This window comes from Mastomys coucha, unplaced genomic scaffold (genome assembly GCF_008632895.1).
Source record: "Mastomys coucha isolate ucsf_1 unplaced genomic scaffold, UCSF_Mcou_1 pScaffold2, whole genome shotgun sequence".
Lineage (NCBI taxonomy): Eukaryota > Metazoa > Chordata > Mammalia > Rodentia > Muridae > Mastomys > Mastomys coucha.
The window spans coordinates 117492-187616 of record NW_022196902.1 but is presented as its reverse complement, the minus strand read 5'-3'; the positions used below and the strand labels follow the sequence as shown (position 1 = coordinate 187616).

At 43.7% G+C, this 70125-nt stretch overlaps 2 protein-coding genes across 7 annotated transcripts in view; one reads left to right on the top strand and one right to left on the bottom strand.

Moving 5' to 3' along the window:
- Positions 1–25102, top strand: part of Pcmt1 (protein-L-isoaspartate (D-aspartate) O-methyltransferase) — a 33031-nt gene extending 7929 nt beyond the window's left edge. For 3 of the 4 annotated variants that reach the window (XM_031380344.1, XM_031380341.1, XM_031380345.1), the window contains exons 2-8: positions 7333–7437; positions 9038–9069; positions 12179–12283; positions 15659–15779; positions 16389–16474; positions 18890–19059; positions 23495–25102. In XM_031380344.1, the coding sequence (XP_031236204.1) occupies positions 7371–7437; positions 9038–9069; positions 12179–12283; positions 15659–15779; positions 16389–16474; positions 18890–19059; positions 23495–23507 (594 nt within the window). In that variant the 5' untranslated portion in view covers positions 7333–7370 and the 3' untranslated portion in view covers positions 23508–25102. Of the gene's footprint in view, positions 1–7332; positions 7438–9037; positions 9070–12178; positions 12284–15658; positions 15780–16388; positions 16475–18889; positions 19107–23494 lie in introns of all 4 variants that reach the window. The other variant, XM_031380342.1, reaches the window with a different exon arrangement.
- Positions 25103–30228: 5126 nt separating this feature from the next.
- On the bottom strand, positions 30229–57216 carry Lrp11 (LDL receptor related protein 11). 3 transcript variants are annotated; one of them, XM_031380332.1, is made up of 7 exons: positions 56401–57216; positions 50871–51031; positions 48495–48636; positions 44741–44866; positions 42780–42989; positions 37703–37795; positions 30229–31147 (listed from the first exon to the last, which is right to left on the bottom strand). In XM_031380332.1, exons 1-7 carry the CDS (start codon positions 56975–56977, stop codon positions 30993–30995), a joined length of 1464 nt encoding a protein of 487 aa, XP_031236192.1. In that variant the 5' UTR covers positions 56978–57216; the 3' UTR covers positions 30229–30992. The 3 variants fall into 3 exon arrangements, with proteins under 3 accessions (XP_031236192.1, XP_031236193.1, XP_031236195.1); XM_031380333.1 differs by lacking the exon at positions 44741–44866; XM_031380335.1 differs by lacking the exon at positions 44741–44866 and having other exon boundaries at positions 42780–42935; positions 56401–57084.
- Between the last annotated feature and the right edge of the window lie 12909 nt (positions 57217–70125).

The following is a 70125-nucleotide window of genomic DNA, read 5'->3' as shown; positions in this document are numbered from 1 at the left end:
AAAAAAAAAAAAAAAAACCAAAAAACCCCAAAACAGCAACAACAACAACAAAATATATATATAAGTACACTGTAGCTGTCTTCAGACACACCAGAAGAGAGTGTTAAGATCTCATTTCAGATGGTTGTGAGCCATCATCTGGTTGCTGGGATTTGAACTCAGGACCTTTGGAAGAGCAGTCAGTGCTCTTAACCACTGAGCCATCTCTCCAGTCCCCTATTCTTAAATTCTTGCACATTCAAACATTTCTCCCTGTAACCTTGATAGCTGAAAGACTGACTTGGAATAGAATCTTCAGATTCTCACACTTCACTGAGTTAGAATTTACTCACTAATTTAGAAAATACAGCTCTAAAAATGTGACAGACACAATTTACAACCATCACTGAATCCTGAAAAGGATCAGGGGTAAACTATTAACAGTTCTCTGACCAAATCTGGGCTGATTCCAGGGTTTTTTTTTTTTCCACTTAGAACATTTTAATAGTGCACATTTTAAAAAAGTATTTGTCTTACAAATTGTTCTGCAATCCAAATATACAACAGCTTGGAAAACAACATTTAGAAAGCAAAAGCCAATGTAAAAAGACAACTACAACAGTACAGGTTTGATATGGCTTCGATTTTACAGCTTTCTTACTGCATCATCTGTGTCAGAGATATGTTCCTTCAGCTGGCTCCATTGTTCCATGTTTAAAGAAATACCTTTTCTCCCTGGTTTCATTTCACCTTCTGAGTCCATCCAATATTCTCTAATATCAATTAGAATTTTTCCTTTAAAGTCCTGAACACTGTCATATCTCATCTTTCCAATCTGGAACATGTTATCATCTCTGCTGCTGCTACTCTGCTTGGAGGATGCCGGAGCTCTAGAAGTCTCACCAGGCTTTTGCTTCTTCACAGGTTTCTCTGGAACAACTTGCTTTTTTCTCTTTAACTTTTTTCTAACTTCGCTGTCAGAATCACTGCCTGGAGCAAGCGAGCAAGCTAGAGGCTGTTGGTCGGCTGGAGCGGAGCAATGCCTAAATCAAAGGAACTTGTTTCTTCAGGCTCTTCAGGCAGTGATTCTGATTCCAGGTTTTATAAACTCTGTGACCTAGGCACATATGTTCACTGGATGGCTGTTCTTGCCCCACTACAGCGCCCCATGTGGCCAGCAGAGCTTAAAATGCACTTGTCTTTTCCACTCCCTCCACTCTGAAGTGGAGTTTCCCTGCAAGCTGCTGCTCGGTCCCCTGCTGGGATGCTTTGCCTAGAGCTTGGTTTACTGGCAGCCGTAAGGCTGAGTGTCTGCCTTCTGCTTGGGCTGGAGCTCTTGAGGTCAGGGTGCCGAGTGCAGCCACAGTTATTCCTTATTGCTTTGGGTGGTCTTCAGGTGACCTTCTAAAAACTTTCATCTTTACTGTGCTTTGAATGTTCCTCTAGAAACCCAGTGTTCCTGCCTGAGGTTCTAATTATTTTCTTTTGTCTTTAAAATGGATCACTTTCCCAGAATATGTTTTAGAGTTGATTATTCCTAGATTGCTTACTTTCTAGGGTGCTTCAGGTCAGCTTTGTATTCATCCACTGAAGAGCTTTGGGCTCTTCTTTTTGGAGGTCAGCTTAGTTTTTCCATTTGTCTTGTGCATTTGTGGTGGGGGCTTCAGGCCACCCCAGGAGCTCTGTGATTGCAGTTTTGTAACAGGTAATGATGGCAGGCAGTGCTTGAGGTGAGAACTAGGAGTGGAGGAGACGGGGTTAGCTGCTGCTTCCATGGATGCTTCCCTTCCTCAGTCTTATCACCTCTGCTCCCAGGAGTCACTCCCTCTCCCTGTTGAGCAGTGAGTCAGCTTGCTGCCTGCCCATTAAAGTGCTTTTTCCTTAGCCAGCTTTACTATAGTAAATTCCACACAGTGTAATTTACCCATTTATTTAACTCATATCATTCAAGGGTTTTGCTATGTTTGCAGAGATGTACAACCACTGCTGTGGTCACATGAACATGTTCATCTTCTAGAAAGGTGTCTTGTCTCACCTTCGTAGTCCCCTGTCATCTTCAACTTTAAGCAATTAGTAATCAACTTTTCAGTATTTTATTTAAAAGTCATATAGTATATAGTAATTTATAAGTAGCCTCTTTAACTCAGCATAAATTTTCAGTTTCATCCATTTTTATGAATAGATACTTCATCCTGTTTGGTGGCTGGGTGATATATCATTGAATAGACACAGCACGTTTTATATCCATCCATCCGCTGATGCTATTTGGACTCTTTGTACTTTTTGACTGACTATTCTAAATAGTGCTGTGATCATTTGTGTCTATGTTTTTGTTTGTTTTGTTTTAAGAGACAGGGTCTTGTCAGGCCGTGGTGGCGCACACCTTTAATCCCAGCACTTGGGAGGCACAGGCAGGCGGATTTCTGAGTTCGAGGCTAGCCTGGTCTCCAGAGTGAGTTCCAGGACAGCCAGGGCTACAAAAGAAACCCTGTCTTGGAAAAAGCAAAACAAAACAAAACAAAAAAAAAAGTGTGTTCCAGCACTGCCTGGCTGATGTTGGCTTCTTATGTTACTTTTTATTATAGCCATCTTAGTGAGTAACAAATGGTATTTCGTGATAGTTAAAATTTGTGTTTTTCTGATGACTAATGATGGTTGGCATATTTTTATGTAATGTGGATCATGGATTATGTATTAGGGAGAATGTCTAGTTAGATCTTTGCACAATTTTAAAAATTGGGTCAGGCTGTTGAGTTGGCTCAGCAGTTAAGAGCATTGACTGCTCTTCCGAAGGTCCTGAGTTCAAATCCCAACAACCACATGGTGGCTCACAACCATCCATAATGAGATCTGATGCCCTCCCTCTTCTGGTGCGTCTGAAGACAGTTACAGTGTACTTACATATAACAATAAATAAATCTTTAAAAAAAAATTAGGTCATCTTATTTACAACTTTCTTTTAGGTTTATATTAAAAAAGAAAAATAACCATGAGCATTTCCAGCTGGCCTCCTTGTTCCCAGAATAATGACTCTGAAACTTAATTATGAATAAATGCTTAGGCCATAAGCTTTGACTCATTCCCGCTTGCTAGTAACTCAATTAATCCTATTTAAACTAGTCTAAGCCTGATGTAAGGCTAGTTACCTTTCTCCATTTTCATGTGTCCATCTTGCTTAGAGTCCAGGGCAAAATCCCCCACCTCTCACTGTCCCCCAGAGTTCCAGTCTGTGTACTGGAACTCCCACCTATAACTTCTTGTCTTTTCCTAATAGGCTGCCAGTGTTCTTTTGTTTTTTGAGACAGGGTTTCTCCGTATATCCTTGGCTGTCCTGGAACTCGCAATGTAGACCAGGCTGGCCTCAAACTCAGAAATCCGCCTGCCTCTGCCTCCCAAGTGCTTGGATCAAAGGTGTGCGCCACCACCGCCCGCCAAGGCTGTCAGTGTTTTATTGAGAAGTGATACTTCCACACAGTGCACAAGAGATTCTCTCTATGTGTTATCAAATATGTTGCGTGGAAGAGGGGCTATGTGCATATGAATATAGGTGGCTGAGGGGCAATGTGCATATGAATATAGGTGGCTGAGGAGGTCAGAGGCTTTGGATCCCACTGCAGCTAGGGTTACAGATGGTTGTAAGGCCCCTGATGCAGGTGCTGGGAACCAAACTTGGGCCCGCTGCAACAGTAGCATTTACTCTTAACCATGGAGCCATATTTCCAGTCCCTGAGTCATCTGTTCTAAAACTTCCTGGGTTTTATTTTTTTTAGAGTTACAGACTGAGCCCAGAGCCCTGAGACATGCTAGACAAGTCCTCTACTACTGAGTCCCAGCCTAGTGACTGTTTTTAGTGCTAACTCCTAAGAGTTCTTTGAGGGTCTCATGTTACCTTGCTGGCTCAAGTTCACAGCACTGCAGAGGATGACCTTGCACTTGTCGTCCTACCTCCACCTCCCAAGTGCTAAGATATGAGACTGCCACCACACCTGGCTAAGACTCTGCAGATAAGGATTTATAAAGACATTCTCCGACCAAATCATTGGTCTTTTCCATCAGTTATGAAGCCTTCCGATTAGGGAAGGTCTTTTGAAGCACAATTTATTTTATTGTTGTTATAGTTTTGATGCTTTTGTTTTGATATTTAAGAATCTATTGTCAAATCTAAAGTTTTGAATATTTACTCAGTATTTTCTTTTATAGTCTTTCGATTTATTTTACGAGTTTTGAGTAGTTTACCAGCATGTATGTGCACCATGTGCAGGCCTGCTGCTTACAGAGGTTAGATGAGGGCATCAGATCCCCATGGACCCCAACCATGTGAGTGCTGAGAATAGAACTGCTTTTCTACAAGAGCTCCCAGTGCTCTTAATCCCTGAGCCATCTCTAGCCTTCGTCATCTTTTCTTCTATGAAGGTTACCATATGGCTTTTATATGTAGGCATGAGATTTTGTCTTTTGTTTTGTTTTGTAGGTTTTTGAAACAGAGTCTTTCTTTGTAGTCCTGGCTTCAACTTGCTCTATAGGCCAGGCTGGTTTCAAACTCACAGATTCACTTGGCTCTATTTTTAGTTTTAAAAAAACTGCCTTTTATTAATTTTTATATATGTCACAAGGAAAGGTCAAAGCTAAGCCCTTTGCTGTGGCTCTCTAGTTGTCTCAGCGTCATTTATTAAGACTCTTCTTTTCTTGTTGAATGGTCTTGGCACCCTTTGCCCAGTGACTTTGGAGCCAGTACTGCTCTTCCAAACCCTAGGCATGTGTTGATATTATAGTATCTTCTGGGGAGAGGAGGACAGGGAGCAGTCTCTGCCCTCAGTGGGGTGCAGAGAGATGAGCTGAGGGAGGCAGGAAGGCATTTTGCTTCAACACAGTAGCTGGTGGAGGTTCAAACTTCTGGAGTCGGACTCTAAGTTGTTTATTGTAGGCATATTTAATCACAGCACAATTTGGTGAAAAATATTCTGATGGCAATTAATTCAATCCTGGGTGCACAACAAACACACATAAAATCTCCTTGATGAACGAAGTAAGTGAAATATGAGTCAGACATGACTGCATCAAAACTCTATTCAGTCTTTAAAGATAGGATCTATTGACTGACTGAGAAAAACAAGCTTATAACAAGGGTCCTGGGGAGCTTCAGGGACCAGGGAAGTCTCTGACCACACAGATAGCACAAAGGTCAGGTTAGAAGGCTTGTTGCTTCAGCCATCTGGTTGGATAACAGCTAGAGCACTCTGTCCCTTGAAGGATAACTCTTGTGTGCTTAACATTCCAGGTTCCTCTAGTGCTTACCTGTGAGCAGCAGACCTCTGCCTCCTACAGTACTTAGCAGTGTACTTACTTTGGGGGGAATGGTTTCATCAGTGTTTAATCTATGTCTTTTGCTTCCTCTTTCTTTGGTATTTTCCTTCTGGTAGAATGATGCTGTAGGTCATGTTTGTTTTGTGTCTGCCCCTTTTGGTCTCAGGTTTAGGGGTTTATTTTGTTGTCTTTTTTTGAGCAGCTGTATGGCCACCATTAACTTCTGAAAATTGAAAGTTCCACAGCTGATGTTTAAATGACATAAGTTTGCATAAATGTTTAAACTCTTCATGTTCGTTTTATTGAAGTCTCATTTTTTATTATATATTTATATATTTATTTATTTATTAAATGGAAGGTTATTATTATTATTTATTATATGTAAGTACACTGTAGCTGTCTTCAGACACACCATAAGAGGGCATCAAATCTCATTACAGATGGTTGTGAGCCACCATGTGGTTGCTGGGATTTGAACTTGGCACCTCTGGAAGAGCTGTCAGTGCTCTTAACCACTGAGCCATCTCTCCAGTCCTGAAGTCTCATTTTAAAATAGCTATTTATAATGTAGTCAAATAAAGCAAAGTATACTTTGGTTTAAACATTTTACTTATTCTGAACTTGCTGGCATTTCTGTAACCTTGGTGCTTAGGGTGTTGAGTGAAAATGGTAGGTTTAAGTCCTCCCTGGCCTTATATACTGAGACCCTGTCTCTAAAGAGCAAAACAAAAACAGCAAGAAAAAACTATTTCTCTCCAGAAGTGCTGAAGTCAAGTCCATTCAGTCTTACTGCTTGTAGATCTGTAACTAGGCCATTTTGTTTGTCCTTTTGTGGGAAAAAGTTTGTCATGTCCTATAGCCAGTGAACACAATTAAGAGAGAACTAAGAGCATCATTGAGTGACTATAAACATGGTTTTATGAGAGTTATTGAAATTGTTTTGTTTTAAATAGATAAAAGTCTGTGAACTAGCTATATAGACCTTGAACTCAGTGGAATCTGCCTGTCTTTGCTCCCAAGCACTGGGATTAAAAAAAGCATGTTCCACCATACCCACTGAGGCTTTTTTTTTTTTTTTAAGATTTATTTATTTTATGTATATGAGTACAGTGTAGCTGTCTTCAGACATACCAGAAGAGGATGTCCATTACAGATGGCTGCGAGCCACCAGAGCCATCATGTGGTTGCTGGGAATCGAACTCAGGACCTCTGGAAGAGCATTTGGTGTCCTTAACCAATGAGCTATCTCTCCAGCCCCCGCCCCCACTCAGGTTTTAACATACAGTATTAAACAGTTAGTTGCTGGGGAAAGTAAATGTAAATGGTATTGACCTTGTTTTCCTTCTTGAAAGATTTCAGTTCTTTTGGACTCTATCACTGTGTCAGCTGGGCTTTTTTCACTTGCCTCTGCATCTGTGGGTTAGTCCTGTTGGTTTTCCTTTTTTGCAGGGTTTACTGTATAGCATTTTCTAGCTTGGGACACACTATGTAGACCAGGCTGGCCTTGAATCCGTGTGGCTCTGCCTGTTTCCCTAGGCTGGGATTTACAGGCTTGAGCCACCTACTTACCCAGCTCCTCCTTCTGAAGGCTCTGCTTTATGCTGCATCTGTCTCGCACTGGCTTTTATTTGTCTTCTCTGTGTGTTCTTCCCTGTCTCTTCCAGTTACCATCTGTGTGGATGGAGACATAGATTTCTAACTCAGGACTCTTGAACCTCTGGATACTCCTGCTTGTGTGACCCATAGCTCTCCATTCATCTTGATTCCTTTCTGGGGTTTCTCAGCTCATGGCATGATTGTTATCTGTTACCCAACTTGTACCCCAGTTCAGTCTTCAGTCAGCTCAGTATACATTATATATTACATGTAACTGAAACCCTTTTCATTGTCTCCATCCTGACCACTGTCAGTAGAGGCAAGTGTCGTTTCCTGGATCATGGCAGGCAATAGACTCGTCTGCTTCTTTCTGACCTCTGCTGTGCAGCCAGAGTAATTTTGAAATGCATCCGATGTCACCGCTGCTTAAAATAGCTGTCTCATTCATTTCAGAGAATGGAATCATCAAGACAGATAAAGTATTTGAAGTGATGCTGGCTACAGACCGCTCCCATTATGCAAAATCTAACCCTTACATGGATTCTCCACAATCAATAGGTAAGCTTTATATTTCTTTTTTTTTTTTTTAAGATTTATTTATTTATTATATGTAAGTACCCTGTAGCTGTCTTCGGACACTCCAGAAGAGGGCGTCAAATCTCATTACAGATGGTTGTGAGCCACCATGTGGTTGCTGGGATTTGAACTCAGGACCTTCAGAAGAGCAGCCAGTGCTCTTAACCACTGAGCCATCTCTCCAGCCCTATATTTCTAAAAAGAGCAGTATACATATATAGATTATAACCCTATTAATGGAAATTTTGTTGTCTAGTTTTATATCCCAACCCACCCTTTGTAGCAAAATCCTGTCTTTAAAAATATATTATGTGAATTAGGAAGTTTGGGAATATTTTAAAGAAAACCAAAGTTTAATGAAAACTTAAGAGTTGTAGCTGAGTGCTGTTTATTGAGGATCCTTAATTTTGAAACTGCATGTTAGCATTGATTTTTAAAATCAGTATTTAAAGGGAATGAGTAACTAAGTCATTGATGGTTCTACTTCACCTGCCCCATGGATGCTTTGCCTTTCTTTTGTCTTTAGAAAGTTCCACATTTAATTCCTTGTCCTGAAGCAGGTTTTGCTGAGCTGCTGAGCCTTGGCAGCGGGCGCCTTTGAGGCTTAGAAGTGCCTCAGGATTCTGTCGGCCAGCTGCCATGTCTTCTTCTGAAGCACTGTGACAGTCAGCAAGAAGATCCTGGGGAACTTCTGAACCCCGAAGGCACCTGCTACCACTGCTCAGTGAAAACTGCTTCAGAGGCAGAGGCAGGTAAATAAATCTTGAGAGTGTAATTTCGGAAGGAAGAGAAACCTGGGCTAAAACTCAGCACAAGACAGTAATTTATCACTGGATGGCAAAAGAGGAGCACGTTGAAGTGCTTTACTAGTCTCCTAAGCTGGTGGTCTGCCTGTTAAAGCGTTGTCCTAAATGTGAAACTAATTCTGCTAAGACTTTGCGTACTTATTTTACTTATGAAAGTTTTTTCTTTTATAAATATGAAGAAAATTCTTCCTGGTGTAAGCCTGTACTTCCAGCTACTTGGGAGGCTAAGACAGAGTGATGCTGAGTTCAGGGTCTGCCCAGGCTCATATGAGACCGTCTCAAAAAGAAAGAAACGAAGAAAGGACCAAAGCACCCAAGCTGGCATGATCCTTGTAAACTGAGCACTTGGGTGGTGAAGGCAGGGGGATCAGGAGCCCGCCTGCCCTGGCTACAGTCAATGCAAGACTAGCCCTGACTCTATGAGACCTTGTCTCAAACAAGTGGTTTATAGATTTATAGGTCTATGCAAGATCTAAACAAGTGGTAATGCACTCAAAGCGGTGGTGTGGCCCTTTCCTTCATTAGCAACAATACAGAGGGCATCTTAGAAGTAGGAGAGTGAGTGGGTTTACTAGAAGAGCACATTAGCCTTTGCGGTGATTGTGTTTTCTAAGTTCTACCTATGTCAAAAAAATTTTAACAGACTTTGCTTAAAGATCATAAAAAATGAAAAAGAATTGTGAAAAACAACGTGTGGCTGTTAGAAAAGGAACTGCATACATTATGTGTTGTGTTCTTGTAGCAGAGAATGTATCAGTATTCTTTTTGTTTTGCAGGTTTCCAGGCAACAATCAGTGCCCCTCACATGGTGAGTTAACTTTGTTCATTTGCTCGCAAACAGGACACATTTCACTCAAGTCATAAACATACTTTTTCTTTTCTCTTTTGAGACCACGTCTCACTATGTAGATCAGGCTGGTCTCAAACTCAGAGAGCTACATGCCTCTGCCTCTTGCCTCCCAAGTGCTGGGATTAAAGGTATGTACTGTCATGCCTGGCTGAACATCTTATTTATATTTGGTGTTTAGAAGAACTCTTCTTGTTAGAAGCTGCCATTATTAAAGACTTCAGTGTCTGCTGTTAGTACCTCTGACATAGAAATTGAACATAGCAAAGAGAAGAGAATATTTTACATAATGCTGTGGCTTTGTGCTGTCTGACTCTTCCTTTGATGATGTGTCTGTTCACTGCAGTCAGGCCCCTGCAGCAGACCAGGTGACTTGGTAAGCTAGTGAGCTTATTGGGGTTACTTAGATAAGCTTGGTGACTCAAAGGCTACCATGTCACTGCAAGGGACACCCTAGCTGTAATGCACAAGTGGGCTGTAATGCACAAAAGGTACATCGAGGAGCCCTGAAATGTTTGGTCAATTCTATCAGACTCTTCACCCCAAATTGTTCACACTTCTTTTAACCTTGAAGAGAGAGGCAAGCTGCACTCTATTACCCTTTCTGGGCTCCCAGTGTCTTGGGAGCCTTCCTTTCCCCTCCGGTGGGCAGTGTTCCAGCTTAGAGGAAATAGCTACAGCCTTAGGCCCCCAGGATCTGAAGCTTTCACAGCTCATTTGGGAGAGTCTTCAGTGAATAGCGATGCATAGCAGGTGGAAAGATATGTGACTTTGAAAAGACCTGTTTCTAGTGATCTTGGTTTCTCTGTGTAGCCTTGGCTGTCCTCAGATTCACTCTTTAGTCTAGGCTGGCCTCAAACACATAGAGATCTGCCTGGCACTAAAGGAGAAAACTATGACTATCCAACTAACGATATTTATTTTTATTGTATGTATATGTGTAATTGCCTGTGTGTGTGTGTTTGTGTGTGTGTGTGTGTGTGTGTGTGTGTGTGTCATGTGCAGCTAGCTCCCAAATAATGGAGGCAGAGACCTTTGTGTGTGTGTGTGTGCGTGTGTATGTACCATGTGCAGCTAGCTCCCAAATAATGGAGGCAGAGACCTAGAGACTTATTCAACAAGCATTAAGCACAATAACTGAGCAGATATTCCTAACTGTCTGTACTATCTACATTCCAACCACACGCTGCAATTATGTGCAGTTTGACACATCCTGGCTTATCTGCTCCATGTGTGTCCTCATGGAGAACTCCTTGGTGACTCTTCCTCATACCTGACCTTATGGCAACCTTTTTCTTTTTCTACCTGCCTTGTGGCCCTTCTTCTCCTGGACCTTTACAGGCTGCATGGTAAACTCTTTCTACCTGGCTCTTTTCCCTGGGACCCCTGGCTGGAATTGGAAGTCAATCTCCTCTGACCCATCATTGGTTGTTCACCTTTTATTAACCAATGGGAGATAATTGGGGAGGATTCTTTACATTGGTAAGGAGGATTCTACTAGATCTCGGGGAACAGAAATCAGCATCTGAATACACAGAGCACAAGGCCGACCCTAACACTGGGGCACTGGTCTAGAACCCTAGTCTCCCTCCTACGAGAGCATCAAGTACTTTTAATCTCTGAGCCATCTCTTTAGCTCCTTAGTTATTTTCCCATTGTTGTGATAAAACATCACGATCCAGGCTACTTATTAAAGAAAGCATTTAATTTGAGGTTCATGTGTTTCAGAGGGTTAGGGGTTAGAACCTGTGATTCATGATGGCCAGCTTAGCAACAAACATTCAGGCATGATGCTGGAGTAGGAACTGAGAGCTTACATATGATCCACAAGAATGAGAGAGGAGGGAGGGAGGGAGGGAAGAAAGGGAAGGAAGGAAGGAAGCAGGGAGGGAGGGAGGGAAGGAGGGAAGAACAGAGGGAAGGAGGAAGGGAAAGAGAAAGAAGAGAGGGAAAGGGGACTTAACTGGGTTAACTGGGAATGGCCTGGGCTGTTGAAACTTAGGAGCCCACACAATGATAACACCTTCTCCGTCAAGCCCACCCCTCCTTATTTTTCCAAAATATCCCCACCAGCTGAGTACCAAACATGCAAATGTATATGAGCCTACTGGGGCCATTTTCTTTCAGACCACCACAATACTATAGACATAAAAGTAAGATTTTATCCATTTGCTTTGGCATTTACGAATTTTACATAAGCCCGGTGGTGGTGGCTCATACCTTTAATCTCAGCTTTTTAGAAGTAGAGGTAGGTGGATCTTTGTAAGTTGAGGCTATCCTAGTCTATGGAGTGAGTTCAAGTCCAGCCAGGGATACACAGAGAAATCCTGCCTCAAAAAAGGGATTTAACATACAGGTAATTCTTTTTAAGTTTTGTTTGTTTGCTTTTTTGAGACAGGGTCTCAACATGTAGCCTTGGCTGGGCTGGAGCTCACTATGTAGACCAAGTTGGCATCTGCCTCCTGAGTAACACCATACTCAGTACTTTTTATGACTTTTACGAAGTGCTATTAGCTTACAGTTATATTTAGTAACATTATTTGTTTTTATTATAGATTGCAGTTAACTTAAATCTCTTCAATATTGATATTTGTTATAATTCATTTATATATACCTGAACATAGTCTAAGCTATAAAAAAAACCCACATGGCTCTTTAAGTATTGAATTTCCCTTCAAAATATAAGTGAAACAATATTTGCTTCTACATAACAAAGTGACTATTTTTCCAGAAAAGTTAGAAGAAACTGGCAACTTTGGTTGCCTTAGGGAGTAGAACTGGACAGTTGGGAAGGAAGGGGTTGAGGGGTTTTCACTGAGAACCCATTTTTTTAACCTGTGACTTTGAATTTTAATTTATATAGTTGTTAGCTAAAATCACAGGAGTATTTTAAATGTAGGAGGCCTAATGGAACTTCAGAACTCTCATATAATTAATTACTCTGGTGTCGGTCTGTTCCCATTGTCGTCATGGTTGGTAAGAGACGAGACTTTGGTAGAAAGTTACCAGCTGTGTTTATATGAGGTGGTATATAGACTTTAAGAAATTAATGCTAATGTTCTTTCCTCAGCATGCATATGCACTAGAACTTCTGTTTGACCAGTTGCATGAAGGTGCTAAAGCCCTTGATGTAGGATCTGGAAGTGGAATCCTCACCGCCTGTTTTGCACGGATGGTAAGAACTTTATTCTCCCTTGTGATCCCAATAGAAATGTGTTATGGGATTTAGCTATGGTTTCTTCTTACTGGTGGTTTTAATTTTCTTGTTTTGTTTTCTTGCGTTCTATTAAGATGGTAATCTTATATGTATCATTTAGGATTATTGTTGCAAGTGACAAAACCCAAACTGTAGAGCTCAAAGAGAATTTATTTAGCTTATCTAATGGTAAAGTCTAAGGGCCTCCCTGGCTTCTTACTGTGGCTGGATTTAGAAGGCCAGGCTTTATTTTATTTTATTTATTTTGGGTTTTTGAGACAGAAATTCTCTACATAACTCTGACTATCCTCAAACTCACCCTGTAGACCAGGCTGGCTTCAAATTTACAGAGATTCACCTGTCTCTGCCTCCCAAGTGCTGGGTTTAAAGGCATATGTCACCATGCTTGGCTGATTGGTTTCTCTCTGGGTGTTTATTTACCCTTACATTTTTCTGCATGTGCATCATGATTAGACAGTCCCTATCCTATACTCCCAATATAGCAGTCCAGTTATTCAAACTACAATCTGCTAAGTTCTCATTTAACAGAAAAAAACAGCAGGTCTGGTTTTCAGGCCATCTTACTGTCTCTTAAGAATAGAGGTGGGACTTTTCCCTTAGGAGAGGAGATGGCAAAAGCCCTGCCTACTGTATTCCAGTGGCTTGTTTAGTGAGGCACCAGAGGCTTATTTGGTGACACTGTCCATAGTGTAAGCTGGGACCACTAAGGCACATGGAGTGAAGGTTCATCTGAGTTCAGAGTCTCAGGTTGCTTTGAGGAAGCCTGTGTCCAGAGGCCACAGTGGGAGGTCCTGGTCTACTGAAGTGTATGCATTTGTCTTAGATTAAAATTGTATATGACTGCAGTAGTTTCTACAGTTAACTCTGCAGAGATGGGAATTTTGTCTAGTTTTTGTTTCCCTTGTTGTTGATTAAATATGTTGCTTGGCACACGGTGGGGTATCACAAACTTCTTTTCAGACATTTTGCTCGTTTTGTAGACTTCAGGTCCTCAGAACTGGGTATCAGGAATTCTATAAAAAGGGACAAATAGCATTGAACTAATGAATAGTTCTCTAGGGCTAATGTTACTAATTTTAAAGGAATATTCATTTTTAAAATATCATTAGGGGTTTGAGAAGATGACTCAGCAGGTAAAGACACATGTTGCCAATCCTGACAACCCAAATTTAATTCCTGGAACTCACATGATGGAAGGAGAGAACAGCTTCCATAAATTCTCCTCTGACCTCTCCACATGTGCCAGGACACATGCCCCTTCCATGCTCCCCTGATCTCTCCACATGTGCCAGGACACATGCCCCTTACATGCAAATTAAATAAATATAAATGTAGCTTTAAAAAGGTCTCTGACTTATCTTTTCAAAATGGTATTGTTTACCAAGCTTGTCAGTGTTCTGAGTGCTTGCCATGTGTCTTTTGTTTCTCAGAGCCTCTATGTGGTATAGACCCTGTCTCTTCTTACTTTGTACTTGAGAAATGTGGTTTAGAGAATGAGGGGTTTTTATGCCTAATGTCAGGTAACTATGAGTGAAGAAATTCAGACAGGATCCAGGAGTTTGTTCAGAGCCTTGATTCTGTTAACATGTTTGTAATTAATACTGACACTTATGTCCTTTTTATATATTTATGTATTTACCTTTTTGAGACAGAGTCTTACTGTGTAGCCCTGGCTCCCCTGGAACTTGCTATATAGATTGGGCTGGCATGTAATTCAGAGATTCACCTGGCTCTGCTTCTTAAGTGCTGGGATTAAAGGCACCATCTTGCCTGGCTTCTTCTTCTTCTTCTTTTTTTTTTTTAATGTGTTTTCATAGTTTTTACTAGTATAGTATAGGAATTTTGCCTCATCATTTTTTTAATTTTTGATTTCAAACAATCAAGGCTTGCCTCAAATTTACTCTGTATTCAGACTGGCCCATCCTGTCTCAGCTTCCCAAATTATGGGATGATAGGTGAGTACTATAGTGTCTGGCTTCTTAAAATTTTTTATGTAATATTTGAATTTTTTTCTAAAATTTATTTTATATTTTGGAGACAAGGTCTAAATGTAGCTTTGGCTGGCCTGGAACTTGTTATGTAAACTAAGCTGGCCTCAAATTCATAGAAATCCACCTGCTAATAAAAGTAATCGTATACCACCATGCCTGACTCAACAGTTGAGTAGTTTTTAAATTATCTGTCTTAGGGTTTCATTGTTATGAAGAGACTCTATGACCACAGCAACTCGTATAAAGGAAAGCATTTAATTGGTGCTGGCTTACAGTTTCAGAGGTTCAGTCCATTATCATGATGGGAAGCACGGCAGCATGCAGGCAGACATGGTGGAGGAGCTGAGAGGTCTCCATCTGGATCGTAAGGCAGCCAGGAGGAGACTTTCTCCATTCTGGTCAGAGCTTATGCTTAGGACCTTAGTCTACCCCCACAGTGACAAACTTCTCCAACAAGGCCACACCTCCAAATAGTGCCACTTCCCATAGGCCAAGTATTTTTAAACCACCACACCTGGACCTAAGCTTTTGTGTGTGTGTGTGTGTGTGTGTGTGTGTGTGTGTGTGTGTGTGTGTGTGTGTATGTGTGTGTATGTGTGTATGTGTGTGTATGTGTGTGTGTGTGTTTTGAGACAGGGTTTCTCTGTGTAGCCCTGGTTGTCCTAGAACTCACTCTGTAGACTAGGCTGGCCTCGAACTCAGAAATCCTCCTGTCTCTGCCTCCCGAGTGCTGGGATTAAAGGCGTGCGCCACCACTGCCCGGCCTAAGCTTTTTTTAAAAAAAAACTTTTCACAAGATCTTTATAAGTTCTAGATTGTAGTTCATTCCAGATATAGTCAAGTTGACAACTTAGAATAGCCATCATCACACCCTTTTAGCTAGAGTTCATACACATTAAATATTGGTAATTAAATCCTACTTCAAAGTTCTAGATTTAAAAATATATTTCATTTTTTGAGACTGGGTCTTACCGTCTTACCATATAGCTGTGGCTGTAACTCACTATGTAGAGCAGGCTGTCCTTGAACTTTGCTTCCCAAGGCCTGTGCCACCTACCACACCTAAGTTCTGGGTTTAAAAATTAAAAATGTAAGAAAGACACAAGTTTCTTGTATTATATGTTTTTGTAGTTTAGTTTAACTTTATAATTGCTTAAATAAAATTACTTCAAAAAGTAAAAAAAAGTTGTAAATGGTAATTATGATAAATTAAGAGTTCAGCAGATAAAAGACTTAATTTTTTATTTCTCATTACAGAATATGGTTTTAATTAAGGAATTAATGAAACCTCAGAAAAGCAAATTTGGCCCTGTGGACTCTTAAATTATCTTTTGTTTTTCAGGTTGGACATAGTGGAAAAGTCATTGGAATTGATCACATTAAAGAACTAGTAGATGACTCAATAACTAATGTCAAAAAAGATGACCCAATGCTACTGTCCTCTGGGCGAGTGCGACTGGTTGGTGAGTAGCAGAAAGCTTACTGTCTCTCTTCATTTGCACAAGAGCAGTGAAATTATAAAGATCTTGTGAAAAGTTAGAGCTAAGAACGGCGGTCTTTGCTGGCATCGAGACACAAGTAGAAACAGCAGCCCTTGTCCATTTCAATGGACATGACATGTATTGCTTTATGATCTCAGCTTCTCAGTGGGGTTGACTTTGTTTGCATTTTGCCCATTGGATTTCCCTGTTGTCAAGTGCCTGTTCAGCTCTCCGGTTGCTTGTGTTTATCTCTGATATAGGTGTGGTAGTAATTACTCTTTTGTTGCTTTACATAATTTCTTCACCCCTTGGTGGTATGCATTTTTATTTTATTGCTACTTTCCTTTTATTTTCTTGCCTTCCCCATGCTAGGTAGGTGCTGTACCACCAAGCTCTGTCCCCAGCCCTTCTGCTAAGTAGGAATCCTTATCTGTAAGTGGTTAGGCTTACCCTTATTCCCCAGTCTTCAATGTCTTGAGGATATGTGAAGTCAGAAGTCTTTTACTGCACTCTATTTTCAACCTCCTGGGTTAGAATTCTTCACACCAAGTTTGACTCGCACAGATTCTCAGAGTGTAACTTCTTTTTCAGTGGGTGATGGAAGAATGGGATACGCTGAAGAAGCTCCTTACGATGCGATTCATGTGGGAGCTGCAGCCCCAGTTGTGCCCCAGGCAGTGAGTTGGGATTTATTTTTTCTTTGTGTTTTAGTCCTGTAAAACTTAAAATATTTTTATGTAACAATGTAGTGATGAGTTCCAGATAAAGTTCAGAATATACGTTGTAGTTAATACTAAATGCTAAGAGTTTATTGGATTAAAGAAAAGTGTCTAATGTGAAAGAATTTTGCAGAGTAGTCAAAGAGAAAGTAATGATGGAACTTGAACTGGGTCTAAGAGTCATTGGAGCCTCCAGCTTAGTACTCAGGTGTGTCTATACAGTCTGAGCTCAGTACAGGGAGTACTGCCTTGGGAACAGGAGGCAACATAGAAAGAGCTCAGTGCTTATGTAGACTTGAAGTATACATGTGATGCCAAGAAGGTAGAGATGAAAGGACTGGCTTTGGGAGCAAGCCTGGGGGTGCAGGAAGACTATTTTTTCATTAGAACTCAGAACTCAGGCACATAATTCAAAGGCAACTCAGTATTCAAATATTACTTAAAAAAAAAAAAAGCTGGGCAGTGGTGGTGCACAGCTTTAATCCCAGTAGAGGCAGATTAATTTCTGAGTTCTAGGCCAGCCTGGTCTACAGAGTGAGTTCCAGGACAGCCAGGGCTATATAGAGAAACACTGTCTCAAAAAACCAAACCAAACAAAAAAATTAAAAATGGAAAGGAAAAGATCTGGTGACCAAATTTTAACCAAAAGCAACCTTCTTGGGGACAATACTATCCAGAGTGTCAGGTTTCTTACATTCTGGTTTGTATTATTCAAATGGTAGCATATTGTAGGGCACTGGGCGGTAGGGAGATAAAGGGGGGTGGGAGAGATGCATCCTGCCAGAGCTTGGGAGGCTGCCCCGTGGGGTGGCAAAGGCACCGCTGGGTACCTCAGAAGTACCTCGGGAGAACAGGAGCTGGAGTCTGGGCTGTGCGGAGGGCGACATCCCAGACTGCTGTATGTCTAGGAAGAGCTGAGAACAGACCCTTGGGCAGACTCTTCAGGCAGCTAGGTTTGCCTGGAGCTTTGGGAGGCTTTCCTGAGGGAGATTAGACTCGGCTCTTTAGGGAAAGGCCTAAGCCATTGTTTCAGCAGGTCAGTGAGAGAGTGGGGTGGGGGGGGGGTAGGAAGGGGTGGAGAGAGAGGGAGAGGAGGGGGGGGGGCCGGCTATGGCCATGTGGAGAGAGGTGAAGGGAGAGGTAAAGAGAAAAACGAGGTGAGAATAAGAGCAAGAGCTTAAGTGAAAGGTAGGAGGGGGCAAGCAGCGCTTATTATAGCAGGCTGGGCTACCTTGCTGTTGCCAAGTAACTGTGGGGCGGGGCATGCCTGGCTGTGATCAGGTGACTGTGCGAGTGAAGTTCTTCCAGAATACCGGGAGCTTGGGGCATTGTCTACATGACTGGTCTACGGGATAATGGAGACCTTATGGTGTCAGGCGCGTAATGTCTGGCGGCATAGCTCACTGTTCCATCCCTTGTAGAATTTTCTACTGGGTCTCCTGAGTAAGCCTCACTCAACCAGAACACAGACTGCCTTTCACGGTCCAACAGCACATGATGTAACCGGTTTCAGACTGGAAGGGTAGTCTTGGTCTGTGCCCATAGGACTGTCCTCATGCCAGCACTGAAAGTGTCCAGTCCAGCCTCCTCATTGCAGCCCTGCTATGAGGATTCCCTTACTATTGTCTCAGAGATGCCCTAGATCCACTGCAGTCGGAGAGCACTTACCTGTTGGTTCTCTGTACTTTTCCCTTCTCCATGCCCCCCTCCACAAAGATCTGGAACACGCTACACTGGCGTTAGAGTTCTCTGTTGTAGTAGTGTGTCTGCTCTTTAGCTGTACTAGGCAGCTCTCTCAGGTGTTATGATGAAAGAGATGAATATAACAGTTTCTATCATCAAATAACTTGTAGCTTAGTAGGGGAAGCGGAAAAATAAAGGGGTAAGTGGGTAAGTGGTTTCTAGAACTGTGCTACGTGTTCTGTGTTCAACCAATAGGGAATGAAAAATATTTTTTTGGATGGTGGGGGGACGTCCTGGAAGTTGAAGGAGCAGCATTTAAGTTTGCTGTCACTGTGTACTGACATTGTATAGACACTGAGTCTATACAATGGAGGAATGCACAGGCCCTGTTAGCAAAACCAGTGACTTAGAGATGGCTTAAGTGTGGGAGGGTATATATTATATATATTATATAGTATATAGTATATATATTATATGTGAGCACTGTGCTTGTAAGAGACCTGAGCCACTGTGGATTTTGTTCAGCCTGACGGGTCCTGAAATGAAGCCCTAAAGACACTAAGAAGTGACTAAACAAAGCGCTTTTCTCCTTCTGCCCATGGACATTGAGCATTATGCACAGCACTGTCCGATGGTGTGGCTGTTTCACATCTGTAACTTGCTGTGTGGGGGGTTTCTTTTTTCTCCTAGTTAATAGACCAGTTAAAGCCTGGTGGAAGATTGATATTGCCAGTCGGTCCTGCCGGTGGAAATCAAATGTTGGAGCAGTATGACAAGCTACAAGATGGCAGTGTCAAAATGAAGCCTCTAATGGGGGTGATATACGTGCCTTTAACAGATAAAGAAAAGCAGTGGTCCAGGTGGAAGTGACTTTCTCTTCTGCTCTTTCTTCCTCCACACATTCAAGGTGAAAGGGTGTGGGCTTTAAGACCTTAGCCTGCAAGAGCTGATGCTGGTGGTTTCCTTCATGCTACTCCATTAAAGCATCAGAAACTCATGACACTAAAGAGTCACAAGTGGTGCATGGTCTGCCCTTCTTTCAGTTTGACTCGTACCTTTAGAAAGGGAGGATGAGACCTGGTCGGCACGGCTGCGTCTGGGTTTTGCAGGGTGATCTTATTTATCAGACTTCCCTGCATATTTATGTCATGTTTATTTATAGCTGCTATATGGTTATGGAAATAAACGCTTTGATCTGGAAAAGAGGCCATCATTTCTTGCTTTATTCACTCCCTCTAATACTACTGTGACAAGGAGAAAGAAAAACATTTGGAAAGGGCAAAGATATTTGTCCCAGTTTTCAAAAAAAATGTCAGAATCCCAGAGAGGACCGCCTGCCTTTGGGTTGATATGTTTGGGTCGGTTCCAAGGTGTGAATCAGGGCTCTCAGAGCCACTGTGGGAAGTCAACGTGTCGGCATGCTGTAGATGAGGACGGCCAGTTTTGAGCACTTTTGGATAAATTTTGAGAGGAAAGGGATTCCAGAAGCTGTCCAGTATACACACCAGGTCTCACAACCTGCCTGGAGGGCATGCAGCACAGAGCTGCCCTCACAGCCTGTCTCCAGAGCATCGCATGGCTCACTAAGAAACTAGTGCCTGCTTTTGCTCAGTGCCACTGTGTCAGCTGAATGCATCCTGCTCTCTCCTCTCCCCATGGAGAGATACAAGGACAGCATAGTAGGGTGCTGTGCCGTGTTGCTTGAAACTGGTGTCTAAATAAGGGTGATCTCTCAGTGTCTGCCTTAGAATCCTTCTTGGTTGACAAAAATTTACTTCAAGAGGATTTTTTTTTTTTTAATAAGTGGCAATTTTAAGTACAATGGAACTTTTAATTTTGCTTTCTGTATAGAAGACAGACACCATTGAATGACTTTTTAAAATTCCTGTGTATGTGTGTGTGCGCATGTGTGTGTGTGTGTATTTGCATGTGTGCATGTGTGTACGCCATTGCATGGGTGTGGAGCTCAGAAAACAACCTGGAGAAGTCAGTTCTCTCCTACTATGTGGGACCATGGTATTGAGCTCAGATTCTGAGTATAGACACAAGTCGCTTTTACCCACTGAGCCATCTTGCCAGTCCTTGAGAGTTTAATTGCAAAAGTAAAAACTTAATTGCTTAAAGCAGTGTTTTAACTCTTGGATTTGTGGCCATCCATGAATATATTAGACCAGTCAGGGGCCACACCCTTAAAAACAAAACATGATAACTCTGCCCCTCGCTACAGCCAGTTCCACAGCCAGTTGATAGTATTCCACCGTCCCCATGCTGGGATTTGTCTGGCTTGAAGTTGTGTGTTGCTTCGTGCATGCTGTCGCAGTCTCTGTGAGTTCATATGTGCAACTTGGCTGCCCCGCTGTATCTGGAAAACAGTTTGCTTATAGTCGTCCACTGTCTCTGGCTCAGTCTTTGCAGCCTGTTTCTGCAATGATCCTCAGCCTTGGGTGGGGATATGATGTCCCATTTAGGGCTGAGCACCCCACAGTCACTCATTCCTGCATCCTGACTAGTTGTGGGTCTCAGTGTTTGTTGCCATCTACTGCAAAAAGGAACTTTTTTGATGACCAATCTGTAGGTACAATGAGAATTCATTAGGCATCTATTTAGTACTGTTCTATTAACAGAGTAATAGTAGTAGATTCTCCCTGAGGGCCACAGGTTCTTGGCCCTGATACAGGGACCAGATATGGGTTCCAGCGTATGGAATGGGTCTTAAATTCAATCAGTATGCCTACTCCCATGACACTTGTGCCACTACTGTACCAGTGGGCACATCAGTCATTATTGTAGTTTGCAGAATTCACATCTGAATAAAGATAGATGATTCCTTTCCTCCTTTCAGTATAAGATTTTTCCAGTGCTTTATAAGCTAGCCAGTAGGGATAGTAGTATTCCAGGTCATCACTAGCTTGAGTTCCCCATATTTTATGTTTAAAGCATGTGATGTTTCAGCAGTAGGGTCTTACTGACAGTTTCTGCAAAGTAACCAGAGCAATGACAGTAACCCCTAGCAAGTAAAACTGCCCCCCATTTCTTCATAAAGAGAATCCCTTTTTTCCATTATATGTGCTTTGGAACCCCCCAACAAAACAAACAAAATCCCTGCATCTTCCTGATTCAAACTGTTAGGAAACATTAGTAGATCTATTTCCTGGTAGTACATTCCATTTGTTCTTGAATGACACTGTATGATTCAGTATTACTAACACAGAGCTATTAAAACAATATAACAAATCTACATGGTTGTAACCTACTGACGAACATATAGCCATTTTTAAAAAGCCTTTCTAAGTCTTGGGCATGCTACTTTTTACTGTAAATGATCAGATAAAGGTAAGCAGAATTTTGAACATTGGGGAAAATTTAGTAACTAGAAAGTTGAATGGATTTGAGAGTTAGGCTATGTGAAAGTTGAATATGTATTCACAGCAAATGTTGGCTTTTCTTTGTACCCTGAAATTTAAAATTCCAATCGACGAGCTTGGTTTTTCTTGAGAACATGTGAACAAAGTCCAGATGTGCCCCAGTAGTAGATTATTTGCCTAGCATGCTCACGTCCTTGAGTTTGATCCCCAGTATCTCCACAAAAAAGCCAAGAAACCAAACCAAACTAAACCAAAACACCCTCAAAAACAACAACAATAATAACAAACCATAATGGGGAGGGTATTTGGAAATGTGTTATGTTATTGATGAGTGTTAGGATTTATTTAGATAATTATTTAATGCCTTACAATAAATAAATAAATAAATAAATGAAAGTTTTACAGTTTAGGATCCTAATTCATGGGTTAGTGAACTGTGTGAATCGGGTAAGTGAACCCGCAGTAGACTGATATTCTAACATGTTCATGAATTACAGTTGAGACTGTTTTATGTAATAGCACTACTGTTGTTAGAAGACTATTTAGGGTGGAATAGAACTTATTTGTATCGTGTAAAAGACAACCCAGAGGCTGGAGATTTGGCTTGTCTTCTAAAGTGCATGCTGTGCAAAAAGGGGGTGGGAAGGGGCTGAGTTCAGACCCCTAGCACCACATAAAAGCTGGCTGTGGTGGCGTGTCATTAAGTGGGTAGGGGAAGGGAGAGGCAGGTGGATTCTGTGGGCTTACTGGCCAGCCAGTCTTGTAGTCTTGAAGTTCAAGATTAAGAAATTAAGACTCTGAATCAAAAAATAAAGTAGAAACTAACCAAGGAAGACCTGAGACACTAACATCTGGTCTCTATGTACACACATACACACACACACACCAGTAATGTAATATAAAAAGGGTCTTACTAGAGGAATAATTATTTTGGTATCATGTATAAAACTCAAAAGGCACATTATTTGTCAAGCCTCGAACACAGTACTACTACCCTGGGAAAGCTTTCATGTCATGACTCTATGACAGCCAAAGCTTTTGCATAACATTCATCTTAGTTTTTGCTGAGCCAAGTTGGCTAGGGGAGTGTAGAGCTCCTGAGCTTTGTCAAGTGGCCAGTTTCTCTGCTGCTCACACTTGCCTCTGTCCATAGTATGTAACATTTTCCTGAGTCAGTTGAGGTTTAATCATGATATCACACATATCCCTAAGGAAGTGAGTGTTGAGTGATGTTTTTATCATGCATGTTCCCTTCTGTGAGGCTTTCTGGTGCTTTTGTGTATTTCTGTGCTTAGTGGTTTCATTGAGGTAGAGTTTACATGCCATCCAGTTGATGGCACACTCCCCTCTCCTCTTGCTGACAGCTGCTGGCCCAGTGCTGCACGTGGCTGGCTGACTGAATGGTTTTCTTGGAGCTGATAAAGCTGCTTTATGAAATCAGCTGACAGGTATAATAACGTGCCTACAGACAGTGCATTTTCTCCAGAGAGTTTGAGTTGTAAGTGCAAACAGACTCTCTAAGCAAAAGACTACATTTTTTTTTTATCCAGTTTTGTGACTGTATCCATTAAAAAAAAATGAACTCTCAATGTTTAAATTATATTATAATAAATAAAGTAGATCAGCAAGATGATCCTAGACAGAAGTCATAAGTTTTCTGAATTCTTTTGCCTCAAAAGGAAAAAGTTTTACCTTTAGAGTTAAAAAACCAACTTGGGGCTTGTGGTTTCCTTCTGTGTTTGGGAATAGCATGAAAGAGGCTTGGAGAGACTGATTTTGCTTTGGCTTGGGGGTTTAATGGGCTTTTATTTCCTCTTACTGTGTTGCTTGGAATCTGCATATCTTGCTGACTTGAATGTTGGGTCTAAATTGTTAGAGCGCCAGTTCACAACATGTAGCCCCTAATTATATTTTTCTACTTTCTCCCCAGGGATGAACTGTGAAAGCAACGTGAGCTTGACCAGACTATAACACGGCAGTGGGCTGCTCATCTCAGTCCTTAAAGCATTTGAGAACCAACAGCATCACCAGTCCATAGCACCGCAGTGGACCGCTCATCTCGGTCCTTAAAGCATTTGAAAACCAACAGCATCACAGCTTGTTTTGGACTTTGTTATACTCTTACTTTCAGCATGAAAATGTGTGGTTTTGTAGGGTTTCCTAATTCCAAGCGGCGCAGAGCCACACTGGTAGAGGATGGCTGCAGAGCATTAACTTTGTGTGTTGTTTTAACATGCCCACATTTCACTCTAAAAAATATTAAAAGAAAGGGTTCTCCAACTGGAAAAGCTTCGTTTGTGAATTAGTTGTGAAGCGTGGCTTGGCTTTTCTTGGACACTTAATTCTGTTCCAATATTAATTTATCAGATTTCTTTTGTGCATCAGATAACACCACATCCACAAAGTTTAACTTCGTTGGTAGCTGATGTCTGTTAGATGCTACTAAGAAAACAGAGATGAGCTTTCTTCTTAAAAGCCTTTGATGTGGCGTCGTAGGCTAGCATGTCGTAGATACAGTCAGCTGCTGTTACCTTAAAACTAGGTGTTTGTAAATACTGAAACTTAAAGACGACAGCAGGTGGTGTCCCAAAACACTCAGCTGTTCTGATTGGACAGCTCTGATGTAATTTTCCTCTCTCTAAAAATGCTAGGAGGCTTGTAGCTCAATATCGTTTATCTGTTTCTAGTTTGCTGCTGGTAATGTATCTGCATCTAACACTCTGTGTAAGCTGTTGTCTTTGCACAGTTTATGCAGCGCTGCTTTGCCAAATAAAATTAAAAGCAAAAGAAGCATTGGTGGCCTTTGAATCTAGAAGAGCACAGGTCTGCTAGGTCCAGATGCTGCCCACAGTCATGGGAAACGTTGTATTCCGCTGCTGTGTCTTGTGATATTCTAGGAAGTAAATATGCATAGCATTCGTCCACTCTATGTGGCTGCATTTCTTCAGGACAGAGACTTTGTGTTCATTGTTTCTCTCTGCCTTCCTAGCCCAGGGCTTGGTATTTAATAGCTCTGTAGTAAATGCTCAATGAGTGAGTAATTTAATAACTGTAAAATGTTTGTGAAGGCAGTGGCACTTTGAAGATCTTATTTAAATATGGTTTTATATTTTCTAATAAGACTTTAGTTTTTGTGTAGATTCTAGAACTTGAGAGAAGATTACAAGCTCCCAGTAAATGGGGCTAAGCAAAGCAAAGCCTTCACTCTATGTGTAAGGGCACGTGATTCTGACAAGAAGATTCTTAGTGTCTGAGAAGCCCTTCCCCACTCTTTGCATCTTACATTACCGATTTAAAAGTCACGCAGACATCAGCTGACAAGTGTGTCTTCTTGGCTTAGGTCTCAGTCCCAGGAAACTAGCATTCCTGTGCCCCTGCAGAGCTGAAAGCCTTAGCCAGCTCTGCTCTGCTGCTGGTCGTTGCTCTGGAAGCCTGTCTGTGACCCCTGGAGTCCGGGATGCATGGTCATGTGAAATATGTGTAACGTCAAATGTTCATTCAGGCTTTAACGCAAATAAATCCTTCAACTTCCCCACCAGTCTGGGTCCTTGGTAGTCATTGCACATCACCACATGCAGATCTGTGCTGCAGAGCACAGGAAGGTGCTTCGACTTCAGTTTGCAGTCCAGTGGACGAGACAGCTTAGAAACAGGCAGCATAACCTCCACCCAGTTTGTACAGAAAGTTGGTGCCCAAGAGTTTTTCTTAGACTTTATACTTTGAGGAGGTGAAACTTCAGGATGTTGAATGAACAGCTAGTTTTAACAGCATCACTAAGTGGGTCGAGATGGAAGTAATGGTTTTAATGAGGTCTAAGCCCTTTCAAAGAGTTGAGTTTATATATGTGTATAAGACAGGTAAGAAATGCCTGATTTTCAATGTACATAATTTATTTTCCTTATAGAAAATACATCTGAATATAAATAATATAAGGAACAATGAAGATACTTTGAGACATTCTAGGTAGTGTGATCTTGTGAATAAATTTTTCCCTATAGATTTGGTCTTCCTAAAAGCTAAATCTAGCCATCAGACTTGGGTAGCAATAAGCTTATGTCAGGGTTGAGTTTCTGTTAAGGGCTGCTGCTCTTTCTCAGCCAGGAACAATGCAAATCAGCACCCGGGGAAAATGGTGATTACTGGCCACACAAATAAGATTCCCCTTACAGCTGCCATGTTTTATTGTTGGTTTGTTTATTTGTGGGAGGCGTGGGGGACAGCAAGATGGCTCAGGAGGTAAACAAGCTTGCTGCCAAACCTGAAAACCTGAATTTCAACCACACCCCACCCCCAGACCCACAGGGTAGAACAACTGACACCTGCAGATTGTTCTCTGACCTTCAGGCATTTGTAGCCCTTGTCTGAAATCCCAGCACTTGGAAGCAGGAAGGGTCAGAAGTCATCCTTGGCTACACAGCAAGTCCGAGGCCAGCCTGGACTCCATGAGACCCTGCCTTAAAGAGAAGAAAAGAGAGAAAAAAAAAAAGAAATGAAAGTTCCTACAGTGTATCTCTTTACTAAAGCATCTTAAACATTGAGTGGATTCTAAAATAGAGTAATTTTTTTAAAATAGTAACTTTGTGAACTCTTCAAGCTATTCTTGAGGTGATTCCTCAGAGTTTGTAAGGCCTTTTTCTCTCTCTCTCTCTCTCAGATTTTTCTAGTTTCTGGTAGTTTAGTGTAGCACCAAAGGCAGTCATGACAGTGTGGTCACCCAACACTGATAAACAAATTGCAAGCATGAGTCATCTTATGAATTGTTGTAGAACTCAACAGGCTGATAACTTATGAGCACTTAAACTCTTGTACCATACAAATAATTTTTTTGTTTTTGTTTTTTTTTTGTTTTGTTTGTTTTGTTTTTTGAGACAGGGTCTCTCTGTGTATCCCTGGCTGTCCTGGAACTCACTCTGTAGACCAGGCTGGCCTCAAACTCAGAAGTCCACCTGCCTCTGCCTCCCAAGTGCTGGGATTAAAGGCATGCCCCGCCCCGCCTGGCTACAAATCATTCTTATTGCTTACTGTGTTCCTGATGACCTAATTGTTTAATGTGTTACATAGTGGAGATGGGCCCTGACTGGACTTCAGTTGCATCTCTGGACTTCTGCCACTTTTCAGAAAGACGTATTTCACCCTTAGCATTCTTTTTTTTTTTTTTTTTTTTTTTTTTTTTTGGTTTTTCGAGACAGGGTTTCTCTGTGTTGCCCTGGCTGTCCTGGAACTCACTCTGTAGACCAGGCTGGCCTCGAACTCAGAAATCCGCCTGCCTCTGCCTCCCAAGTGCTGGGATTAAAGGTGTGCGCCACCACCGCCCGGCCACCCTTAGCATTCTTAAAGGTTCTCAGTAAAAGGACCCATTTGAAAAGGGTACTGGCTCAAGGAAGCCCGGGACTGTGCATTGTAGTGTAGTAAATGGAAATGAAGTCTAATAATTTGTTCATCTTGAATTCTTTAGTCATAACGTTTGTTAGCCCTCCCTTCCCCACCAACCCTGAGGTTCATCTTTTTAACTGTGTTTCTTGTTTACATCAAGATTTTGTTCAGTTCCTTTCTTGCTTGTGCGGAAGAAAGCAGGATAATTGATGTTATTCTGCCTGTAGTCACAGGGTGGCTGCTGACCTGGGTTGGTGAACCCTGCGAGCCTCTGGTATCTTTTTCACTTTTCATTCTGCCTTCTTCCTGTCATTCTGGGCTGAGAATCGGAAGAATTTATTCAGATAGTACCAACAGGAGGAGTATGACGCACATGAAAATTGTCAAAAGGTTAGGCAGTGGCAGAACAAAGGACATTGAAATTGTGAGCAGGCTTGAGGCACCCTACACATTTGGCCATGTCTTCCAAAACGTATTGCTTGGCTTTTCTTTTTTTTTTTTTCCTCCCCTATCACTATTGATTTAAGCACTCATTATTTTCCAAGGATTTTTACCTAGTAATTATGTAGTGATGGAGAGAGCTCAGTTGGTAAGTGCCACATGCATCCACAGCTTTGAGCCATGGCACAGCACATTATGATCTTGGCTCCAGTGAACAGTTAGGAGATGGGCAACAGAATTGAAGAGAGCAGGCTAGGAAGTTAAAGATGGGTGTCGCACAGCATCTGACTGTCTCTGTATCCTATACCCTGGACAAAACAAAAGCTGGAGGCGGCGTGGCCTAGATTGGCTCATTCACTGTTCTGATCTGGTCTCTGCACAGGATGATCTGGGATGGTACATTTAGTGATGGCAGTCTAGTTTTGTCAGTAGAACTGTTTTAAGAACCTTTGTGTAGAATTTGAGAATTTTCAGTCACATAAAATGATGACAATGTAAAAGTGCACTTGAAGCAGGCTTTATACCCAACAGTTTTTCCTAAGCCATTTTGTAAATTGTTTTTGTATTAAAATTAGGTTTATGGTTTGTTTACTCATACACAGGGTCTGTGTAGTTCTGGTTAACCTGGATCTGTCTGCCTCTGCCTCCCAAGTGCTGGCCTTTACTTCACCACCTGGTCAAAATTGCGTTAAACGGGACTGTACCGTGCTTGGGATAAGGGACTCTCTGACTTCAGCCCATTTTTGAGACACCTGTTGTGGGTCTAACTTTATTTCTGTCATCTTTGGTTTCCTGCTTAGCCAAGGACTCTAACAGCATGTAGCCTGGGAAGTCACTGTGACCTTATCCGTTCTCTGTACAGTACTAGACCCACCTAGGGTAAGACCTAGGAGAGTAAAGCCACAGGCAAGAAGTTTGAAGCCAGTTAAGCCAGCTTCATGAGGCCATTTGTCAGGAAACCACTGGGCTTTCCCCTTGGTGGATAACTAGAGCAGTTCTTTGTTAGAAATTCTCATTGAGGTTTACATGAACAACCTGAAACTGTACAAAACTTGGAGTCCAAAAGCATAAGGCTAGTTGTGCTGGGAAGTGGTATAACTTAAATGGAAATGGGACCTAGACATTAAGAGATGAAGGGTGATAAATTACAGCCACCTCTAGTCTCGGATGCTCAGGGTCAAGGCTTATATTAAGAGTGTTCCTGGGATGACTCTGACGGAATACATGAAGGGAAGGACTCAATCTGTATGAAGTGTATATGAGCAATCCAGTCAAAGCCACCAACAAACAGGCAGACTGCCTTGGACAGCCATCTTGAGGGGCAAATAGAATTATGGACCTCTATGTTTGGATTGAGGGAAATAGGAAAAGAGCAAAATCAGCAAGGAAAGGTGCTGGTGTGACAAAAGAGCAAGGGGGACAGACAACTTCTCAGTCATCACACGAAGAGAGGGGAAAAGTTCCTACCGAAGAGACTATATATCTCGGAAGTAAACGACATTAATCAAAATGGCTTATGGAAGGGTGAGGGTACCTGCTGTCACCTTGTCCCACCTGCTGTCACCTTGTCCCGAGAACCAAGTTGACAAGTGAGTTTTAAGCTTCTGGGTAGACCTTGGGGAAAAGCTGTGAGGCAGCATGTTTAAGAGGTAAAGTATGGGCACTGGGCCCTTTTTAAATTGTTTCTGAACTGAGGGACAATGTAAGTCAGAGTCCCTGAGACGACTCTTAGAGGCCTCGCCCAGGCTCGAGATAAGGAGCCCTGGGTAGGGCCAGATCTTCTCCAGGAGACTTTATGTGGCTTGGGGTGACTCACTTTTCTAGAACCCTCAGTGTCCCTTTGTGAAAACAGAGTTGGCATGATTAAATCCAAATACTAGAGTTTGGGCACATTTAGTAATTTATAAGAAAGGTTTTTTTTTTTTTTTTTTTTTTTTTTAAGGCATAAGAATAAAATAGTTTATTAAAGGACTGGTACATACAAGGTATCTTTTCTCAAGTACTTCAAAACAATAGCAATACTAGATTGTAGTTAACTTCTTTGTATATAAAAGATGTGCAGAAAGAAACATGCCTTATCAGTTTCTATTTACTGGGTATGGCTATAGGTGACCTCTATGAAATTGAGCTGCACAGCATCACACACTGTAGGTAAGTTCACTCCACATTTCTCTCTCAGATTGCTACTGTAACATTTATACCATTGATTAGCTCTAAATAGTCAGCAAGAGGCTGGAGTTAGAGTCTCAAGAGACAAAAGCAAACATTAGTTTTTCTAGAACTACCTTTTTATCAATACATTTCAATAGGTTATATTCCCTCACCAAAATCAAACCCCTTGTTAAAGGAACCACCTACTTTATATTGAGTCTAAACTAATGAGACTATAGGATTTTTCAGTGTTTTGTAATGTTTGCCAGTTAGGGTAAAGAAACTAGAAACATCATGATTATAAACGGGCACCACACCGTGCAGTCCCCTCAGAGTAACCTCTAGAGTGTGCGACCTGGCACTAAGTAGTGATGGGAAAATCTGCCTTTACTGTCTACAAACTTAAAGATATTAAGCTAGATGCTAGTTTCCTGCAAAGGGGAATTTGTGCAAAAGTGCTTTCTGCTCCGGAAATACATCCTAACATTAGCTGATTGTACATTATAACATTTTAATAACAAAGAACAGTGAGGGCTGGAGTATAGATCCGTGGTAGAGCACTTGTCTAGCACAAACAGGCTCCTGGGTCCTACCTCCAGCCCTGCAAGACACACAAAGGGAAGCACCTGGGCTCATTCCATAGAAAAGCCTGTGATACCTGGACATGGCGACATTTTTACAAACACCCAGACATCACCATTTGGATTGATAATTCGCATGTTTTTCATCAGAAAGGCTCATGTTGAAAACCAATGCATATGTAAAGCAGCCACACTGCTCCACACCAGGAAGCGGCAGTGAGCAGATTGTCCTCACGGATCCCAGGGCTGGGACTCTATTTGCTTTTGCCTGCCAGGTCCTCCTCCGCTGCTGCTAGCTTGCTCTCATTTCATAACCACCTACAGTTGCTCCTAACCAAAAGGAATTCTTCCAAGGTCAGCCAGATGTGGCAGCTCCCACCATGGTCTGATGTCAGAAGCATAGGGTGGGGCGGGGTAGAAAACCCATATTCCTCTACTATGGGACATCACTGATCTATTCAAAATGCTTATAACATCCAGACGGACCTGCCATTGGTAACATCTCACTGAGGGTAAATTTACTTAAGATCCCTTTTCAGAGGTATTTGGCAGAGGAAAAGAAAGTGGAGCTCATGAGAACTCGTGGAGAGAAGACAGCCAGAAGACAAGGGAAGCTGCTAGGGATCAGCAGTTGGCACCTCGCAAATGAAAGGCAGGACTTCCATCTGTCACCTCATGACATGCTGACTTTTGTCTCAGCAAACAAGCTGCAATCTTTTGAATTCCTCTCTACCTTTGAAGACATCATACATCCCAGGAAAATGATTTCAGGATAAAGCAAGGCTTGTGTTTGCAGTGTCTTCTAACACAGTTTAAAACAGAACCCAAAGAACAGATTGTGAGCGATGCCCATCCTTGCCCCGAGCTGCTTAAATAGCTTTGTTAGAGATACATCCCATTGATGAGGTAGTCAGATTCCTCAGATGTAATGGGACGGGCTTTCTTGAGTTTCTGCTTCACCAGTCGGAGTCGGCATGTCACCATGAGAAGTAACAAAGCAGTGATGGCCAGTCCTAATGCCAGGGGTAGCACCGCACCTATGCAAGGTTTGGGGGAAAAAGTGCTGGTAAGTGGTTGGCTACTATGTGATACTTGGCATGCATTAATTTACTCCATCTGAATAACTCGAGTTGATGCTAGCTTTACTGTTGCACAGGGAGGTTAATTCTCCTGCATACCTCTCTAAGTCTTAAACCAAATTCTCTACCAGGTTCTTACAACATTTTTTCTTTACAAAATTGGCATCAGGAGTAGAGACACTGCAGTGACACCACCCTTATCTCCAACTGTACTAAAGACTGTGAGCATGAGAAATGTTTTCATTATCATCATACATGACAGTTATGGCCAGACATGATCATCTTCTCATTCGCTATAGTCTAGCTCCTGATTTCTGGTCCTGGAGAGCTTAAGATAGTCACCTTCAGGGCATCAGAGATGGCTCTGTAGTCAAGAACACTTATCTCTCTTCCAGAGGACCTAGCTTCAACTCCCAGCACCCACTTGGCAGCTCAAAACCATCTGTAACTCTAGTTCCAGGGAATCTGATGCCCTCTTTTGGCCTCTATAGGCACCAAGCGCTTGTGTGGTACCATACATACATACAGGCAAAAAACCATATCCATAAAATTAAATTTTAACTTTTTTTTTTTTTTTAAATCTAGGGATCCTACTATCCCCCAGTAGACCATTTATTGAAAACTAACCTCAAATATACTTGGTCAGCCCTAAAACCAGATATATATAGGCAACACTAAACAGACTAAACACATTGTATTTATGCAAGGTGTGTGTGTGTGTGTGTGTGTGTGTGTGTGTGTGTATGTGTGTAACAATAATAAAAAGAGGCCATGAATTTTCCAGGAGTGGGGAAAGCATGGGAGAAAAGGGAGGTAGGGACTGATGTTATTATATGTATATATATATATATATATATATATATATATATATATATATATATATATACACACACACACATATTTGTTTGTTTGTTTTTTAAACACTTATTTATTTAATATATGTTGAGTACACTGTGGCTGTCTTCAGACACACCAGAAGAGGGCATCAAACCTCATTACAGATGGTTGTGAGCCACCATGTGGTTGCTGGGAATTGAACTGAGGAACTCTGGAAGAGCAGTCAGTGCTCTTACCCTCTGAGCCATCTCTCCAGCCCTGTTTTTGTTTTGTTTTTTTGTTTTTTCGAGACGGTTTCTCTGTGTAGCCCTGGCCGTCTTGGAGTTCACTCTGTAGACCAGGCTGGCCTTGAACTCAGAAATCCACCTGCCTCTGCCTCCCAAGTGCTGGGATTAAAGGCGTGCATCACCACGCCTGGCACACCAGCAGATTTTTGTAATTTTAGTTTTAATTAAAATATAATAACATCATCGGGCGTGGTGGCGCATGCCTTTAATCCTAGCACTTGGGAGGCAGAGGCAGGTGGACTTCTGAGTTCAAAGCCAGCCTGGTCTACAGAGTGAGCTCCAGGACAGCCAGGGCTACACAGAGAAACCCTGTCTCAAACAACAACAACAACAAAAAATATCTGCTGGTGTAACTTTGGTTTTCCCATGTGGCTGGTCCTAGGTGGCAGCCCAGAATAGCCTGTTGTCCCCAGAGTCTGGAAGGGGCATGGTAGATCTGTCTCCAGTCAAGCTCAGCAGCAGCTTCTATTCTTAGTCCCCTATACACTTGAGTAGGGCCAGTTTGTGATGAGATAGTGACACTATTTTTAGTTGCACCTTCTTGCAACTGGGCAAACTAGAGGAGCCAACATATCCATGTGCAGCTCGATTCTGAAACATTTCATTTTGCTTATTTATTCTATGTTCATTAATAGCTAGGTACCGTGCCAGACACTGGCCTAAGGACTACTAATCAAAGATAAACAATTTTTTATTTGTTGCCCACAAAAATATCCAGCCCCAAGAATATACTAAGTGCCAGCTTTACAGTTGAAGTAATTCAATGCTCACAAACACATGAGCTGGTACTAATGTTGTACCCATTTTACAAACAATGAAAACTGAGGCATCTAGTTCTGTGGTTTAGTCCCTACAGTGCTGGTTTCCCCAATAGGGATGTGAGAACATACCTGAGTAACTTAAATCTGAGTAGATAGGCATTTATTAGAAAGACTACACTGAAATATTGTTACAACGACAGAGTTGTGTTTGAAAATCTAACGGTGGGAAGGAGTGTCTGCCTGTTGGTAAGTATTTGCTAGAGTGATTTAGGTTTTATGTGGGAGCTCAGTTTTGGGGAGGGAACGAGGTAAGTTTGTTACATGTGTTCGTTCTTGAATATATGTGTATACTTTGGGGCATTCTCTGATTCACCTGCCTGTAGAACTGTAGTTCTCAACTTTCCTAGTGTTGCAACCCTTTGATACAGGTCTGGGCATCTGCATGTGGGCAGGCCTGCCTGGAGATAGAGGAGTGCCCTCATATATTTCCGATGGCCTTAGGTGACCCTTGCATTCAACCCCTAAAGGGTTGTGACCCACAGGTTGAGAAACCATTGTTGTGGGGGAGTCCAGCAGTGTTCCCCGAGGCTCCTCAGTTATCGATCTCTAGGTTATATACCTATCGCTTATAGGTCTGTAGGGGATGTCAGTATAGAGGCTGTGGCTGCGGCAGTGAACATAAGATCAGTAGATAGAAAGGAAAACCCAACAGGAGCAGGCTCCATGGACAGGAGTCAGAGGACAGAGACAGAAAGGCAGCAGAAGACACTTCATGGAGCGTGGCTCCTGTGTATGAGATGCTCCCAGGAGGGGCCTGGGGACGCCACTGGATTAGCAAATGGAAATTTATTCATAGGAGACTGGGCTATTGACTGTTTTGTGCACTGAAAGAGACCTGATTGCTTGCAGTCACAGAGGTTATGAACCTGTGGAGAGAGGGAGACTAAGAGATGACCACAAAATACAGCTGAGGAATGGCTATATCAAGATTTGGGAGAGGCGGCCACGGATGGGAACGCCCTTTTCCTGTAGGAAAGGAAGAGAAGTTAGGGCAGCCAGAGCAGTCTGAGGGTAGGTAGCTGAGGAGTTCCCTCCAGACAGCCTTTACTCAAGGCACTTAAAACTGGCCCCAGATAGAGCTGGCCTCATCTTGACATAACCTGGAGCTGATTTCACACTAAAAGGGCTTTCCGAACACCAGGTTAATATCAGAATACCAAGGACAGTCCTGTGTCTGGAGCATAAGAAAGGATGTGGAAGTTACTTTGGTGTCCAGGGGTATCAAGTTTTAGGAAAACCTGCAGCCAATGCACAGCTTAGAAACTGGTTCTAGAACCACTTCCCATGCCACAGTCCTGCAGTCTGGAAGCACCCAGAACCCATTTTCCCTCCTTGCATCCCAGTGCCCTGGGGGTTTACAGCCACTGCTAGTGCCATTCTGATGAGAGACCTTTTCAAAGGATTAAGTGACCCACAAGTGTCAGGACCAAGACAAAGAAAGAGGCTTTGTTCTCCTCCTGATGGGAGCTCAGAGAACCGTAACCTCTTCAGCTTGGAATCCAACAGCTCTAGTTCTGCCTGTCCATGGAAGGTCTGCTAGCCTCGGAGTCTGGGTTGATCAAAGATGAAAACCAGTGTTTAGGCTAAAGATGAGGGGGGGTGTCAATTTTTGGGTGGACACCTTGATCTCAATCCTAACCCTGTGGCTCAGGCCCACCGAGCATGACAAAACAGATATGAAATTCATGAAAATTTCTATTTTCCAAATCAGGTATGAGGTTGCTAATTCCTGTTTAGGTCTCTCTCCTCTGCTTCTCCCTCCTTCCCTCCCTCCCTCCCTCCCTCCCTCCTTCCCTCCCTCTCTCCCTCCCTCCTTCTCTCCCTCTCTCCCTCCCTCCCTTCCTCCCTCCCCCCATCTATAATATAGTACTTGTCAGAATACTGAAACATATTCTTTTCCTTTTAAACGAGTTGTGTATCTGGGCAGTTGTTTGAGTGCCCACACCCATTTGTGTGGTGTGATACGATGGTGTGTGTGTGTGTGTGTGTGTGTGTGTGATTGGTCTCCATCTTACTTTTTGACACAGGGTTTCTCAGTGAATCTGGAGCTCACCTATCTATAGTGGCTGGCTAGTGAGCCCTGAGATCCTCATATCTCTACCTCAAAGCACTGATATTAAGGGCATATACCACCACATCTGGGCTTTTCCCTGGGCACTGGGGATCTGAACTCAGGGACTTATGCTCACACAGTTAATACCTTGCACACCCAGCCCTCTCCCATTGCTGCAGTGTTCTTTTCTTTTCTTCTCTTTACTTTTCTTTTCTCTTGCTTTGTTTTTGAGACAAAGCATGATTCCATAGCCCTGGGAACTCACTATGTAGCCCAGACTAGCCTTGACTTTGTGGCAATCATCATGTTTCAGCTTTCTGAGTGCTGCTGTTACACAGCTACCTTGCCCAGCTTCTTTGCTTTATTATTTAGAGATATGTCATGTATATGTGTGTGTGCATGTGTTTGCAGGTGCATGGACACGTGTGCAGGTCAGAGGTGGACACTGGGTGTCTTTTATTATCTCACTCCACCTTAGCATTTGAGACAAGGTCTCTCATTAAACCCAGAGCTCATCACCTGACTAGAGTGGCTGCCCAGTGAGCCCCAGGGACCACCCATCTCCAGCTCCCTAGGGCTGGGGTTACATACCTGTGTGACCATGCCCAGCTCTTCCATGGCTGCCTAGAACATATGTAGGTCCATGTTCTTACATGGCAGGGGCTTTACTGACTGAGCCATCTTTTAGCCTCTTGTGTTTTTGAAACAGGAGTTTGCTGTATAGTTCATGCAGGTCACACTTGTGAGCCTCCCTCCTATCTGTCTCTCAAGGTTACAATCTTAAGGGTTACAGGGATGTCCAGCCACACCTCATTTATTCCTTGCTATTTAACCCTTAGTTGACATAATTTCTTCAGTACTTTCAGTTTGGGTAATTTCAAATTATTTTTTCCCAACTCCTTCTAAAAATACAGTGATAGAGTTGTTAGTAACCAGCTAAAGTGAAGTCTCTCTTATTGATACCCATGTTTAAATGTGTATTAAAATGTCTTAGTAAATTCTAACTCCCTATCATAAGAAAAAAAATCTAAGATGATGAAATATCTAGTCTGCTTGTATGAGTCAGAATGATACAGCAGAATGAACAGCAGTGGCCTAGAGCTGAGCCTCCAGAGACATATGGCCATGGCTCCACCGTTGCTGGGTGACAGGCCGAGACAAGCCCCATGCCTGCAGCCAGCAGGCTGCAGGAGGACGCAGACAGGCGCCTGACATCTGTGCTTGTGCTCAGACATCAGTTGTTTACAGTTCGTATTTTGGTGCTGTCCGGCTGTGAAAAGGAGATGAGTGATGTTGTACAAACACTTCAAAGAGTACTCTAGGGCAAAAAGGCAGTTTTGCCCATGTTTAGATGGATAACTTAGGAATTCTGTTTTGTTCTACTAGGTCTTCTTGCCGATTTGGCACGCAGGATTCAAACCTCTCCACGGGACTGTAACTGTGCTTCCATTTAAAACAGCCCAGTGATGGAGCTGTCCTCATGGTGTCAGTGATCTCCCTGCCTCTGGTGCTTTCCACATTCCTGTCATGTTCTGTCATTAAGAGCACAGAGTCTCTTCCTCACTCCCCTCCCTCACACATAGCACAGTCTTAACAGCCATCATTACATCTAAGCCATGTAGTACATGCTAGACGCTGTGTGGTGTTTGCTTGCCCTAGCGACCCTGTGAGGCGGGAAGTCACAACTGTCACCTTCCCCCTAAAGTCCCTGGGAGACAGAGAGAAGAACCTGGATGTGGTGGTCGAGTTGAGTGGCAGAGCCAGAATTCCACCTGTGCTGTCTGATCCATCCTGGAACTCACTCTGTAGACCAGGCTGGCCTCGAACTCAGCAACCGCCTGCCTCTGCCTCCTGAGTGCTGAGATTAAGCATGTTTGCCATCATGCCTGGCTGAGCCTGCATTCAATATCACAAGTGTGACTTTTCCCACAGAGTGATCCCAGGGAGTGTATGGGGAAGATAAAATGAGGCGGTAGGCCACTGTCACAGGCACCATGATGCATTGTGAAAGGTCTGGACAGTTCTGGTCCGGGGACTCCTGCTTCAACATGAACTCTCAGGTGTAAGAGAACATCGTATGTATTGTATGGACAAACCGCCTGTCAATTAAAAAAAAATCTATGGCCTATAGGAAAGGATAGAATAGAAAGTGGGACATCCAAAAGGCAGAAAGAATCCTGGGACAGAGCCAGGAGTAGGAGGAGTCGCTGGAGAAGATGTGAGGAGACAGACACATGGTACCGGAGCAGAGGTAACCAGCCACGTGGCAGAATGTATAAATTAGTTTAAATGGGTTATTTTAAACTAGTAGTTAGTCAGGTAACAAGCCTAGCTATATGGCCTAGGTATTTAAATGTATTTTGAGACTGAGTCATTACTCCGGGAGTTTGGGGCTGGGAGGAAAAACAGTCCATGTCACAACACTCATGGCTCCACCTGACATCCAGCCAGGACTCAGGCGCTCAGTCCTGTGCACTTCACTACTCTGCAGTGTGTTTCCAAGGTATGGACTGACCTGCTTCTGGGGCTGGGTGCTCCCCTGGTGCACGGCCACTCTTGGACTTGAGATCGAAACTTCCTTCTTGGGTCTTTCCTGAGGAATTACTGTCTATGGAAGAAAATAAACAGATAGATGTTAAAGGGACATTAAGAACTGCAGGAAGTAGGAAAAAGGTTTCTCTGTGACACACATTAAATATAGACTTACAGCTCTCTTTATTTTTTTTAAAGTCAGGTATATGTTTGTTTGTCTGTGTATAACATGCATGTGGGTATCCACTGGAGGTCAGTTGTGAATCTCCTGATGTAGGTGCCAGGAACCAAACTTGGGTTCTCTAGTTGACCACTAATTTAATCTCTCCAGTCCCTTGTTTACTTTTTAGAAAATGAACTTTGAGAAAGGAATGGCAGGATTTATTTTTAAATGAACACAGGCCAGTTGGGCCTGGTAGTTCATGCCTTCAGTCCCAGCCTTCTGGAGGCAAAGGGAAATGGATCTGGGGGGGCTCTATGTGAGGTGAAGAAACTTGCTCAGCACAACTTCAGGTGCTGGGTCAAAGCTTCAAGAATCTGACTTTGGAGGCAGAGACAGGCGGATTTCTGAGTTTGAGACCAGCCTCGTCTACAAAGTGAGTTCCAGGACAACCGGGGCTACACAGAGAAACCCTGTCTCTAAAAAAAAAATCGGACTGTGGTTTATTCTTCTTACACATTTAAGCACAGTAAAATTTGGGAAAAAGTTTCCACATGACACATACTAAATATAGGATTCAGAAGTTTGTACAGAGAGGCAGGTGGATTTCTGAGTTCAAGGCCAGCCTGGTCTACAAAGTTGAGTTTCAGGACAGCCAGGGCTATACAGAGAAACTCTGTCTTGAAACAAACAAACAAACAAAAAACCAACCAACCAAACAAACAAACAAAAAAACCCAAAACAGAAGTTTGTACAGCAAGCTAGGCTTATGCACTACCACTGGGTCATTTTCTTGTTCCCTTTGTTCATTTTCAGACTGAGATCCTAAAAAGCTTTGAAGAGGCTCTCTCCAAATGGCCTAGAAGTGATTTAAACAAAACATGGTTATCATTTTTTTCGCCTGATGAAGGGAGGTTAATAACACAGCTGGGGAGGGGGACACATTGCAGTCCAAGAGCTGTGTTAGCACACACAAGGCTCTGCTTGGTTTAAGTATCTGGGATCCCTCTCAACCTCAGTCACTGCAAGGAGTGTTTTCCTGTAGGGTAGTGTTCTAAGATCACCATCTCTCCCTGTCCCTAAACGGTAGACACATAAAGGAATCCACTGGTTGGTATTTTCCAAAGACATACATAGGGAAAGAGGGTCTTAAAATCCTATGAAACTAATCCTTGACTAACATTTGTGTTAGGTTTAGATGAGGGGTGAGCGGTTCAAGAAGACACTGAGATAGATTGTTGAGGACTAAGGAGTTCCTTAGAAGAGTTATTAATGTCAGGGCAGACAGACAGACAGACAGACAGACAGACAGACAGACAGGCAGACAAACAGACAGAAAAACAGACAGGCAATAGTGGAGGTTCTAAGGAGACTTCTGGTTCCAATACCAGAGACTGATGGCATGGTGAAGGATCTGAAGAGAATCAGGGATGTTGTGGCAGAAGAGCCAGTTATGACTCTTTAAGGCTGGGTGGTTGGGGGTGGGGGTGGGGAACAGGATGATGGATGGATGGATGGATGAATGGACACAATGACAGTACATTCTGCAGATGCCTTAAATGCTCTGCCATCTGATGGGAACTCACTTCCCAGGGGAGGAATCCTATCTGCAGTGTCCCAGTAGGGTGTATGTATCTATAAGAAGGCATTCTAACATTATGCTCTTAGAGTTTGTGATAAATGAACCTCCTCACACTAGCTATTCTGCTGGATTCCTGGCACCATCTTGGGAGGACACATGCTTTTACAGCTGTCCCATAGATCATACTTCCATAGATAAAAACTACTTTCCTTGATTTTTGATCATACAGATTCTGAACAGTTCTCCCACAACACAAGCCCTGAAAAGTCTAGACGAGAATATAAAAGAGAGAAACCTTTAAAAATAAGGCTCTAGGCTCTTTTTCTTTCTTTCTTTCTTTCTTTCTTTTTTTTTTTTTTTTTTTTTTTTTTTTTTTTTTTTTTTTTTTTGTGGCACCTTTAGGAAGTTAGCCATTTCAAGATGAAGCTGAATACCTCCTTCTTCACCCCTGGCTGTCAGAAACTCATAGAAATGAGTGATGGATGCAAGTTTCATGCTCTCTACAAGAAGTGCATGGTCACAGAAGCAGTTGCTGGCGCTGGGTGAGGAGGATGTGGTCTATCTCTTCTGAAGCATTGGTGAGGACGACAAGGAAGGTTTTCCCATGAAATGAGGTGTCCTGACCCATGACAGAGTGTGCCTGCTATTGAGTAAGGGGCAATCTCATTATAGACCAAGGATAACTGGATAGAGGAAATGCAAGTCTGTTCAAGGATGCATTGTCGATGTCATCTGAGTGTTCTCAAACTTATATTTTCGCTTATTGTTAAAAATGGGGGGAGGAGCCGGGCAGTGGTGGCACATGCCTTTAATCCCAGCACTTGGGAGGCAGAGGCAGGCAGATTTCTGAGTTCAAGGCCAGCCTGGTCTACAGAGTGAGTTCCAGGACAGCCAGGGCTGTACAGAGAAACCCCGTCTCAACCCCTCCCCCCAAAATGGGAGGAGGATATTCCCGGACTGACAGATATCACTGTGCCTCAGTGATTGGTGTATCAAAGAGCTAGGAGAACCTTAAGGTTTTTAATCTCTTTGAGGAAGATGCTATCCACCAACATGCTGTCTGAAAGCCCTCAAACAAAGAGGATAAGCAGCCCAGGACCACAGCACCCAAGATTTGGCATCTAGAATTCTACATGTCCTTGACTCAGGCTCTGATGCGTTGCGCTGAAGAAACAACATACTAAGTCAGTGGAGGAGGACACTGCAGGATGTGCTAAATGTACAGCCAAGGGAACCAAGACTTCAAGGGAAGACTCCAGAATCAGATGGCCAAGAGGTATAGGCTGTTGTCACTGAGTGCTCTCCTTCTGAGTCCAGTCACAGGTAAGCCTTGAGGAGTAACAAGTGTCCTTTGTACCTTTGGCCTCCTGGCTGCTGCACCTGGTTCCCCTGTCCCCTTGTGGCCCAGCTCTGTCTGGTCATGCCCACGCTGGACTCTCCCAGATGCCCCTGCCTCTGCCTTCCCCACATATCTATAATAAACTTTCTCTTCTACCATAAAAATAAAAATAAGTGAATACATAAAAAAGTAACAAGTACATGATCAGACTTGAATCTCAAAGTAAATAATAACATCCTTAAAGCTGATAGAGTAGTTTACAATGTATGAGGCCCTGAGTTGGACTCCCAGTGTTATATAAACAAACACATAGATATTCTAAAAACAAAGACCTTTTATATAATAGTTACCCCTGAGATAAGCTATGGCCTGAGGCATATTTAGTAGAGGAAGAACACCACACCTGTATGCAGAAAATGTTTAGGTTTTTTTTTTTTTTTTGTATGTGTCCTCAAAGGACTTGGCTGATCTGCTATAAAATCCACGAATTCTTGAGTTGCCAATAACTAGAGCCTATGTAAACAGATACACAACACTTCTTTCTACCACTTTGTAGGCCTGGAAACCTGATTTCCTTCCTCCAGCTGGACTGGATACAAGAAGACAGCATTGTTAATGAGTGACTTGGACCACACAGAGAACAGGCCCTGCAGCTGCAATCACATTGATGACAGTCCGGCCATTGTGCCAAGAGGTGTTGAGCAAACACGGGCCACACTGGAGCTCTATACTCCCAAATGCCAGGGCCTCGGGGCATTCTAGGCATGCATTTGCTCTGTAACCAAACATTTATACGTGCCCTATACAATGTTTAGAAACCTGTTTCTGAGGCTGAGGGTACACTTCAGTGGGTCAGTATGTTTTGCTTGTATAAAGTCCTGACTTTAATCCTCATCACACACACAAAAATGGTGCCTGTGACTGAACACCTAACAGAGACTGTTTTTCTTGTCATTAATCCCTAAAATATATAGTATAAGAACTACTTATTTAGCGCTTACATTCTATAAGGAATTATATGTAATTTGGGGATGGTTTACAGTGTATAGAAGGATATGTATAGGACTCATGCAAATATACTGCCATTAACGTTTTCTTTAAACAGTTGTTTATTTTGTATGTATGTAGGGAGGGGCCATACACGTATGCCATGGTCATGTGTGGAGGTCAGAGGATAACCTGCAGGACTCAGTTCTCTCCTTCCACCCAAGTGAGGCCTTGGGTGTGGAATCAGGTTGTCAGGATTTGCAGCAAGTGCCTGTATTCACTGAGCTGACTCTCGGCCCTAGATTACTCTTATAGATAGGACTTGAGCATCTTTGAACTTTGGTTCTCACTGGTCTTGGAACCTTCCCCTCAGGGACTTTTTTTAAAACCAGGCATTCCTTTTCATTAGTCAATAGTTCATTTCTCTTCAGTGCTGGGGGTCAAATCAAGACTTCTGGATGTAAAACAAGGGCTCTTCCACTTATATACAGCTCCAGAGCTCCGTAATTGTAAACTTATTAGTACAAATGTTTTTTGTTTGGCCAAATTCTGTTTGTTTGTTTGTTTGTTTGTTTGAGACAGGGTTTCTCTGTATAGCCCTGGCTGTCCTGGAACTCCCTCTGTAGATCAGGCTGGCCTCGAACTCAGAAACTCACCTGCCTCTGCCTCCTTTTTTTCTTTTCTTTTCTTTCTTTCTTTTTTTTTTTTTCTGGTTTTTTGAGACAGGGTTTCTCTGTGTAGCCCTGGCTGTCCTAGAACTCCCTCTGTAGACCAGGCTGGCCTCGAACTCAGAAATCCGCCTGCCTCTGCCTCCTAAGTGCTGGGATTAAAGGTGTGCGCCACCACTGCCCAACTTGGCCAAATTCTTCATTTCAATTTTCATCTTTGGAGCACATTTCCCTGATGGTCTTCAAGCATAAAATATAACCTTGAAGCATATTAATATCAATGAATGAGAGGCTAGTCATGGAGAAGTCATGGTGAGTCCTTACCTGGCTGGACAGGATTGGTCTGACTCTCTGGAGCCTTCTGGGTGGAGTGGATCCTCTTCTCTTGTTGGGATACAGTAGCTGGTTGGTTGTGGGTAGTGGCTCTCTGGGATTTCTCCAACCTGGGGTCTCCTTCACCTTCATTTAATCCTGTGGCTCCTGGCTGGGCAGAAGTAGCCACTGTATGTGTCACCAACTTGCGGTCAAGAGCCACTGTGGAAGAACTCAGTTACTTGCTGGGTTTCTCTCCTTGTCTCTCTCTCTCTCTCTCTCTCTCTCTCTCTCTTTCTCTCTCTCTCTCCCTTCCTTCCTTTCCTCCTTCTGTCCCTCCCTCCCTTCCCTTCTTCTCTCTCTCTCTCTCCTCTCTCTCTCTCTCTCTCTCTCTCTCTCTCTTTCTCTCTCTTCTCTCTCTCTCTCTCTGTCTCTCCCCCCACCCCCGTGTGTGTGTGTGTGTGTGTGTGTGTGTGTGTGTGTGTGTGTGTGTGTGTGTGTGTGTGTGTGTGTGTGTACGCTGCATGGGGCAGCCAGAAGACAACCCCACTGTTCCTTAGGTGCTGTCAAGCTCTGTGTTTGAGACAGATTCTCTTACTGGCCTAGAACTTGGAACTTATCAGGCAGGCTAGCCTGGCTGACCAGCAGGCTTCCTGGACCCTCTTGCCTCTGCCTGCTCAGAACTAGTCTTACCACACACTTGCATTGTTTTAACACGTATGCTGAAGAACTATCACCTCGGCCTGGGATTTCTTTTCTGAATGTTAACTAAAACCACTGTATCTGCCGTTGATTTAAAATCAGAGATATTTAAGACTGCTATCTCACTCAGCTAAGACGGGAAGAGCCCACTAGAACGCTTGCTTAGTTTGTAAGTGGGCAATGCGTTCTTTCTAGTGGCTTCCTAATGTGGACGAGGACATACGCAGCATTATATTCTTGGGTTTTTGTTTTGTTTGATTTTTCGAGACAGGGTTTCTCTGTATAGTCCTGGCTGTCCTGTGGTTTCGTTTTGTTCTCCAGTCTCTCTACTTTGATGTAATTGGGTCTGAACCTTGGACCTCATGCATTCGAGGCAAGCACTAGACTGCTGAGCTACATCCTCAGTTCCTATACCTTATGTTTTGATAGTTTTTTTTCTTCCTTCCTTACACCAGACTTTACTGGGTTATTTACTACAGTTCTTCTTTTTTTCTTCCTTCCTTCCTTCCTTCCTTCCTTCCTTCCTTCCTTTCTTTCTTTTTTCCTTCCTTTTCTTGTTTTTGTTTTTGTTTCTGTTTTTTTTGAGACAGGGTTTCTCTGTGTAGCCCTGGTTGTCCTGGAACTCACTTTGTAGACCAGGCTGGCCTTGAACTCAGAAATCTGCCTGCCTCTGCCTCCCAAATGCTGGGATTAAAGGCGTGCGCCACCACTGCCTGGCTCCAGCTCTTCTTTCTTATGTTATTTTTAGGTATATGACCTTATACAACTGATTTATAGGTCTAACTTAGCCTTACTCCAGTGTGTCATAAACAATCCTTAAAAATTATAAAAGAAATGCCAAGTGTGCCTATAGGCCCATGCCTATAATCTCAGAACTCGGAAGGCTAAGGCTAGAGGTTTGTGAGTGTGAGGTCAGCTTCATGGCAAGACTGTATCACACACACACACACATACACATACACACATATACACACACACACTCACGGCAACTATTAAAGTACTGTAGGTTTTTTAAAAGTGTATTACACTACATGGTAGAGATCAGAGTCCAACTTGTGAGGGCTGATTATATCTTCCCACCACATGGGTCCTGGGGCTTGAACTCAGGTTGTTAGGTTTCAGCATCACCTTTATTCACAGAGTCATCTTGCCAGCCCCACTCCAGTGTTTAAAAAGTACAAGGATGTTATGTGATATTTTACAGACCCTGACCTGCCTATACTGCTACCCCTTCCAGATCCTTGCCTGATAAGACCATGCAACTGACTCACAGTTTTGACAGAACTCTTCATCAGACCCATCTGGACACTGCCTCACGCCATCACAAGCCAGGGCGATGTCAATGCAGCAGCCACTGTCACAGAAGAAATGGTAGCGCGAGCAAGCGCTGGAGCATCCTGTTTGTGAACAAGTCTCAGGTCACAGGGATGCAGGGCAAGTTAACATCCCATGTCAGGATGACTGGGAAAGAGGACACCAAGCAGGGTAAAGTGGCAGGGATAGTGATGTGACAGAACTGGCATAATAGGTCAGAGGGTCCCTTTGTCACCTCTTACTGGACTCTCAGGGCTGCCCCAGAGCTCTCTGCTGGAAGGCTGTCCTTCAAACCTTTGCTGCCCTGGTTCCTTTGACCTCCACTTATTTGGCATCCATTCACTCATTCATCCATCATGGGGCTCCGTTCTCAGGTGGGTCACCTGACACTGTCCCAACCATTGATGACCTGCTTCAGGAGCAACACCATGTTATATAATCTGTGTCCTGAAGTCTTGTTCACTTTTTTTTTTTTTTTTTTGAGATAGGGTTTCTTTATGTAGCCTTGGCTATCCCAGAACTAGCTCTGTAAAACCAGGCTGGCCTCGAACTCACAGAGATCTGCCTGCCTCTGCCTCCTGAGGGCTGGGATTAAAAGTCTGCATGGCACCACTTTCTCTGGCAAATTCTTTTTCTCTAAGACTTTTTTTTTTTTAACTAGATTACCTTTCTGCTGTTGACTCCTATGTGTAGACAACCAGATTACCAGTGTTGTAGAGGAATATATTTTTGTGAAATGACGGTAGTTTTCCCTCTTGGGAATTTCAGGAGCTTCTAGTCTGTAGCATAATTCAAAGGAGCTACAGACATTTCCTTGAATGGCAGTTTTCTCTACTTATGATTAAGCCAACTTTGCTAAATAAGAGTCATATGGGAGCTGGAGAGATGGCTCAGGAATTAAGAGCACTGGCTGCTTTTCCAGAGGACCAGAACCTAGATGGCAGCTTACAACTGTATGTAACTCCAGTTTCAGGGGATCCAACACCTGCCATAGGCATGCAGGCAGGCAAAGCACAAATGCACATAAAAACTGAATATATGTACACACACACACACACACACACACACACACACACATTTGGTCTTTCAAGACAGGTTTTCTCTGTGTAGCCTGGGCTGTCCTAGAACTTAATCTGTAGACCAGGTTGGCCTCAAACTCACAGAGATCCACCTGCCTCCACCTCCCGAGCACTAGGGTTAAAGGTGTGTACCACCATACCCGGCAAAAATACATAAATGCAATAATATAAAAACAAAACAAACCAGGTAACTCAAGTGATAGTCATGAAAGGCATCCAGCTAGCAGCTGGCCTTAAGGAGTCCTAGAATTTCTTACTTATTTATTTACTTTTATTTTATGTACACTGGTAATTTGACTGCATGCATATCTGTGTGAGAGTATAGGATCCCTTGGGACAGGAGTTACAGACAGCTGTGAGCTGCCATGTGGGTGGTGGGAATTGAACCCCTGTCCTCTGGAAGAGTGGCTGGTGCTCTTAACTGCCGAGCCATATCTCCAGCCCCTGGAATCCTACAATGTTATGGTGACAGGATGGACTAAATGAGTCTTTCAGGAACATGACTGGTGGCAGATTATAAGACATTCCACTAACAGCAAAAGCTAAGCATAGTTGATGTGCACAGATAGAATCTAATACTTATTTTATTGAAAAGCTGTCAACTAAAAGACTAGAAAGTGATCCTGTCTTGGTGCAAGGTGATTGGAAGATCGCTTGATCCTAAAGGAGAAAGGAAAGAAAGGAAATAATGCAGCAGCTGCTGAGAAAGCGCTCAGTTTGGCCTCCTTGAAAACTTAGGCCTGCAGGGTCAGCGACAGCCACCAGGGGGAGCAAGCAAAAACGGGGGCGCTGATCACCAAGCAATCTTACTCATGTGACAGCAAAACCCGGACTGCAGGGCTCTCCTTACTTCTATGTAGACCAACTGATCACCATTTATACTCAGTCTGTTTCTGGAATGGTTGTCCAAACGTTTTAAGCATCGTACTAAACACACACCTCAAATTTACTCACAAATGATTTGCATGTGTTGGTGTTCTGAGTCACGGCACTCAGGGGGGACTGCAGGATGGCTCAGTGGGGAAAGGTACTTGTCACCAAGCCTGAAAACATGAGGTCAATTCCAAGAACCTACATGCTAGAAAGAGAGCAACAGCTCCCAGTTAGCTGTCCTCTGACCTTCACATATGCATGTGCAAGGGCAGGCACACACACTGAATGAACAAACACATACGTATACACACAGAATAAAAGGCACCACACACCTTATTAAACACACTGGGAAAAAAATGTCGAAAGATTGAAAATGTGTAAAATGAAAAGTCCAGGTGTCTTGTTTTCCTGCCCTAAAAATGTCTTCAGCATCAGGTGGGGATTGTCTCTATGAAACCACTAAGCTAGCTCATGTTGAAGTGCTCTCCCTCTAGCCTGCTATCTGCAGAAATGGCTCCTCACATGCATCCAAAAGGTGTTAGAATGGTCAATATACTAAAAACTGAACCAGGATAGTGTGTGTGTGTGTGTGTGTGTGTGTGTGTGTGTGTGTTAAAGGAGATAGGAACTCCTGTCTAAGTCCCTGCCCGTTTGCCACTGTATACATGGTAATTCATGTGTGATGTCATGGCGTGCTCTCTGATTGAGCCAGCAAGTAATCAGGTAGGAATAGCATCACCCTGACTCCTTTTTTGTTATTGTTTTGTTTTTGTCTTTTTATGTTGAGACAGGGTTTCTCTGTGTAGCCCTGGCTGTTCTGGAACTCACTCTGTAAATCAGGCTGGCCTCGAACTCACAGAGATTCGCCTGCCTCTGCCTCCCAAGTGCTGGGATTAAGAGTGTGCAGCAGCATCACTTGGCTTCTGTGAAACTTTTGAGCAGGGGTTTTCTACTTTGCGTATTTCAGTCCAACTGTAGTCATTAACCACATGTTTTTCTTTCTTATATTTTTAAGTGGTTTATCATATAAACTATTGATATAGTCAAGTCTCCTTTCTACCCTAACATATGCCTTTCCTCCCTGCACCCCACATTTTATTTTTAATTGATGGACAATAGTATATAGATATATGGTACCCAAGGGTATGGTTGATGTGTGTATAATATACATACATGTATAGATGTATATACTAAATTTGTATGTATATATTTAGTACTAACTAGATCAAGTCAGTAAACAATCTATATCACCTTTGTGGTAAGAATATTTAAACTTAGTCTTTTGGCTCATTCTATTTATTTGGAATATTTACAAGTATTTACTACTTAATGACCCCAGCTCTTAACCACCATTCTATCCTCTGATTATCCTGGCTAGACTGTTTAAACTGTAGTCTTCATTAATCACTTTAAGCACTCATATCGGAAAGATCTTTACATCAGATGCTCTCCTAGGAAAGCCAGGCACTGTCTTTACCAAGGTCAGAGAGGAAAGGCAGAGGGTCAGCACACAGCACTCCTAGCTCATGGTCTGTGCCCTGAGTTATTCTCTACACTCTAACCAGTGGGATGCAAATGGTCCTAAACACAGAGCCCGTGTTTGCCACTACATCTTTAGCAAACGCTTCAAGCACCGGAAATAAGATGGAGGAGCCCGTGAAATGTGACCTCAGGATGTAAATCCCACTGACACCATCCTTCCACGGCCAGCTGGGTTTGGCTGGCCACAGGGGACCCAACGAAAGGACTTTATCCTCACCTCCTGTGGAGTAGAGCCGAGGGAGCACAGTCACAGATACATTGTCGGAGCTTCTCTGGCCCACGGAGTCAGTCACAGTCAGCTGGAAGACGTAAGCCCCTTCCTTCAGGCGCGACAGCCTCAGGGTTCCTGGCTGAGGCACCTGCCATACAAACTGGTTTAGGGAACAGAGCGGAGCACAGAGGGCCCAGGAGCACCCGCGAACGTGTACACGGACCCCTTTCCCCACAATGAGCCATCAGCTTCTCTTTCTCCTTAGAAACGATATATAAATAATTTTGAAGCAAACAATAACAAATGATGGGTGACACTCCAAGGTAGAAATGACTTGATGTACAAATTAAACCAAAATGTTGAAATGTAAAGAAGACGGATAGGAAGGAGGTTCTGTACAGGGGTGGCCAGTCATGTACACAGACAAAGGAAGGGGAGGGTGTAAGGTGACACTCCTGTGGAAGGATGAAGAAGGAAACCTTGCTAGCAGAAGACTCAATGTGAGCCTATCCCATGACACAGCTACCAACACAGTTCATGCAACTGGCTTTGTTTACAGGCATTGGGACCAATGTTCAGATCACAAGAGGGTGCTAACAATGGGTCAGAAGGAACTACAGCATGCATGAGGAATTCAGTTAGGGGCTTCAGATTTTATGAAGAATACACATCTAAGAAAAACTAGATAATGCTAGAAGGTAGATGGTCTGAAAATCAGTACAAGGGTATTTTATACAGAATAAAGGGATGGGTTCAGGATTCTCTAAAGGGATGTCTAGTGCCAATACATATAGCGAAGTATAGACTGTTTGCCTGGGTAGAAGAGCTGATTAACAGTAAGCTAGGACCGAGGTTCTCAACCTGTGGGTCATGACCCCATTGGGGTGACATATCAGATACCCTGATGTAGTGGCTTGAATATATTTTGCTTGGGAAGTGGCACTATTTGGAGGAATAGGTGTGTCACTGTGGGCATGGGCTTTAAGAAGCCAGCTCCAATTAAATGCTGTCCTTATAAGAGCTGCCTTGGTCATGGGGTCTGTTCACAGCAGTAAAACCCTAACTAAGACACCTGTGTATCAGATATTTATATTATGATTCATAACAGTAGCAAAATTGCAGTTATGAAGTAGCAACAAAGTAATTTTATGGTTGGAGGGGCCACCATAAGGAAGGTTGAGAACCACCAATTTAGGACATGCTGTATAAAGTGCTCTGATGTTGAATGATGACTTTTGGGTGCTGTGCTCTAGGAAGGACACTGTTTGAGTGACAGGCTGGGGACAATTCTGAACAGGTCCACTCCTAAAGTTATTTAATCACCGAGCAAAAAGCAGCACACTGAAATCAGTGCAGTGGGACCAGCTAACTGTAGCCTTTGTTGTGGTTCCAGTCTGGTACAAACTGGCTTTTCACTACCTCATCCTCTAAGGCCTTCCAAATGCTGCAACTCTTTAACACAGTTCCTTGTGTTGTGGTGACCCCCAACCACAAAATTATTTTGTGGCTACCTCCTAACTGTAATTTTGCTACTGTTATGAATAGTAACGTAAATATCTATGTCTTCTAATGGTCTGAGGCGACTCTGTGAGAGGGGTTGAGGACCACTTCTCTAAGGGGAGTGGTCTGGATGAAGTGTGTGAGACTTAGTTTGAAAGTGTTCCTCTCTAGAAATGGCTCCAACTGTCTCATGGCTGGTATAGGTAGGCACCCCCCCACAAACGGTTTGTTTTCACCCACAGCAAATCTAGCTGCGGTCAAGCGAGTCTGCCAGAGGGCAAGAGAGCAGGGATCAGGATAGCCTTACGTGGTACCCACCTCACTTCTTAGCACAGTGCCCATGAGTAGGGTTAACTGCTGTGTACAATGCTTCCAGACCACGTAAAGAAAGAATACATTCTATTATTATTGACTCCCTCTTTATATTCCTTTCTTTCTAGGCAAATTTTTAATCCAGGGTAGCCAGGAATTAGTGATGTAGTCTAGATTGGCCTTGAACTTGTGATCCTCCTGCCTCAACCCATGGAGTACTAGAATTATAGGCATGTGCCATCATACTTGGCCACTACCCAAATCTTATACTAAGAAAAAAAGAAAACCTTAAAAAAAACAAAACAGAACCAGAATTATTAAAACATAGCAGAAGTCTGAGGTGAAGGAACAAGGCCCTGGCAAGCTATCAAGCAAACAATTAAGTCTGTTTACTAAGTACCAAAGGGAGTTTACAAAATAAATCACTTTTAGGATAATTGACTTTATGATTTGTCCATTTTAAGCACACTCTGCTTGTTTATGTGCATTTAGGGACTGACAACGGAGGACATTACAGAAAACCACTTCCCAGAAACATCAGGTTTTGTTAGCAAGAACAACGAGAGTCACCTTCATGTCCACTGATGTTGGGTCACCCTGCTGCAGCGTCCACTCGTAAAGGACGATAGCGTGGTCATCTGTGCTTTCTCGGCCATCTAGAACTACCCCGTCTGTGGGCAGATGTAAAACCACATCCTCCCCAGCCTTGCTCACTGGAGGCTCGTCCTCACCTGTGAGAGAGAGGAGACAGGACTCTCTGATTCCCCAGCCGATGAACAGCAATATCTTGTCTGCTGATTAGTCCATCAAAAAAAAAAAAAAAAAAAAAAAACCTCAAAGAGAATAAATAATGAACTGAAATCTATCTTCCTGCTAACTTCCATCGTGTCCCCTTTATACACCCAAACAATAAACCAGCATCCTATTCTGGACTTTTAGCAATGGTACATGTGGAAGAGGAAGTATGGAGTGCCAACTGTTTGCAGTAGCTATAGAAAACTAATTTTAAATATATATATATACACACACACACACACATATGCATATATGTATACATATGTGTATATATATATATGTATATATACATTTATTTATATGAGTACACTGTAGCTGTTTAGAGGACATTGGATCCCATTGCAGATGGCTGTGAGCTACCATATGGTGGCTGGGAATTGACCTTAGGACCTCTGGAAAAGCACCCAGTGCTCTTAACCATGGAGCCATCTCTCCAGCCCCACTAAAAAAACATTTTTAATGATTTATTTTTAAGTTATGTGCATTGGTGTTTTTCTAGCATGTGTGTCTATGTGATGGTGTCAGATCCCCTGGAACTGGAGTTACGGACAGTTGTGAATGGCCACGTGGGTGCCAGGAATTGTACCCAGGCCCTCTGCAAGAGCAACCAGTACTTTTAACCACTGAGCCAGCTCTTCTGCTACCAATAGTATTTTTTAAAAACCTTCAAAGGTTTTACATGGTAGAATCAGGAAAGTACTGAAATATCTTGCTTGTCATGAAGCAAATTAATCTTGCCTCTCCTGAAGAAAAGTCGCTGACTTTTGTTTAAGTGCATGACAGATGTGACTTCTGAGCCCAGGAAAACCCTCACAGTCTAACTTGACCTCTGATGACCTCTGAGTTCCAGTCAGGCTAATTACACTGTTAAATGTAGTTTGAAACAAACCAGAGTTTATCTACATAGAAACAGTCCTGGAAGCAAGCCAAGTACAACACTCCCCAAGAGGGAGATAAATGTAAGTTTGAATTTTCATTATAAAAAATATGTAATTGAGCATGTTATGGGAACATTGATTTATTTTGGAAACTAAACACAGTGGGTAAGACCTAAGGAGGTGAACTAAGACTCATGCTAAGATTGAGTGCTGCAAGGTGGGGCTTAATCTAGAGAATGAGGGTTAGGGGACCTCCTTCCCAACACCCAGCTGTGAAGGGAGCTTCCCTGATAGACCTTCTGAATCTGTGCCAAGTGGTACAAAGGATACATACTGGCTGGGAAATCAAAAAAAACAAACTACTGGAGTGGGGCCAGAGAAGGGAAGACAGGCCGATACATGGAGGAAAGGCATCACGCCTTTCTGTGCTTGTCTGTTTCCTTTCCAGGAAATTAATCGTTTCTTTTTTTAAAAAAATTTCATCACTGAAGAAAAAAAAAAATCCAGAATTCCAGTATGATTCGAATTACTTTTAGAATGTGGCATCCTGTCCATCTTTCTCATAGGATACTGATGATCAAATACAATTATAATTATTATTAGATAATATACAATAATGTATTAATTATTAATTTAATTAATAAAATTAATTATAAAATTAAATAAATAAAATGACTGCATAACAATTATATAATTATGACATTTATAATATATGTGACATTTATAATATATAATATATGTCTTATATATAATATATATTTTATTTTTTATTTAAGAAAGAGTTTCTTTGTGTAACAAAGCCCTCTGTGGTCCTGAACTCTCTTTATAGACCTGGATGACCTAGAACTCACAGAAATCCACTTGCCTCTGCCTCTACTTCCTAAGTGCTGGGATTAAATGAGTACACCTTTACTGTCTCTTCCTGGTAAGTTCTTTGTACCATGTAGCTTGCTAAGTTCTCTACTGGCATCCCCTCACTTGACATTCACTGTCAGTCTGAATGAAGCATTTATATCTCATCAACTTTATCATTGCAAATGATGCCACAGTAAACATGCTATTGCTCATACTGTTTCTTTAGCACAGATTATTCTCCATAAAAAACAAACAAACAAACAACCCTAGAACAGTGGTTCTCAACCTGTGGGTTTCGAACCCTTTGGCAACTCTCTATCTCCAAAATTATTTACATTAGGATTCATAACAGTAGCAAACACAGTTATGAAGTAGCAACAAAGATAATTTTATGATGGGCATTAGGAAGATTGAGAGCCACTATCCTAGAAGAATGGATATTTTAAATCTCTGATACATTATTTTCTAGTTGGTTTCTAAGAGGTTGGTACCAGTTTACACCGTCAATGCCCATGAGAATATACTTTCTCACATGAGTGCCAAGTTAAGGTGTTTTTGTTTTTTGTTTGTTTTTTCACAACTTAGTAAGTGTAAACTGATATTTACATTTTCCCCCCACTCTTTCTGATGGTACTGGGGATTGAACCTAGATCCTCAAATGTGCTAGGTAAGTGCCTCTGACTATCTGTAACTCTGGCCATTTCCTGTGTTTATCAACTGCATGTCTTTACCAGGAAACTGTTCACTTGAATCTTTGGTTAACTTACTTTTGTCAAGCCAACCATCAGCTCTGTTAATATTTTAAGATCATATTTCCTAGACTCTTGTTTGCAGTTCCTTACTTATTGACACGAAGTTTTTTGTGACTTTGTACAAAATCTTTCTCTGATGCCTTAACTGACTGGAAGACTTCTTCCTCCCAGATAGATAACACTGAATTTAGCTTTTAGTTTTTCTAACTATGGAGCAGGCTGTGGCTGAATTTTAAAATACTTGTGTACATAGGGCTAGTGAGATGGCTCAGTAAATTTGATAACTTGAATTCCACCTTGAAGACCCACATGATGGAAGAAGAAAACCAACCTCCTGCAAATTTGCCTCTGTCTTTCATACATATGTTGTGGCAGGCGTGTTCAAAACATACTAAGTAAACACATGATGTAAATGCCAGTGTTAATCCTAGCACTCTGGAGTCTGAGGCCAGCCAGGCCTATGAAAAGAAACCAAGATGGCCAGGCCTCTGTTGCACAGACAGACTGTCTCAAAAAGCAAGAACAAAACAAACAAAGTAAATATCCAGGGATTTGTTTGCGGTTAGAGTTGTCTCAATACATTTTCTCCAATACTGCCAACAAATAATCTTAGTATTCCTTATGGACTATAAGTGATTACTGCTCATGCAAAAATAGAGAAGATATGAGCCAGGTCTTCAGAGACAGGTCAGCCTGCTGTGGAGGGATCAGCCCTGAATAGGAAGGTCAGTCCTCGCTACCTACTTGAAGACAGGCAGTAGAGGGAGGTCTGCTTGGGAAAAGGCAGAATTTCACCCTAGGCTTTGGTTTGACATGCAAAGGGTTCTTTCGGAGTGCTACCCAGAGACACTGGATTTCAGGCTAGTTTAGTCAAAACAGCACAAAGGTTCTGGTTCCCGAATGCTGAGAGATTATATTCTCAGCTCCTATAGGATCCCAAGGACTTCAGCCTCCACCCCACAGTCCTCTTTACTCAAGGCGTTCCACCAGTCTTTCCAATCACATCAGCCAACCACAGTTCTGTAACGATACCACAGACACCTGTACTGCCCAGAAAAATCACAAAAAACATCCAGGTTTGGTCATTATGGCCACGTGAGCTAGAACAGAAGCAAGTCCAAGATGATTACCAGGCACTTAAATGGGAGAAACCTAGATTTAATCTGGAGGACTGATGACCTCAGGTACTCCTCCTCCATTCAGATGTTCTAGCAGGAAGGATCTGTCACAGCAAGATACCTCCCTACTCTCCTACAATTCTCTCACTATCTCTAACAGCTGCCTCATTAAGCTTGAGAGTGACAGACCCTCAGGGCTGTTAGGGAAAGTACTGTGAGCTGTTCCAGGGCTCAGCTCTGGGAACTACTAGCTGAATGGCCCTCAGGCAAGTTGCTTTCCAGGTCATCCTTCCAGACAACAGGATTTGACCTTTGAGCTGTTGTGAGAAATAGCAAATAGCTTAAAATAGCTTCTACCATCAGACTCACTGAGAGTGACCAATATGCTTCCTGGCAGATGGGTGACCACTCTAAATCTGTTCTACCCCATCCAGCAATCCCCTATGTCTTCATAGAGTTGTTACAACCCCCTGCAAGGAGCTTTGCTAAATCACTGGCTCATTTAGCCTCAAGTTCCACATGCTCACAGGATTCCCAAGAAAGGAGGAAAGAAATCATAATAATCCAGAAAGGAAAACCGAAGTAGTCTTACAAACACAAAGAACTCAAACAGGGTAAGTCTCTGGACAGGCGAATCCTGGGAGTCTGTAAAATGCCTTTTGCCCTCCATACAGGGCCAATGGATGAAGCCCGTGAGCTGCACCTCAGGCTACTGAGTACCTGAAGAAATCTGGGGATATCAGCGCTTCCCAGAGAGTGGGCATGTTAGTCAGTGGTCAAACTCCCCCTAGAGAAAGGAAGGACAAAGGGGGGAGGGAGGAGAAAAACCACTTAGATGGCTTTTGGTTTTGGCCTTACTCTTAATTCTGTTTACTTTTCTTTCCCCGGGTTTAAGGAAAACTCTGGTAGCAGCGCAAATTTCTGCCAGATGAGCACAGAGAACCTGGGGTGGGGGCGTAAATTTTGTTTCTCTGCTACTTTGCCCTTTCATTGTGTCTTGTCTTTTTTCTAGAGCAACTGATATAAAAACCACAGGGCAAGCTGTTTAGGCCTTTTAAAGAGAAACAAACTTTACACACTAGCCACTGTGTACTGAGCCCAGCAGATCCCAGTACAGACTTCCAACACCCTCCGCACACAGCTGGCTCTCCTTAAATTGAGTGGGACACAAAACCAACAAGGTCACGAATGTGGGGAACTTTTTGGGCAAGGGATGGAAGAAAAGAATGGGGATCGAGTGACAAGTTTTCCTTCGTATTTTTATCTTGAAGGAGCTATGTGCAGGCAGAGAGCCAAACCAGGAAGCAGGAGTGGGAATCAGGAGCAATTCGGCATCTAATCAAATCTTGTCCTTGCTATTTCCTGCGGTAAAACACGCTTTATAAAACCTATGAGACGAAATAAAACTAACATGATCTTTACTGGGCCAAAGAAGGTTTTGAGATATCCTCTTAAAGCGATCCGCCAGTCCTCTCGGATCTGCCCTCCTATCTTTCAAAGGCAGCCCGACGGACCCTGCTTCTGCCGGTCTACTGTACTTTTTTAATACCAGCCCAAAGTCTGTAAAACAAAACAAAACAAAACAAAACAAAAACAAAATAAAACGTTGAGCCACTTTCCCGGTTACCGGCAGCTTTAACCCTCTGGAAGCAGAGGAGTTTGCATGCTCAGTAGCAGGCGGGACCCTCCTGGCCGCGCTTACCGGGCCCGGAAGGGATCCCGGCGGCGTCCCCGGCGCGACTGAAGATGTAAGTGCGGTACCCGCGGAGCGGCGCGAACTTGCAGACGCTGCGGCCGCGCGCCGTGCAGTTGAACAGGTAGCAGCGGGGCGCGGGCATGGGTGCGGGCACGCTGGGCCCCCGGGGCAGCTGCACCACCGCCACCGAGCAGCTCGGCTCGGAGCAGCAGGCCGCCACGCACTGCCGCCAGCCCCGCACGGTCCCGGGTGCGCGCAGGAAGCTGGCTCCCGCCGCGATGGAGTCCTGGGTGCGGATGATGGTATCGGGCACCGCCCGGTAGACCGCCGTACCGCCCGCACCCGGGCAATCCTCTCGCGGGCCGCCCAGCAGCTCCGGCTCCAGCTCGTCGCGAGGCCGTGCCCGCTGTAGCTGCCGGCGAAAGTCCTGAAGCAGCCTATCCACTCCGGACGGCGGAGCGGCGGGCTCCCCGGGCCGGCCGCCGGGCAGCCAGAGGCAGAGCAGCAGCAGCCCACGGAGCAGCAGCAGCCCGCGGAGCGCGCGGTGCCGGGAGCCGGGGCCCGGTCCTCCCCGGGCGGCCATGGCACGAGCGCGGCCTCAGAGCTCGGCGGCCCCGGGGCCTGGCTGCTTCGCGGAGGCGGCGAGCGTGCCGGCTTCGAGAGGCATCGCGGGCCGGACTCGGCCGGACTTGGCGCCGCCCTGGCCCTTCTACCGGGCTGTGGGCTTTCGGTGCCTCTATTTTCGGTCCGGCCGCGGAAGCGCACAGGGGCGACGTGGATCAGCACCGGAGTGCGGACAGCGGCTGCGGCGGGGCGGAGCCTGGCGTGCTGGGGCGGCTCCGGGGCGGGACTTCCGCAGGCCCATAGGTCAAGAGCGAGCGGTGGGGAGGAGGAGGGATCTCCCCGGAGTTGCCTCGCTGTTCCGAGTCGTGATCAAGCCCTCAGCAGCGTGGGGTTTGGGCCTAGCAAGCCTCATTAAGCAAACAGACCGGTGCAAGGCCATAGCTCACAGGGCAGGGCACTCGGGGTTGGAGGGGAGAGTCAGAAAATCCATCAGTCTAAAGTCCGGGGCTACTCCGGAGAGCGGGCACAGCGGGGGGGAACCACTGACAAGTTTGCCAGTGTTTTGGCATCCAACTTCGTTACGTTATGGTTATGTATTATTAAAGAGATTTGGACTATGGCAGGTAATAAAGGAAACAAAACATTTACATTCAGGTTCGAATTCGCCTTTCAGTTTCGTTTAGAGAACTTAAACATCAGAAGTTTAGCAACGGAAAGCTGAACTTGTTGAGGAAGCAAAGGCCAGGTGGTATGGGAAGGAGGGTTGAGAAGATTGATGATCTTGCATCAGTTTACTGGGTGTTGGAATGGATGACACCTGACTTAGTTTGACTGATAGAACACAATACGCTTCAGTGTGTGGCTTTAAGATTGAGATATCATCGTATGCATTTCTAAAATCATAGATGGTCTCATTTGTCCTCACAGAGTACTAGGGTTTCCTAATCCCACTCAGAAGACCCCTCAACCTTATATTCTAAGTCACCATTTCAATAGTAGAGTACCTGTATATACACAAGATCCCAAGTTCAATCCCTAGCAACACACACACACACACACACACACACACACACACACACACACGACTCCAACCTCATACTATCACACTGAAATTTCAACATATGAATCATATGAATATTAGTATATGCTTTAAGTCTATAGTGACCCATGTTCAATGTTTCATAGCTGTTAAGTAAGTCAGTGCCCATGAAGTGCTTAGAAGGGCACCTGACAGGTGGAGAAGCTCATTATTACTAGTTCTGAACTCACCTTTTGTTTTTAAATGCTTTTATTTATTCTTTGAGAATTCCATCCATCTTTACCATCTTCTAATATCTTCCCCAACTCCACCCAGGTCCTCCTTCCCCTCCCCTCCCCAATTCCTGTTTCACTTTTAAAACCCTAAAACAACAAAAACAAAATAAAATCCAGAAATGTGGAGTCTGATTTGTGTTAACTAGCTACTCCTGAACACGGGGCCTGTGCTGGAGCATGGCTTATATACCCAGTGTCACCAGATTGAAAAACACTGCCCCTCCCCCCAGCTATTGTGAATGGCTTCTTGACCAAGGGTGGGACTCTATTATCCACTTCCCAGCCTCTGTGTTAAGATCTTCTCTGGCTTCACCTTGAGCAGGCCTTGTGCATGCGGTCACAGCCTCCATAATTCCCTGTTCTGTCTGGAAAACACTATTTCCTCATATCTGATGTTTGAGTTAGGGTTTTACTGCTGTGAGCAGACACCATGACCAAGGCAACTCTTATAAGGACAGCATTTAATTGGGGTTGGCTTACAGGTTCAGAGGTTCAGTCCGTTATTACCAAGGCAGAAACATGGAGGCTTAAAGACAGACATGGCACTGGAGAAGGAGCTCAGAGTTCTACGTCTGTATCTAACAGCTGCTAGGAAAAGACTGGCTCCCATGTGGTTAGGAGGAGGGTCTCATTGCCCACCCCACAGTGACATACTTCCTCCAAAAAGGACACACCTACTCCAACAAGGCCACACCTTTTAATAGTGCCACTCCCTGGGCCAAGCATATTCAACCCACCACCCATGGTATCTCACTATGTAGCACAGGCTGGCTTTGAACTCATGAACCTCCTGCCTTCTCCTCCTGAATGCTGAGATCACAGGCCCACACCACCTCCCTTCTCATCTCATTTCTTAATTTGACAGATGAGAAACCAACCACACTCCTGTGCCAGCCTAAGCTGGTAAACCCTCCACCTGCAGCTGCCTCTGCTCCGGCCTCCCTTTCTGAAGCCAAATTCTCTGCTTCTAAGTTTGCTTTTCCTTTGTGCTCTCATCTTTCTCTAGGTTCCCCTCTCACCTCACCCTGGAGATGTAATATAGTTATGGTCTGTCATCTCCCCTCCCTAGGCCTAGTAAGCCACTTTCTCAACTTAACCCTTTCCAGTTCTCAACTGCTTGTTCGGTCTTTTCCTCTCTCAAAACTCCTGTCATTTACACAAATACAAGATCCCCAAAACTCTCATATCTCACTCTGTTCTACACTGCCAAAAGTCTCCTATCTCCAACTTCCCTTCAACATAGTTTCATTTTTCCACTCTCCTCTCTCCCTCCTTGGACTACACACACCTAATATGTGTGTGGACTACACACACACACACACACACACACACATGCACACACACACATACACACACACATATATATACACACACATATATAATTATATATATATAAATATACATACATATACATATATATATATAGTTATATACATATAATTCAAAGTTAAACCTAAAATCAAACATACTAGACAAATGGTCCTCAAAGTCTTTGGAGATCTGCTGAATATGACATTTAAAATGTTTAATAATTATAGAGACCTTGAAAGGCTTTTCAGCAGGCCTGGGCATGGTAAACATGGCTCTGGCAGGCCTTGCCCTTCCCCCACTCCCTCTGCCTTGCTAAACTGCTAGGCTACATTCCAAAAGCTAGCCATCAAGGTCTGGTCCATCTTTTGGCCACTTGCTCCTTCTGAGGCTGCCTACCAAGGTCTAGTTATCAAAATATTGAAGTCCAGCAATCAGAAACCCTCTTTTGGCTTACCTAATTAATGTGCCCAACTAAAATTAGCCAACTCATCCTAACTCGGGGATTTCCTTTTTCTGTTTACAAAGTGCCATTTGCTAATAGGCGGTGTTTTTCTCCTCTTTATCGTCCTTGGTCCTTGGTCCCTCTGGACCCAATTCCCTCTCCCCAACTTGTTCCTTTCCCTTCCTGCTCATTCTCTGTTTCCTGTCTTTGTCTTTTATTCCCTGCCCTTTATCCCACAGGGGCAAATAAATCTTTTTTGTTTTGAGATGTCTTGTGCCAACTTTGAGGCCCCTTTGAGACATGTCTAACACAGACGCTGTGGTCTCCAAAGAAGATAGCTAGGGCACAACGATGACAATGACTCCACCCAGATTGTGGTGGATTGTGGTAATACTAACCGCTGGGAAAGCTGCCCAGGCCTCACTGGCTGCCAGGACTCTCCTCCAATTGCAGACACTTTTGGGTTAATTGCTCAGCTCTGCCTAGTCAAAGTGATGTCAATTTTCCCAAGTACAAAAACAAAACAAAACAAAAATCTCTAAGATCTGAATCTGACAGGCCAAGGGCACTGCCCTGTATGACAGCTGAAGGTCTACCATGACTGCCCAGCCATCAAGAGCACAGGAGCCTAGGGCTATTGTCTAGATAATGAAAAATCTTTGCCATTTTCACTGATACAGAGGCCATTAAAATTATTATACCTCCTCCTATAATCCTTCTTAGATCTCTGATGGTATTGACTGATGAGCCTAAACGAATACTGGTCAGTCTCTCCCACTCCCCTCTTCCCCTCGCCCACAGTCAGAATACACAGCCAGTATTCCAAACCCCTCCACACTCCACCATGAACTTGCTTGTTGGGTGTTGTTCTGGTGCTGTGTATACAGATCCTAAATTCTGAACCTTAAGATCTGGTTGTTCCCAGTGAGTGAATTCTCAGGTGCATTATCCTTTGTTGTGTAAACCTTGCTCACCAACATCCTGAATTCTGAGGGGGATCTCTCCCCCTCTCCCTGGCCCTCTTCCCCTTCCCCTGGTTTTGGGACTCCCCTTCCCCAGGTACCAGGGCCATGAGCCTAAAAGTTTCAAAGGTAAAGCCAAGATAAAAAATTTCCTGTAAACTGCTTAACTTTATCTTCAGTATTTAGTCTATCTGCCCTAAAATATTTCCTGTAAACTCCTTAACTTTACCTTCAGTGTTTAGTCTATCTGTCCTAACAGATTTCAAATCAACTAAAAACTGCTCCAGCAACTTGCTAGCCCCAGATGTTTCCTCAGAATCTACATGATAGGCAGCCCCAAAGCAACTAGCTCCAGGTTGTCCAGCATCACAAACTGCTCCAGTGCTGCCTGCACTACTCTTCCCTTAACTTTACGGATAAGAAATGGGTTGCACAAAACCGAAAGATTATATTTCCTGCAACCAGGTGGGGCCTAACTTTGCTCCTTACCTCTGAACATGCTAATGAAGTGGTCAGTATACTTAGACCCCTCCATCCTCCTCTGCACACCTTTCATGGAATCTGCTCTGCCTGCTGGAACAGATTTAGCTCTTCCGTGACTCTATCCCCACCCCTATGTTGGAAGCAATCGTGAATACCTGGCCTAGATGAGCCACTCAGAAGTTTTCTTCTAGGACATAAGATGGGAAACAGAGAGACACAAGCTGAGTCAGTGTGGGAGGGATTGCTGAGGGGTCAGGTAGGCTCCGGGGCTACCTGTAAGGAGACTGGGGAACAGAGGAGCTGTTCAGCAGAGGGAGGGACATGCAGTCAGAGGAACAAGTTACCTGGCAATAGCCAAGTGTGCCTGACTCATTATAAAAGGGGCTGCTCGCCTTCTTGCTGTCCCTCTGTTCCCTTGTCCTCCTCTCTACCCCTCCACCTCTCTCCACATGCTCATGTGTTCATGGCCAGCCTCTACTCCTCCATTCCCCACCTCTCTCTTTCTTTCTTGCTCCCTTTCTCTGTCCCTACTTACCCTCTCAACTCCCAAGTATTTTTTTACTATACTGTCATGTGGCTGGTCCCTCAAGGGGGAAGGGATGCCTCAGCATGGACCCGCGGAGGCACCCCCTTCTCTCATACCTGACTACGTGTCCCCCAAAACATATTCCTTCTCTCCTTATCTTTTTATAAACACAACACTTGGTGCCATGAGTCAGATTTAGAAACTCTGCAGCTTTGCATCCCCCGCTGCTACCAAGTGGAGAGCCAACGCTTGCTAGACCAAACTTTGGAGAACTAGTAAGCTCTCTCCCCCCATGTCAGAGTAAGCGTCCCCATGGTCCCAGAGGAGAGTTCTTGACCCTGTGCTGCCCTTGAGGATGGAGACATGAGTCTTTTCACTGACCCTCATTCTAGGACATTTTCCCCTTGGGTGAGATTTTCCCCTCTCATCTGAGGTGGTTCCTTTATCGCTGCTGAGAAATCCCAGGCCTGGATGAACTGGTCTCTATCACTCAGGGCACCAGCCCAGAGCTTGGCCCCCAGACCACCGTGTGACAGTCTGGTGATCTGGCCTGACTGTCACTCTCTCTGGTTATTAATTGTATGCTAATAGGGGTAGTTAATAACCCTCCTCTCACCCAGTTGGTTGGTCTTCACAGCTTTGTCCCTACCTACTCAGACGTCCAGTCTAATTCACAGGAAGCAGCAAGCAGTATCTCTATGTGGCCACTAAACTGGCATTTGTTTTTTGTTTTTTTTTTCTGAGACAGAGTTTCTCTGTGTAGCCCTGGCTGTCCTGGAACTCACTCTGTAGACTAGGCTGGCCTCGAACTCAGAAATCCACCACCTGCTTTTGCCTCCCAAGTGCTGGGATTAAAGGCGTGCGCCACCACTGCCTGGCTAAACTGGCATTTTAAAACAACTCTCTCACTACCAATCTGTAGCGTTCGTTTCCCTCTCCCCCCTCCTCTCTCCCTCATTCTCTCACCATTTGCTCTGCTCCAAGTTTGCCACGTAAAAAGCAGGTCTGGTCCTGCCAGGGAATCTGTCTGCTGAGACGTTGCTTTCCTGCGCACACTGCCATCCGCCCCTACATTTGCCCTCTCTCTCTCTCTCATGCGGGACTCCTGTGCTCTGCCCACCAAGGCTGCCACCACCCCTGCCTGGCTACCTGAGTTCTGCAGCAGCCGCGACAAAGGCAGCTTTTGCCTTGTGCCCCTTGTGCTTGCTTCCCACACTCTATCTGGGACTCTGTTTCCTGAGATGCTGCTTTCCTGCGTATAACTATCTGTTTCTTGACTTGTGCTCTCTTCTGTGCACGCATGCCCTCATGTATGAGCTCTCTTTCCCTCTTTCCCTCTCGCTGCCTGGGACTCCTGAAGTGAGGCGCAAGCCCCACCACTCACAGGAATAGTATGCACATTGCTAGGAGACAGAATGTTACTTCAGGTGCTTCCCTTCCCCAACCCGACTGTGATAAACGATGCACAAGTTCAGATATAAGCTTTCACAGATGTAACCTGTTATTTCCCTACTAAACTTGCTTTCCATTGACTAAATGCTTTTCTCTTCTTGCTATGCAATTGTCCTAACATTATTTGAGTTCTTATAAATTTGCCTAACCCTAATGAAACATTCCACTATACAATCCAACTGTATAATCACAAAATCAAATTTTAACTTTTCTTTGTCTTTTAACTAAACTTAAAATTGCTTCTCATTATGTATATTCTGTCAACTAGACAGAAGGAAAAAGCCCTGCTTGTTCCTTCTGCTCCACAAAAGCTTTGCTCATTGTACTGTTCATGTTGTTAACAAATCTATCTCTTTTGTAAACTTATAAGCTATAGGAAACCCACTCAGATGGAATACCTTTCATGGATCAAATAGACTTCATCCAGATAAGTATACCTACTTGATTCTCTCCTGTTCCTGGGGTTGAGACCCACCAAGACTTAAGGGTTTAAATGTATTTTCATTGTACACCTAAACTTTCAAATGTGCACCTAAGAATCTTTTTTCTCCCAACCATACTTAATCGTATTCTCTAACTATAAAGTGTGTATGTGTGTCTCAGCATCTTGTCAAGTCTGGGCGTTTACTACAATCCAGGACAGCTCCAGAGAAGCAACCCCCAGATGCTCCAACCTTCTCTTACAGACACAGATGCTTCTACTGGACCTGTTCCTTCTGATCTATCCACAGATGGTTCCACAGACCCTGGACAGCAAGGAAACAGCCTACTCTCCTAAGACTGGTCCAACATCCCCATACCCACGTTCCTAGGTTTCCTAGAGGCACATCACTCTAAAGTCAGTAGGAAGCAGCTAAAGATCACAGCGACTCTAATCCTGCTCTACCATCATCTCTTTGTAATTTTTTCTTTTTAAATGAAATCAAAATGGGGGAATGTTAGCACTTTGTCTAGGCTCTGCCCTATGTTGGGTGCCAGTTGTAGGGTTGTGGTGTCCCACGTCTACGTTGCCACAGGGCACAGCCACTCAGGGAGCCAGGACGTGGGAAGTTGACTGAGCTTACCTCACACCATCGCCCGGTGAGTGTTAGGCTGTAGGGAAGCCTTGGGACACCACTCTAGGGGTGGGAAAGCACAGTCTGAGGCTTGGGATAGCTGGAGCTGGCTTGGGCATCCCCAGGCCTGTGACAAGGCCAGGGCCATCTGGTTCTCAGGCTTTTGGACATCCAGGCACTGCTGGAAGCCATGGAAGAGCTGAGAATGGAGTGGGGGCCCACGGGCTGGATGTAGCCCAGGGCAGAGGAGGTGGTGAAGGAAAGGCTCTGGATGGTCCTGTGAGGATCCAGATGGTCCTGTGAGGAGACTTCTTGGTTTGATTGTGGCAGCAGGCTTGGGCTTGGTAATGGTTGAGATCCCGGTTGAGCTAAGGCTAAATGGGGGAATGTTAACATCTGGGATCACAGAGAGGCTTTCTACGGGAGACTAGACAGCAGCTCTATAGGCAAAGGCCTTCTCCGTGGCTCTCCACAGTGGATCCCCATGAGAAGAGACAGTCTATGGTTCTAAGACACTTATTGTCATGGTGGAAAGCAGATGTGTAAAACCATACCCCACTTCTCAGGGTGGGCCTGAGGCTAAACACCTTTCACAGGGAGGAATGTCTGGGAAGGAAAGCTTATTGAGTAAGCCCTCCAGGCCTTTGGGTACCTCATTAAAATGGAGATCTGTGTTGAGCCTACATGACCACAGGTCACATTCTCTACATGTAGAGGGGCTTAGGGCATTGCCCTTATGTGACCGATGGCCACTAATCTATGGGGAGCTTCGGCTAGTGGCAGGGGCTGGTACCTGGGAACACGCAAAGCTTCTACTATTCCTTCAGGGTCTCTGGGGCTTTTAGCCTTAGCTCAACAAGGACCACAATACCTTTCACAGTCCCACACTCAGTAATGGAGCACTGAGAAAGGAAGAAGGGGAGATAGGAACTACCTGACTCCTACTTACTCCCCAATAGCTCCCTTGACCACATACTTAAGACTTCTAGTTGGGAAACAAATATATATATGTGCATATACACACATATATGTGTGTGTGTGTGCGCGCGCTTATATATTTGTATTTATATATATATATATATGTATACACACACACACACACACACACACACACACACACACACGCTAATATAACCAGGCAGTGGTGTTCCAGGCCTTTAATTCCAGCAATTGAGAGGCAGGCAGATCTCCATGAGTTCAAGGTCAGCATGGTCTGTATAGCAAGTTCCAGGACAACCAGGGATACACAGAGAAATCTTCTCTTGACAAACAAACAAACAAACAAAAAATCACAACATTTTACTCCAAAAATTATACTAATGTATGTGTAGGTATTCATGAGTGTGTATACATGTGTGTAGAAGCCAGAGGACAACCTTGGATATGTTCTTTGAACACACCTGCCAGTCCACAACCAAATTGTACTTTGGTTGGACACTCATTGAAGGAGGTTCTTCAGAAGAGTTTAAAATCCCTACTTCCACCCCCCTCATCACACTGAGGTACTGGACTACCCAGATGATTTCACTTCAGCTTCCCCATCATTTAGTGAGCACCAGTCTATTTATCTCCCCAAGTCATTGATGAAATACTGGGGCTAGCAAGAATGGACCTTAGGAGGGATAAATTACAGTAACTACCCTGAGGGCTAAACCTTGCTTGTTGGTGCCATCTGGTGTTGGAATGGAATTTGCAGTGCTTCTGTAAGACCCAAGAGTGACTTCTGAAAGCACACAGTGAAGGTCTGTTAATGAAGCCGGTCTTTTGCTTTGTTTGGGTTGGGTTTTTTGTTTTGTTGGGCTCTTTTTTTTTTTTCCTTTTTAAGGTCAATGTCAATGAAGGATGGTTTATAGGCGGTCACATGTTTACTTTAGGTGCTCCTTGTTGTTGGCCGAGGAAGTTCCCCTCTCATTGTACTATTTTGACATCTTTGTTGGAGCTCAACTGATTGGAGATGCTTGGCTGTGTTTTTAACTTCTCTATTTTGGGACTCGAGAGATGGCTCAGCAGCTGAGGGAATATTGCTTTTGCAGAGGACCTGAGTTCAATTCCCAGCATCCATGTTGGGTGGCTCACAACTGCCAAATGGTCCCTGAATGCATATTTTGTGTCAGAGTGAGATGCCTGACCTTGATGAGAGCAGGCAGTTCCTTGACATCTGATTAGTGATCACTTCAATCTTGTAATGCTCCAGTGGTTAGCATTGGCCTGCCAGTATTTAGTGAGTCTGTTACCATCACCCCTGTTGTCTTAAATGAAATGTATATGGCGTCAAGTTCTTTCCAGGCAGTTTTGAACTTCCCCTGTCCTTATTAATGGCTTTAAATATGTCTTTGACCTCTTCATGGGGGTGTTGTAGATTCTAAGTGTGTGATGTAAATGTGTAGGGACAGTAGATAGAGCACAGTACCTGCACTCTTCAGACTTACTAGCTTCCTCCTGCTTGGGGTGCTGGGTTTTGGCTAGCATAGCAGCTGCTGCTTTTTTAGAGCTTGTTTCTCTTTAAATCTCTGGACCATGTTCTTGCATTTTCTCGGCAGTTGGTTCTTGATTTCCTCCTGAGCTTGTTGCCTCCTTTCTGTCTGCTTCAGTCTACACAATGCTGTAATTGCCTAGTAATTGGAGAAAGGGTCTTAAGGGAAAAGGCACAGTGTATCCTTCCTCAAGAAGCGAGGATCGTTGGAAAGCCAGCAGGAGGAAGGGGTGAGACAGGGTGATTTGCTTCTGTTGGTCAGAGATTTGAGTTCTGGTTGGTTTTGTTTTGTCCATTCTGGAGAGAAAAGTAACCTGTATTTTTTACTTCTTTTGTCCTCAGACTACTAGGAGAGTTGGGGAGTGACTTGTGTAAGCCTCTGGATTCCACAGGTACAGTCAGGATGCTGGAGGCCTGCAGGAAGGTGCAGCCAGATCCCCCTGTACCTTCCAGAGGAGGCTTGTAGGAGATTTCAAGCATATTTTTCCTTTAAGTGCCTCTTTTCCAGCTAGCTTTAACATTCTTCTTCTTTTTCTTTTAGCCCAGAAGAGATTTCTTTAGTTTGTATGAATTTAAATTCACCTTTGAGTTACAATAAAAAAAGGTCCCTGCCCAATGTGCAGTCCTGGGGAGCTCTCTTGACTTCGGCTCCCAGCAGGTCTTATGCTCCATCCATGTGGGTTGATTTAGTGGAGCCTTTGCTCTAGGGTCCTGAGAGAAGCCCTTATCTGTGAGTGAGGGAATGGAGCTGCTCTTCTGGGGTCCTACCTCGCAGCTCTTACCACTTCCCGTTGGTATGGCTTTTACTTCCTGCCACTGATAGGCACATTCTTCATAAGACCCCTCTCCAGAGTAAGTCAGCCTGAGCCACTTTGTGTGCTCAAAACTCTATGACTCTGGGCCAGGTCTCCTGGACACATGGTGCAAATGTATCCCAAACTAAGTAAGCCATGTTTATTAGGGTGACAGAAGGATGTTTGTCATTGGTTTATATACGGACCAAAGGCAGTACTCAGCCTCTGTGCTTGGACTCCCATGGTCCTTGGACTCCAAAGAGGCCATCTCTGGTTCTGTTATACCAGAAAGCTGTAGAAAGGGGGCTGATTCAAGCCACACTTGTTGTCATCCCTTTTAAGCCCTTTGGAGGCAGTCTCTTTGAGGTAGATGTTGGAGGCCTGACATCCACGACCTTCTGTATCTTAGACGTGCATGTTGGGTCTAAAGTGTCTTTGAACAGAACATTAGTGAAAATGGTGCAGGGAGCAGCCGAGTGCCACAGCCACTCACGCACATGTTCCGGATGTCAAATGACTGAGCAGAAGGACTTAAAGGAAGGTGATTGGAGCCTCTCTAAGGGTCACCAGCATTTTGGTTTCTCTATAACCAGCACTCAGATTCCCGACGGCATCACCTGGTGTGGGAAGGTTGAGATGCCTGCTGCTCCTCTGCCTTTTTAAGGTACGCCTAGCCACAGTCCTGGAAGTGGATATGTAGAAACATATGGTTTGTAGAGATTATGTAGAAGCGATGACTGTAAAGCAGTGATGACACTACTTTTTGTACCTGTCTTGGGCAAGTCAACTTATTACCTTAGAGTAAAATTATGCCAAGAGCTTTTAGTGTGGTCACAAGCCAACTTCTTGGTAAAGCTGGATTTATTTCAGCTCCATGTTTTCTTATTCTAGTTATAAAAAAAAAAATTACTGTTCCTCAGTTTGTTAGAGTTGAGGGGTCCTGCCCCCATCCCTGTTTGTACTATCTCCCGTTTGCATGAGTTGCCCAGGAATAGGGAAGCCTACTTGAAAGTGGTGCCCAGGTAGGAATTAAAACCTAATATTAATACAGTTGCCCCCCATATACACACATTTATCTGGGAATGTAATACCTTATTAAGTGATGTTTTCTTTACTATAAGGCATTTTCCACTTGACAGAAAACTGCAAACCAGTTTATAATAGATTGAAACTTTACCTGCTTTTCAGAGCAAACCAAACCCTTTCTTTCCCCTGGCAGAAATCATCTTTCAGGGCCTAATGACTTGATGTAAAAGCTTGCTTTATAGCATTTATGTCCAGTACTACAGCTAGATTTAAAAATTATATATATGATGAAAATATTAACATTTCTAGATTAAAAGTATGACTGATCTTTCGTCATCCACAGTAGCAAGGTGAGAAAGCACACACAATGGAAATCCATAGATAATGAGTGTTTCAACTCCTCTGTCAAACAATTGATTGACGTATCTTGTCCCGTCCTGTTCCTCTTCCACCCACATCCCCTTTTCAAGGGACTAGAAGTCAGGGAAGGAAAAGAAGCTCAAAGAAGGGCCAGTCACCAGCTAGCCACCAGGCCAGGGTCCCAGTTAGCTTAGAGGTGTAAGACACCGATAGGAGAACGGACCTAGGTGGGAACCTTGAGCATGGTCTGCTGCTGCGTTCCCTGCTGCCTCCTGGCCAGAGAGAACTCTTAGTTCCCCTGGGATGACCAGGCTGTGTTGGACAGAAACAGAAACCCCACCGTTTGAGCACATTTCCTGGCTCTTGGCAAAGCTTGCTTTGCTGTCTCTCCCTTTGGAGACACCTTCTGCAGTCTGATGTCCTGGTGTGCAGCAAGGGTGCTCTGCCCTCTTGGACTGTGTTGGTTTTGTCTCCTTTAGAAGCAGTTTGGTTTTCTCTGGTCTTAGTGATACTTAGAGAGTGGCCCTCCCACCAACATGCTGATGTAGCACAAAAAGCTGTTTTCCCTTTTTTGTTCTTTCTTGTTTCCTGGTGTTGGGCTTCAGGGTGAACACGGGAAGGTTTATTGTTACAAGAGCTGGTTACCACAGGTGTAAATTCCATTGGTCCCCAGGTACCTTAGAGCTCTGGGAGCTTTGGCTGGGCCTGAAGCAGACACAGTGGGGTTCTGGGGCCTCCATTTGTTGTCACCCATCTTAAGTTTGTGAGATTTGGAAGGAAAAAAAAATCTCCCCTTGTCTGGTGTCAAAAACAGAAGTTCTGAGTTGTGCTTCGATGGTAGCCCCATCTCCTTGGTGTTCTTTCCATGTTGTTAATCTTTTTTTAAAATTTTTGAGAAGCTTTTTTTTTTTTTATTGTTATATGTAAGTACGCTATAGCTGTCTCCAGACACCCAAGAAGAGGGCATCA

Excerpts from the sequence above, each read along its gene's own strand:
- Lrp11 (XM_031380332.1), bottom strand. The coding sequence starts at position 56,977 with ATGGCCGCCCGGGGAGGACCGGGCCCCGGCTCCCGGCACCGCGCGCTC. Across the intron at positions 48,637-50,870 it reads CAACATCAGTGGACATGAAG|GTGCCTCAGCCAGGAACCCT; the intron begins GTGACTCTCGTT and ends TTTGTATGGCAG. Across the intron at positions 42,990-44,740 it reads TGAAGAGTTCTGTCAAAACT|TGGCTCTTGACCGCAAGTTG; the intron begins GTGAGTCAGTTG and ends GTTCTTCCACAG.